Source organism: Rhipicephalus sanguineus, unplaced genomic scaffold, assembly GCF_013339695.2.
Source record: "Rhipicephalus sanguineus isolate Rsan-2018 unplaced genomic scaffold, BIME_Rsan_1.4 Seq1206, whole genome shotgun sequence".
Classification (NCBI taxonomy): Eukaryota; Metazoa; Arthropoda; class Arachnida; order Ixodida; family Ixodidae; genus Rhipicephalus; species Rhipicephalus sanguineus.
This window is the reverse complement of record NW_023614486.1, coordinates 1-60,001: the sequence shown is the minus strand read 5'-3', so window position 1 is coordinate 60,001 and position 60,001 is coordinate 1. Positions and strand designations below refer to the sequence as shown.

At 46.1% G+C, this 60,001-nt stretch overlaps 2 protein-coding genes and 1 pseudogene across 2 annotated transcripts; 1 reads left to right on the top strand and 2 right to left on the bottom strand.

Moving 5' to 3' along the window:
- Positions 1-12,931: 12,931 nt before the first annotated feature.
- On the bottom strand, positions 12,932-33,932 carry LOC119376448 (mitochondrial ribosome-associated GTPase 1). Its single transcript, XM_037646265.2, has 10 exons — positions 33,748-33,932; positions 32,826-32,890; positions 29,729-29,920; positions 27,490-27,546; positions 23,883-23,976; positions 18,930-18,991; positions 17,511-17,607; positions 16,713-16,794; positions 15,107-15,213; positions 12,932-14,218 (listed from the first exon to the last, which is right to left on the bottom strand). The coding sequence occupies exons 1-10, from the start codon at positions 33,848-33,850 to the stop codon at positions 14,076-14,078; spliced, it is 1,002 nt and encodes a 333-aa protein (XP_037502193.1). The 5' UTR covers positions 33,851-33,932; the 3' UTR covers positions 12,932-14,075.
- Positions 33,933-34,328: 396 nt separating this feature from the next.
- LOC119376450 (THAP domain-containing protein 1) lies at positions 34,329-37,605 on the top strand. Its single transcript, XM_037646266.2, has 3 exons — positions 34,329-34,407; positions 35,362-35,560; positions 37,309-37,605. Exons 1-3 carry the CDS (start codon positions 34,340-34,342, stop codon positions 37,603-37,605), a joined length of 564 nt encoding a protein of 187 aa, XP_037502194.1. The 5' UTR covers positions 34,329-34,339.
- A 1,510-nt stretch (positions 37,606-39,115) lies between these two features.
- On the bottom strand, positions 39,116-49,147 carry LOC119376449 (protein OPI10 homolog; annotated as a pseudogene).
- Positions 49,148-60,001: the final 10,854 nt, after the last annotated feature.

Below are 60,001 nucleotides of genomic sequence, written 5' to 3'. Positions count from 1 at the left end.
TTGCCAACAAGCAGGACCTGCCCGACGGTGAGTGTCTTTGTAGTACAACTGCTGTGTATGGGACAACCAAATTAATAGGATAGACAATTAGGCTGGGGAAAGCATAGTGGCGCATTAGTTGTTATCTTTAACTGCAGTGTTTAACTCTTTCGTTACCGCAAGAAAATGGCCATTTTTTATAGGTCTGAGGAAGAAATTTATTGCTAGTATAAATGATGCTCTAGGTAACATTGCAGCACACCAAATTGTGCATAATGAATTGCTCTTTATAGATAACACAAGTTTCAAAACAAAAAAGATGCTACAAAACTTACAAAAAATCTGAAATCTACCACTTTAGCAGGAACTTGAGAAAAACAGTACAAACAAAACACAATATCTACAAAAATATTACGAACAAACAAAATTCAAAATATACATTTTGTAGGGAAATGATCTAGGAATATTCTAAAAAAAAATTAACAATCTGCATAAAGCCATTTTTCACACAGATCAAAAATACTGCAGACCGAAAACTGCTTCACCGCTCGTGCCATGCGGTGAAGCAGTTTCTGGTTTGCGTGAAGCACAGGTGGACGCCACAGGTTTCACAAAGAACGTTCGTTTTTTTTTTCAACTTTGCGTTCCTCATAGCACTTGCGGCAGTTTTTCCTTTTCGGCATTTTTTTGGGGTGGTGCTGCACTTTTTTTTGGCGGAGGCTCCACTCGTGGAACATCATCCGCATCCACCTCGAGAAGCTGTTGAGCGAGCTCCAACCGGAAGGATAGCTGGTCAAAATTAGAGTTTCTCTGAAGTTCTGGGGCAGAGAGGTGTCGCTGACGGTGTTCTTGAAAAATAATGAAACTATTCACAACTGCAATGTCAATGCAGTGAAAGAAGAGAGTTTTCCACCACCTCACACATTTCATCAAGACATTGTAAGATGCGATCAGCTGATCTGATCGATCTACGCCCTGCATCCCATAATTATATTCTTCAATCAGGAGCGGCTTCTGAATTGGAACGAGGCTCCACACGCCACCTCTTTTCTCTTTTCTTGTGGCTGTCACACTTTTGTTGGCAGTGTGTGCAGTGGACATCATACGGACAGCTCTCTTGTCCTTCCACTGCATGTACAGAATGCTGTCCCGGCGTAGCCACTGAACTTCGCCTCTCTTTGATTTTTTTTCCCATGTGGGGTCCTTCAATTCGGATGGAAAACACCGGCGGTCCTTCCGTGTAGTGCCGCAAGCCAGGGTTTTCTTTTCCAAGAGGTGAACAAAAAGTGCCGCCGACGTGTAGAAGTTGTCCATATAGACAATATATCCCTGATCAAAGTACCTCCCGCAAAGGTTTGTCACCACATCAAATGCTAGTCCACTGGCGCTAGACGTTTCTCTTTTGCCTGCGTACACATAAAATTGGACCGAATAACCAGTGTCCGACTCAGCAAGCACCCACAATTTGTACCCCCACTTTACAATTTTATCACGCATGTATTGCCGAATACCCGATCTTCCTTTTGATTTTACCATTCTTTCATCGACAGAGAGGTTCCGCGCAAGTTGGTAAAGCTCCGCGGATGTGCTGTTCATGTGTTCCAAAAGCCACACAATCCGGTGAAGCTTGCCGTGGGAAGCCACAGTAGTCGCCTCCGGATCACTTACACTTAGAAAGCGCAGAAGTGCTGAAAACCGTCTCCTTGGCATGATGTTCCGTGGAATAAGGCCCGAAAAAAGAGAACTGGTGCTCCAATACAGGTGAATGCGCGGGACGTGCACAATGCCCATATAAATGAGAAGTCCAATGAACTTCACCATTTCCTCCGGACTCACCTGTTTCGACGAGCCATCTTTTTCGGCATACGTCGGAAGGCCCAAGATATGCATCCAAGCATATTTGTTGGTATTTTCGCAGATGGTCCTGATGACCTCTGCTGTGGAAAACAGGAAAAAAAAATCGCGCGCCGTCGTGAAACGTTTTGCGCTGCTCCGGTGTGCCGGGCCGAGATGCGCGCCGGGCGGCCTCCTTGGTGAAAATTGAAGCTTTCTGGCTCCCGGCGGCATCCTGTCCAAGCGCTGTGCGTATCCTGCAGATAACCAGAACATCTCAAAGGTCGTGCACCAAGATCGGCAGATATAAGCGCTTCCGACGGACGAGACCGCTCAAGGCCGAAAACGAAACTTACCGGTACACAGCTGAGGATGGCCCGGGCTGGCTCGAAGCATCGTCGCTGTCACCGCTTGAAGATGAGCTGGTGTCGTCTTCGGACTCGTAGCTCGACTCAGCTTCGCTAAATTCGTGAGCGGGTTGAGCACGCTTTCGAGCGGAACGTTTTTCCCGCGACGCAGCCCCGCGGGTTGACGACGCCATGGGAGCGGCCGAGAAATTGCCGCGCGCGCCGACGCTAACGCCCGATGCGCCCCTCTCGCGTAGATAAAGAGAAACAAAACCAAAACTGCTGCAAACTGGCTAAAAAGGCCAGGTCAACAAGTTAGAGACGTGACGGACCTTCAGAAACGAGCTGTATTTTAATAATGTTGCGTAAACTCCGAAGCAAAGCTCGGTAGTGAGTAGCAGGTGTCGTTTTCATGTAATTATCACAGCCAAAATTTATTACCTCGCAAAACTGACGATACAATTTGATAATTGACTTCTTAGGAATCGTTTGATACCAAAATGTTGATAATAACGGAGCACAAACATGAGCAGCGCATTTTTTTCCCGAGTGTGGCAGCCACGCCCCCTTTTGCAGTAACACATGCGCATTCGTTCGCGAAAAACTCCGTCAAAAATCGCAACGTCGTCAGAGCGGGAAAATTTAAACGGATTGTAAAAGAGCAGTCCCAGGACTAAACGCGAGATGCTGCAGCATGCACGGGAAAAATTTTTAACGCGTCGAAATCGGCAGCTTTTTTCGTCGATCACCGGTGATCGATTTGAATAGGCGTGGTAACGAAAGAGTTAAAGTGCAACATAAATTGAAATGAATTGAAACGGATGAAAAAAAAAAGCAATGCCAAGGACACTGTAATATCTGGTATTGCCATTACTTAACACCTTGCGTCTGGCACAGCAAAATCGAATTAACTAACTAACCTTATGAAAACCAGCAACACCAGAACTTAGCAGATCCAGTAGTCATTGACTGCACTTGAGCCATGTGACAAGCCAGCCCAGGTCAAGCAGCTAAGTTGTAAATGCAGCTGAATTTGCAGAATGTCCAAGCACAGCGAGTGTGTGAAGACAACAAAGTTTTAAGGACATTCACTGCACAGGAAGCACATAGGTGAGTCGTTGACATTGCTGGGTATGATAACACGCACAAAAGAGATACGGCTGCATGTGACACCAGTGTTCTCTTATCTCTGAGCAATTAGACACTGATCCCAGAAGTGATAAAACTTGACGGTTTTATGCTGTGGGGCTGGTAAGGCTGGGCAAGGACATGGAACAACATTGCAGAATGGACAGTGTTACTCTCAAGTTTCGAAGCCACACTTGCGTGATAAAACTGCAGATGTATGGATGTTTACTATGCCACGTTTCTTACATGGCAGGAAAAACTGTGCAAGTGCAGTCATTGAAGCTTCACTCCACACATTTTGCAGTGCAGTTGCTTTGCAGTGACTGCTCCTTAGTGTGCGACAGTCCTACAGAAGTTGTGTAGGAACACACATTTCTCACAGATAGTTCAGACCTTCTTACCAGAAGTTCTGTGGGAACTGTCTACGATGTGTCTATGACAGCTCTGTAGGAACTGCAGAATTTTCCTACAGAGTTCTGTGGGAACTGCAGTTCTGAAGTAGCTGCAGAATGTTCCTACATGGTTCTGGGGAATTGCTGTTCTAGAGTTCTGTAGGAACTGCAGAATTTTCCTACAGAGTTCTGGGGAACTGCTGTTCTACAGTTCTGTAGGAGCTGTGGAATGTTCCTGCAGAGTTCTGGGGGGAACTGCAGTTCTGTAGGAGCTGCAGAATTTTCCTACAGAGTTCTGGGGCACTGCTGTCTGCAGGAGCTGTGAAATGTTCCTACAGAGTTCTGGGGGAACTGCAGTTCTGTAGGAGATGCAGGATGTTCCTGCAAAGTTCTGTGGGAACTGTAGTTTTGTAGGGACTGCATGAAGTTTCTACAGAGCTCTTTGGGAACTGCAGTTCTACAGTTATGTAGGAACTGCAGTAAAGTTCCTGCAGAACTGCCACAGGATTTTCTCAGCATGCCTAACACTCTAGACACTTCTCTAGCAACTTTCCGAGACAGTTCTGTCGCAGAAAAAACTTGTCAGGTGAAGTAAGGTTACATCCAATTGCACATTGTTTGTGCACCATTATGCTGCCAGTGTGCAACAAATGCAGAATGTTTCGTTGCTTGTAAGCCATGCACCGTGGCCTTTGATGGCAAAAACGTGTTGTTCTGCTCCTTCTGTGTTAATTATGTTCTGAACAGCAGTGCCTTCTATGTAATAATCGTGTAGTATTTCACAGCATAAAAGGATGAGATGTAATGTTATGTTTAATTACATAATGGATACCTACATCTCTTTCTTTGATATTTGACAGTGTTTTTTTTTTTTGCTTGCAAATGCATGCAGCCTATGCCTGCCATCCTGTCATGCATAACGAACAATGTTGTCATGCTGGGCTCGGCGGGAGCAGCGACAGCAGGGCTCTGTCTTAATTGTGCTTAGTGATTTTAAATGTCAAGGTCTCAAGCACAGAGCTACACTATCATGTTGGCATTGTTCTCCACACAACTTTTGGCAGGTATTTGCTGTTTAGGATGTACTGGCGCGCTAATAGTTATTTGTCCATAATGCGATTAACCCTTCCTCTAGCGGGTTTCTGCAGAAGTGATTTGCAATAATGGGTTGTGGCACTGCACATCGAAACAAACATGACAGCCATAGAATATGTGCTAGTGTTTGTCTATTCTATGACTGTTGTCATGCTTCCTATGTGCGTTGCCATTTCCCATTATATTTGTTGTTGACGTGCCATATTAGGAGACTCAACTTGATTCTTGAGAGTGCAAAAGCTTGTGTTGCTGTAATTTTTTCTCCCACATGCTTAGTGTTTGCACTGGTTTATCCTTCAGATGCTACGTGCACAAATGTATGCACCAAGATAATGCACTAAGAGCAAAAGCAGTGGTCAAAGCGATATTCAGAAAGTCACATACATTTTGAAATGCATTATGATTGCAGCTGAGTTACAAGGCTGCAAAATATGTGTGCAATTTCCGGTAACATAATAGCTGCCGGTATCATTGCCAGAATGTCGCTATGTAGTGGGATCTCTTGCTTCAATTTGTTTCTTGCTAATCTTTAATATCACACATACAGTAAAGCCTCGGTGATACGAATCTCGCGGGGTTACCAAAAATATTCGTATCACCCGAAATTCGTATCACCAGAAAACATGGAAAATCAGTATGCGACAAAAGAAAGTTGGCATACGCTTTGATTTAATGTTTTTCAGGGCCGCAGCAACGTCACGAACAGCTCTGAATGATTGCCAGTAAAGTTTTTAGACGTCAGCGATCATACCTGTACTCGTAAATATACAGTGCATGCGCGCGTGTGTAATTAATGAACCAGATGTGTTTCGCCCCGTGACCGCTAGTAGCCCCTTCCTAATCTTACTACGCTTTTCTGCATGACATCAAAGTACTGCGGCGAAAGTGATTTAAGAAGAGCTTTTCTCACGCGATAGATAGAGGCAAAGCTCCTTCGCCAAGACCCTCCGCTTCGTCTATTGGGGTCTTCGTCCAACTTTAATGGGACTTCATGACGGACCCGCAGCCCAAGTTTCAGTCGTGTTTCATAGAACGTCTGATTGCGGGGACATGGCTTGCATCGACGTGGCAGGCACGTGTTGACACAGTACAAAGACGCCGAAAAAAAAAACCGCGACGTCAACGTCATCTGTAACCGTCATCTGTAAGGCGCCTAGAGGCCTCCAAGATTCGCGCGCACTATCTCGGAGGCAACGACGCCCGTTGATGGTCGCGCAGCGCGCATGCCCGCGCCCGCACGTGACTGCCGGGTCTTCCCCGACAGCGCGGGCAGCACCTGTTCGTACTTGTGCGCTAGCGTACGTTCGTATCAAACGTCGCAGGGTGAAAATCGGTTCGCAACAACTGTACTCCGATACATTGCAGGATAATGGGCCTTGGCCGGGACCACAGAAAAATTCGCATCACCCCGAAATTTGTAAGAGCCGTGATCGTATCACCGAGATTTTACTGTATTTTTCATGCAGCTGTAAGTTTTTCGATTCCAGGATCAAGAATTGTGTTGAAATGTCATTTTCTCTCGACATAAATGCCTTCATTATAGTCGATATTCATGAGCAGCACATATTATCGGCAGTAAATGTTATGGGTTACATTTGCATACCTGCCAACTCTTCCGAATTTTCCGTAAAATGTACGAATTTCGACCTTGCTTACGATTTTACGAATGTTAGCTGAAATTTTACGGAAACCATATCATTTCCGATAAAAAAATTAAAAGTTTATTAAAACAGCGTGGCCTTCGTGATCAGCTACTGCGCATTGCCATTGCTAGTCGTGGAGGCCCCGAAAACGGCGCTGTGTTATCATCATCAGCAGCAGCTGCTTCAACATTTAGCGACTTCTGTTGTCTTCTCGGCGGGTGGCTACGAATCCATACCGCCTTGGCGTGTACGCAAAGCACAAGCATGTGGCAGTGGGCTTTGTTCGCGGGTCGGCGGTGAGGACTACATTGTTCGTGTTGCTTTTCGTATGACCGGCTGCCGCGTCCGACGCAGTAGGACTGCTATGTTTAAGCCCAGGTGCGACGTGCAGTGGGCACGTTTGGGAGCTGTTCGAAGTGTTGACGGATCGCTCAGGTTCCACAGAATTTTATTAGGTTATGCTGGGCATTCTCTTCATTCCCCACAGTAATGCGGAAAGCGAGAGAATATTCAGCACTGTCAACAAAACTCGAACGGAGTTTCGCTTATCTTGTCTGTGAAGAAACTCTCGAGAGCCTGCTGATGGTGAAAGGACACCAAGCGGGCAAAGTCCGCAACAGCAAAGTCACTGCAAAAATAAATTGTTGCCCAATTGAGTTGTTCCTGATTACTCTCTGACCGATTTTACTTATGGTTGCAAAAACATGATTAAGCTTGTCGCCAAAGGCAAAACCCTCCGAACTTGAAAACAAAAAAAAAAGTAACAGTTTCACCGCAAGGGCGACGCAATGAATGCGATAGCAACAACTTGTAGTGTTACACGAAGTGAGGCTGGCAGCTAACTGTTTTGTATCCGATCTCGCGTAACTACAAAACGCTGTTGTAAGAGAATACGGCCGCTCCAGGGAGCAATGCTCTCCGCATAGTCACTTCGCGTTGAGAGCGCAGCACGTAGAAGGGTTTATGAGCCGCCCGCTGTGATGGCTTTCGAGATAGCGCGCGCCAGCGATTGCGACCGCGCCCTTAGATTCAAAGTTCAAAGTTGCTCCTCGCGCGACCCCCCCCCCCCCGCGTCTTTTAAGGCTCATTAAAGAAGGGCGGTGCATTTCCTGTCTGCTTCGGCAGCAGGCCTCCCGAGCGGGGTGATGTTATCGCATGCACCCTCCGATCGACGGAAATGGGCCGGCTCGTTTGAACTCTGCTTCGGCCGCGTTCGTCGCCCCCGCTCGCGCGCTTTTACCCCGCGGTAGAACATACAATGCGCGGGGGGATCTTATCAATTTGGACTTCATACCGGAAGGACATGACGGCGACGCCAAAAACCCGTCGAGACTGTCCATATAATTGCTATCGCAATAAAAAGTGGGTTGGCTACACCTCCCCTCCCCCCCCGCCGCATGAAAATTTTACTAATTTCTATGTCGCCAGGTTGGCAGGTATGCATTTGTTATATATTTGTGTTCCTTAATTCGAGGTTCAACCGGCCAGACAGGGGATGTCGTGGGTGCATTGTTTCAACAAACGTCGCCAAGGAAAGCAGCTGTAACCCTGAGGAAGTCGAGTTCCCTTGCTGAAACATAGCTTTAGAGACATCTACGTGACCACTGCATATCGCCTCGTCTCTCTCTTTAACTTTTCGAGGATTTTTATCAAACGTAATTTACTTGTGATTTCAATTATAATTTCACTAGTCTGTGAAGTTTCCAGACCGATGGAATAGTTAATCATTGGGAATACTTCATAGGTAACACGTGCTGTAGTTTCCATTCGTCTTTCAGTGGATTGCTAAAGCCACACTCATCATAAGGTAAGACGTGCCAACATGGACACAAGAGCAGCGAACAAGACAACACAAGCGTAGCGTTCGTGTTGTCTTGTTATCTCTCTTATGTCCATGTTTGCATGCCTTGTGGAAAAACCGCGCTTCGGTGTCTAATGGCAACTGAGAAAAGAGATGCAAAACTGAGCATCGATGTCAATGAGTGTGTTCCATTTTTTACAGAAACATTCACTTCTCGTCATTGCAGAAATCACCTGATGCATGCGACTTCCCCACGGGAGGCTCAAACAATTTACCTTAGCCTCTTTCATGATGAATCCATAGCAGCTAAACAAAAGCGATTGCAATCCGCAGCCATGAAGCCGCACGAGATCCAGGAGAAGCTCGGGCTGACGAGGATCCGCGACCGGAACTGGTACGTGCAGCCGGCGTGCGCCACGACGGGCGACGGGCTCTTCGAGGGTCTCACATGGCTGACGTCCAACCACAAGTCCTGAGGCCAGCGGCATCGACGACGGCATTGCAGAAAAAAAAAATTCCCGCCGCGTTGCCGCCGCCAGCGTCGCCATCGCCGCCACCGTCACCGCCATTCACCATCGGTGCAGGGCCAGGCAAGGTGGACGCCCGCGCGACGGGCAGGCTGGCTCTGCCGGAGGGGGGCGGGCTGCCCGGCTCCCCTCCGCGTTATCGTTGCCGCTTGCGAACCAGCCACGACGACGGGCTCCTCGTTTTCCTAGTGCCGCTTTTATTTTTTTTTTCCGCTCGTTTTTGCGTACTGCCATTGTAAAATACAGTCGTCGAAAGAGCAGGCAGGGTCTCGCCCCTTTTGCTGTTGGAGGGGGCTCGGAAATGCCTGCGCGCCGGTACTTTTTTCTCCCGAGAAGCTGCCTTGTCCCTCTCCGTTGTTTTTTTTTTCTCCTTGTTTCTTCCTTTTAGCTGTAATATATATGTGTGCAAGTGCTGTTGAGAACAGTGATGCTGCTGTGACAGTGGACACTCGCGCGTATCTCTTTTTTTTTTTTTCCTTCAGCGGTGGAGGATGTGGGAGGATCTTGGTAGGGGCCCACCCTGCTTTATTTTTAGAATGTTTGGGGCACGTGCGGGCGCTGCTGCAACAGACTCTCGGAGGGGCTTTGGGGAATGGGGAGACGAGAATGGAAGAAAAAAAAAAATTGAGTGCACTCTTTTTTGTCTCGCTTCATTGTAGAGTCGCGTGCTTGTTTCGAGGAGAGTCTTGGTACACAAATATGCATTCACCGCAGTTCTTCACTCCTTGCAAGGTCAGAACGCGACACTGAAGCACCGTGATACACTGATAGGACGCCGATATGCACGACGCGGAAACGGTGTCGGAGGAAAGCGTTGCGGGAAACGTTGGGATGAAGTGCTCTTACAGCCAGTGGGGGAAGTGGGGCGTGCGACGGCGAGTTTCCGAGGACGGTGTTGGGCCGGAGCTCAAAGCGGGGGATGTCGTCGTGTCCGGCGAGAACCTTCTCAACCCTTTCCCCTGGGCCCTTTCTCTACCTCCTCTCTGGACACAGGCCTCCTCGTGAAGGCGGGGCAGGGGGGACCGGTTCCGTTTGTGCCTTTTGTGGGTGCGCCGCACGACGGAGAGCGGACTTCGTCATGCGCTGCGGACCGCGAGGGATTCCGCGGAGAAAGGGGTTGACCGACACGGGAGATGCAGCGACGGCTAGCGAGCAGACCACTTTCTCTCCCCTGCATTTAGTCCAGGAGGGTTTGGGGGGGAAGGGATGCTGCCTCTCCCCCGCCTCCTTAGTGTCACCCAAGTTTTTGTGTCACACCGCTACCAGGTTTTTAGCAGGCGGGCTGCCTTATTTTGTTTCTTTTGTATATTGTTGGGTTGTACATATCGGTTTTCAACCGGCGGGCAAATAAAACTTTGTTCCCAAGCTTCCGGCAGCCTGTGCGTGCCCCCTCCCCGACGCCTTTTTGCAATAGAGGGCATGGCCAGGATAATGTAACGATTCTGTTTCCCTAGTATTGTATTCCTTTCTGCACTTCATCAGTTCGAGCGACACGACGATGCACATTTTATCATCGGCTGCTTGAAAACAAACTGAAGGGAATCCTTACATTATTTTGGCCCATGTTTGATAATCTGTTCAGCCAGCAGCACTGTCGACCCTGGCGTCTTGAGTAGACTGCTTCTTGTCTGCATATTACAGCACCGGACATGCCTCAGCATCACTCACCACCTAGCATCGAATAAGTTAGGGCAGACCAACAAGTTGTCTGAAGTTTTTCTTTCTGGAAGCCCTAAATAATAAAAAGGTCATATTTATTATCACTTTCGGCTATGTGACTGCATAATTCGTGTGTTTGCTGTTACAGACAGCTGGTTGCAAAATGCTGAAAAGTGAACTTGTGTGCATCTGTTTGTAGAGCACTGCCACGAAGTTTGACAGGACATCAGTGCTAAGTTGAACATAAACTTCAACAGCGCATCAGCAGAGCGTTCATCATAAAGTTCACCAATTCAGACAAAACTTCAGCAGCAGATACACAGGTCCAAGAAGGCTTTCCTTCACATTCTTAGAAAGTGCTAAGCATCCCCCAAATTTTTTTGTTGGGACAGTTGACATATATTGGCAAGTTCAGCCAGTATAGTCTCGCAGGAATGACGGAAAGCAATGGCACTGGCTACTAAATTTATCAAAGGAATGCAGAGACTAGTATGGCTATGCAATAAAAAATGTCCTGAAAACGAAATTACAGCAGTATATCGAGATTATCTCAAATTTCTGGTAGCCGTAAGATTAAGGGGAGACCCTGCTTGTGAAACATGTTTCTTGTTTATGAGTGTATCATAATGAAACTTTCACAGCTTATGTATTTTTATGTGCTGATTTCAAACATGCAATTATTGCTCTAATACAATATGTAGTTTTGAAACTATTAAATAGTTTTTGTATTGTTAGGAGCAGGCTTTATTTCTAAACTGTGAGAGTTATCAAGCAAATCCGCCTATCACAATAACCTGGAATCAATGCTGTATGCAATAAGACAAGAATGGATGTTCTAGGCCCATTTGAACAAAAGCTATGGTATGTTGAACATTCCCAGCTTGATCCCAGTTTGACCGAGCTCGACATCGCTGACTTGCCAAGTGTTCAACGTACTATAACTTTTGTTCAATTGGGCCTAGAACATCCATTCTTGTTTTATTGCAAACGGTATTCATTCCAGTTTATTGTGATATGCTGATTTGCTTTATAACTCTTACAATTTATAAATAAATCTTGCTCCCAACAATATACATGAAATATTTGATATTTTGAAAACAGCATAGTGTACTAAAAAAATAATTGCATATTTGAAATCAGGACATAAAAATACATACGCTGCGAAAGTTTCATAACAATGTACTCAAAAACAAAGAAATATGTCTCCGAAGCAGGGTCCCCCCTTAAGTGGTTAGCAGTGCTTGCATTTTCTGTCTTTCCTGTAGATGGTATTTTGGCCAAACCATTCGCTCCTAATCGATGCCTCAAACATGTCAAGGGTTTTGAACATCATTAAGTGCAGCTGAGCAGCACTGCCTTTTTACTCGTCTCCCTAATGAGAAAAATGATTCACCAGGTTCGACTCCAGTTGACCGTCTTAGTAAGTATATGAAGCCTTTTCCACGGTATCACTATTAGTAAGGAGCAGCAATCTCTCGGACATGAGCGTCAGAGGCAAACCAAAGCAATTGCAGACGCTACGAGTTTGCAATGAGGTTCTTGGCAGAATGCTTCTGACAAGTGAGCATTAGCAATGCATACAGCCTCACCTGTCGCAGATGCAGTTTGAGCTACAGTAGTTCTGGAAATGTGCCAACATTTGCCTTCAGCTCGCTTGCGTTCTGCAAGCTTGGTGGCAGTATGGTCTTCAGTCAATTGAATGAGGTAAACATTACCGAAGTCACACTCTTTTACATCATTATTGTTGGGCAACTTGTCAAAAAATTTTTTAACATCTATATTCAGTGAATGGCACCACACTCCAGCATGTTCCAAGGTTTGAGGAACTGTTGCAAGACCCCTCTAAAGGCGTGAAAAAAAAAAAGTCAGTTTCGCCTGAAATGTGAAACACTGATAGCAATGCATTAGACACCTGCACCAAGCAAATTTCATATTTTTATTTGCCCTACATATTGCGGTAAATGTTCGCTAACTCAAATGATGAGCGTGGTGAGGTGGTGAACACAAGACTTTCAACGCTGACGCATTGAAGAGTGGTAACAAAAAATGAGCGACATGACCTCCAGCAGCGAGCACGCGGAGACTGCACGCGCGAAGTGACCAGGCATCTCTGCTCACTTGGCTTCTTTGATCCCACAGCTTACAGTGCATGGGGCATGATGGTAGGACACCGACCTGCACCGTACTCTGACTGGAATGGCATGGCAACTTTTAGTTTGGAACATTTTTATAATTAATTGCTGTCTCAATAAACAATGTGGGCAGCTTGCACTAGTGGTGCAAGGCTGGACAAACAGCGGAGCTTGTGGCTGACCTAGATATTGGCATAGTCTTAATTGGCATTATCCTACATAGCATGGTCTTGATTAGCATTATCCTAATTAGCATTATCCTAATTAGTACATTCTTAATTAGCAAGATCTTCTTTCTGTTCCTCTCTGTTTCGTTCTCTCCTTTCTCTTTCATTTATCTGTTCTGTGCTTCTCTTTTTTTCTTCAGAAGGCACACATATTGAAGAAACGCTTACAATGCAGATCCATCATAACCTCAACGGCTGTGCTGGCCACAGGCCTTATCTGCAAAATTACTAGGCAATACAGAAAAATGTACTGTAACTATCCACATTTCTCGAATGTACGTCGCCAAGAGCAAAGTGTCTTTATTTATGGTCAGTGCTAAGATGACGACAAAGAAAGCGTGTGCTGGCCATGTTACTGCATTGCACGTGCTAGGCACAGCATAGTTTTCTGGTCGTGCGAGACGGCCGAACGAAAATCTTAAACAGCTCTGCTGTTAAGAAAAGAAATACCAAGGACACTGCAGCTTCTGGTATTACCTATTTAGAACCTGTTTCATAATGGTCATCTCTTAGCAAAACTACAGCACCACGTCTCACTTCCCAGAACTACCTTGTCTTGCTTGGGAGCCGGAAATCGCTACACCATGAAGGTGCAGCACCAATCGTGTTCACATGAGCGCAAATGGTGCGTCCAGAATTGCAGTCACGACTAGTTGACTACTACTGCACTGGAGGAACAGCTTCCCACTATGTTACCATCACATGCACAGCGATGTCCTCCATGCGTCCAGAGTGCTGCCATCTTCGACAAAGGCACATCTAGCCTATCTTCCCACATGTTTCCAGCTAATAATGCAGATAAACATCGTATTTGTAGTAACAACACAATGAGCCGGGCCAGGTGATACTATGCATTGACAAACTGAAAGACCTGCAGTAGACGAAACCAAGACGATGATGGGACAAGCTGGGTTCCATCTTCAGACCAATGCAGATGCGCCTCTGTTGTCCAGTCGAAGGCTCCAGCAACATGGCAACGGCTTCTATAGGTGGGCTTTCGTGCCTTAAAAAACAGTGACATGTTAAACGAGCCTTGCAGCAATCCATGGAACTTAACTGGATGCTTGACTGCCGGGGGGTTTGACACAATGAATTGGCCCACGGTAGAAGAAATCCAAACCGCTGGATTTTCCTTTATGCTGTCATCTCTCTAATCTGGGGCACAGTTCTTGTGAGCCCCCCCGTACTAGTGTGAAGGGGCTGTGGCTCTTGTTACAAAGAATGGCAGGTGGCAAAGTCGCACAGGGAATCTGCGATGCACACACAGTGGTTTCAAGTTCACGATGCTATGCAGCACTGATGATTTCAGATGCTATGCAGCACTGGGTTGCCTTGCAGCATCCAGCATGCTGTTTCCTGCATCTGGCAGGAACGTGATCCTGCCGAGAAGACCCCGCCGAAAGCCCTGGATGAAGTTAACCGCCGCCGCCTCCTGGTTGGGGCGCAGGCTCCACCCTGGAACGAGAAGTGACTTCGCTTATTTTCTTGACCCACCTTGCAATCTCTGACCTGTTATCACTGTTGCCACCTGATCAATACCTCAGCGTGATACAAAAATACATTCGAGGTTAGAAACTAAGTAACTCTTTCGAATAACCAGTGGAGTTTGCCATCAGAAGGATTGAAACTTGGTCACTAAAAGCACCAAGGTCACAGTAAGGTCAGACAGGTCACGGAAAGGTCAGCTACTGTCACAACCAAGGTCATGATTATGTACAATACCATCAAACTTGCGTCAAAGCGGTTACTTGTTTGCTGCTTCGTGATATGAATTTCAATTGATGTCGCTCAAAGACATGGCACAGAGCATAGATGTAAAGCTTTGGCAGTATTTGTCTACATCTACTGCCTTAGTAAGAGGTGATGTGTCAGTGTGACAACTGTTTTTCGTGCATTGGAGTGCCACCACGAATAAGTTTAGCTTAACTCTGCACTTTGTTCCAAATGGTGGAATTCATCGAGAATGCTACAATGGAGATTCGACAGGGACACAGGAGGGACATCTACACTGCTGCTCTGTTGTTAGGTGCTAGTTAGTTAAATATACTAGATTAAACTTGCTCCGTTATGAGACATTGCATTTATGTTAAAACAATGTGCAAATATGCACATGCATTCTCATGCGCAGACAGACTTGTGTGATATCCATACACACAATGCAGTCTGCACATGTATACCACTAATAGGACATTGCTTCACAGCGCGAACACCGACAAAACAAGTGGCAGATTTGGAAATGTGGTGAATTGTCTACGCTAAGAGTCATCTCCGCTATAAGCTTTTGGCACACCAAACTTCATGTATTATCACAAAAAATGAAGTGGCATGTTTGTCCCCACGTACCTTCATAGGTGCGCACTTTGTTGACAACACGCATGTTGATTGCCGTCTTGTACAGGACGAGTCGGATGTCGTCACACGGTCCATCTAGCCCCAAGTAGTCGACGTAACTGCAACAGTGGAAAAATAGCCAGATAATGTGACAGGCTACTTTTTTATCCTACACAGAGTGGCTAGACAAGTGTAGTTGTTGGTGTACAATTTTATCTTTCTTCTTTTTCCCTTAAGAAATAAAGTATTATACTACCTTCCCTGATAGAGCTATTTTTGAAGACGACATCACAGACCTTTCTGTGGTGTCGCGCATTTCATGTTACTAATCTTGGAGTCTATGTTGACTCCCGAACATTTTTCCTTTCTTGTGGTATGTCACGGAGCGCCGCACAATGGTCATTACCTGTACCCCATTGTTACACGCACTCTCGCTGAATAGAGTCCCCTCCCCATTCTTGGCCTGGTCTGACGTGCTCAACGAGTGCTCCGGCACTATGCAATACGCGCCTTTGTCTACACTAGATGGTGTATCCGGACGGCGATACACCACTCTCCCACCCATTTTCAGTAATGGGGTACAAGGATGTCCAGAAATGTTTAACTAAGCTTCAACAACAAAATTACCGGTATGTATTGTATGAGGAAACAGCTAGCAAAAACACCGTTTGTCGCATCGTCGCACTTCGTTGCAATTCATTTTTATTTACCTTGGCCCAGGCACAAACTCTACATATACTAGTGGGTGCAGAAATCCGACAAGCAAGCCTCAGAATGCATCCTGAGGCTGTAGAGGTACTTAACTTTCAATCAAATCCCGTGGTCTGTATACTTTTGTATTTGACTGCATGTTAAAAACATTTTCCATTGAAAGATAGGCAAGTTGACACTCCCAGCCCAGTATGTCGACGTGTTCTAAGAGGCCCATAATCAGGCCCCGCTGCAAATTTTGGTGGTGCACTCGAAGTTGTAAGGCATTGCCTAAGGATAGTTTTACCAAAAGTAATTTTCAAATCACATCACTATCGCAGAATTTAGAAGTCGAACCTGTGACCATGCCACCAGGAAGGCAGAGTCACAGTAAACAGAGACCCTCTCCCGTTATGCCTAGGCTAGCATCTGCAAGTGGCCAAGGGAGTGCATCATGCTCACATGACAGGCCCTGCCTCCCTTTTTCTCCCTATTTTGCTTCGTGGTGTATTTCAAGTGGTGGAATCGCACAATCTGCATTGAATGATTGATAGACTGATGTTGCATTCACGGTGAGTGATGTTCCAAGAAATGCCTGCTGTACAAAGCAGGCATGCGTGTGGCTTACACTCCCTCTCGAAGCGCGTCTCATTTAAACTTCACATGTTTTACCGCTACACAGTTGTTTCATACTTTGTAGGCACCGTCACCACCGAGTGATCCATATGCGTCGTTCCTGTTTGTTTGCAATACTCAAACCTGGTAAGCGGCTTTTTTGTGACTGTGCAACCCATTTAACATGAGCTCTCATATGTGAGAACAGCCAGCACAAGCCACTTGATTCAGCGAGTTCAACATATGACAAACAATCCTGTGCAAAGACCAAGTGATGACAGCATTTTGCAATGCATCAGACCACGATGCCCACCTGTAATTATGCTGCTGGTTGAGCCAGTAGAGCAGGTAGTCGGCCATTAGAACGTTTCCAACCAAGTGGTCCAGCATGCAGCCTGCGCACAGACACATTGTGGGCTATGCCGTTTCACATGCCAAAAGCCATCAGTTACAACATTCACAAGCTCAATGCACTGACTCAATTCAAATCGTCACGTTTCTTCTAAATCACACCAAATGAGAAACCTCCAAATTTATACAGTCTGATGCTGTGTCGCAGGTTGTTATAACGAAGGTTCATTTGAAATGAAAATGTCTGTTACATATCCAGCTTTAGCTATAGGCATGTATTTGTCACATGTTGGTATCGGCGAGAAATGTCACGCATTTATATTGGGTTGTGATTGTAGCTAAGACGAAGGTTAAAACAGGTCATGGAGTCAAGCACAAGCAACGATCTCAGTCTTGGCACTGGTGGTGATGATTTGCCAGCATTTGTCATCTTCACTACAGTTTGTTACAGTATCTGCATTCATTACATCATGGTTCCTCTTTATCACTTTGGCAGAAACGGACTGGCTTCTAGCAGAAAAAAGCTCATATGAAGCTTTTTCTCAAACATTCACACTTGACCTGGCGTAGTGGCTGTGATGTTTTACTAATGACCACAAGCTTGTGGGTTCATGTGGCTGCATTCCGATTGGTGCAAAATGTGAAAACAATCATGCGCAGCGCTTTGGGTGCAGGTTAAGTACCACATCGCCTTTCAGTGTCTTTTTGTACCATACTCAAATGATAACAGGAAAGGGTATCAACACAGCTGCCAGCTTACCGCACAGTGCCAACTGCAGCGCAGTTTGGGGTTCATTTGTGGCAGGACTCAAAATGCCAGGCGTGTCCAACAGATACATCAGTGGGTCCTCGCTGATCTGCAATCATATGCAATGATTTGCGTCAATCATACAGTCAAGTGACCACCAGATAAGAGGCTGCACTGAAAACATAGAGAATGCTGCCACTATGTCAATGTAACTAACGTAATAAAATGGCATGCAATGGCATCCTAGTTATCTGGCTCTACTAAAACGCAGTAAGTCATAAAAGGCCATTCCGCTTCTCTTGCAAAAAAGAAAAACAGAAAGTAACTTAACGTTCAATAAACACAGGTTATTTGGCTTCTAGTGGTCACCTACTACTAAATACTACTAAAAACATTACTTAGTAGTGCACAAGAATCAAGAATGAAATCCAAATCTGTTGTTCAAGCCTTGAAAGTCGCTTAGTGTGATGCCTTTATCGCTGAAAGTACAAGTTGGAACACAACGGAGGACTCGGTGGTAGAGTGTTCACAGCGGAATTAAAGCCGTTCATCAGTCTAGAACGTGAGCAAAATCCCAGCTTAACATCAACTCACTCTCGAACGTTCAAAATACCGTAACACTTGTTCAAATTGGTTGAGGAAGTCTATTTTTGCACTACTGCATGCAGTTCCCATTCCAGATTATTGTGATATGCTGATTTACTGTGTGTAAGTACCTCAGTTAAGGAAATATCTTGCTCCCAAAAAGGCACATGAAATGTTTTTATATTAAAAATAACTACATAGTATACTAGAAAAATAATTGGACAGTATTTGACATCAGCGCACAAGTGTACATAAACTAAGCAAGTTTAATCAAAATCGATCAAGAATCTTAAAAAAAATGAAAGATTTCACAGGGTCCATTATGCATTCACCTAAGACAACTCGAAGACGAAAGCCATCTTGTTCTTTATCTTCTCAGTCAATGTCTTCATGCTCTCCCACCCCCCTTCGAAGCTTTCTGCATCTAACATGCTTTTGCACTGCCTCCAGGATCGAAGGCATTGCAAGTTTTCTGCACCTTACCTAGTTTCGCACTGCCTTCGTGATCGGCCCACCTCTGACCAAGCAACAATGTCATGTGGTGACGGCATCACGTGATGGCATGATGATATCACAAATTTTGGCAATCTGTGGCGTCGTGATGACATCATCAGATGATGATTTCTTGCATCACACGTGTTGACGCCACCGACGCGGGACGCCAACGGTCAATTTTCGTTTGTGATGAAGCATCTAAGGCTTTCGCCTTAATATTCTCGCACAAATCAAGTGAGTAGTAGTAGCAGTATAACCGTAATTCCAGAGATGCCTGTTGCTACAACAAAGCCATGAGTTGTGTGCTGTATTGCTATATAGCTTATACATGGCACAGTACAGGTGGCCCACCTTGATGCGTTCCAGGACACGCATGGTGACGCCAGCTGTGGCACCAACGCGCGTGGCGGGACCTGCAAGAACGGGTGTGACAGGTTATTGCTACCGCTGCCACTGTTGCTGCTGGCTTTACAACTTACATTCAAACCCACTTGAAACGATACTCGTTTTAAATGTTTAAGGGGTACCGACACGAATTTTTGAAGGTGAGTTTACTCTGCCATACAAATCTCCTGTATACAGAGACGGCTCTGTGCGAGTGTGAAGCTCAGTAAATGCTGATACAATATTTCCTTTTCACATTAGAGTCCATTTTCGCAGGCGCACCTACTGACATCAACTTAGCGTGGTGTCAGGCTAAGGTGTCAATTCTGGTGACTTCACGCACCAGTATGGCTAGTTGTGATGACGTCAGGCACCAAAACTTCCAAAATGGCCGCTTGTACCTCACCAACGGAGCCAGGAACGGAGTGGCCATAAACACGGCACGATATCTTGCATGAGCACATGACGAGAAGTTCATACCATGTAGTGACGTCAGGGTACAGTAGGAACTGAAACTAGCTTTTAAAAAAATACCGTAATTACTTTTTCAGGGTGCACTCACACTTACCAGTACCCGTTTTCTGGGCTTTTGAGGGCTAGGCCTTTCACTTGACGGAAAAAAACGACAACTGAAAATTTTCGTGTGAGTACCCGTTTAAGCCTCGATACAACAAAGTTCAAGGTAACGCAATCCTTGATGTAACAAAGTATTTAGCTTTTTACAATTTCTTGTCCATAGAGCATAACATATTTTTAACCTCAATACAACAAAGCGTGTTTACAAGCGATTTCAATATAACAAAGTTTCGCTTCCGCCGCAAAGGAAAACTGAGGCAATAAATTGAAACTTATGCTGGTACTAGTGGTCAAATTGTTTAGTCACATGCGGTTCTTGCGAACACTTTTTTTTTCTTGTACTGCCGTATTCTGACTTATAACAAATGTTGTTATAAGTGGCTTTCACTTTAGTTGTCACACATGTGCAACAACAGACATTAGTCACTGATTTACTTGGTTTCAATCAAAATGATGATGAACACCTGGCTGAATATCTCCATAAGAACCTTATGTTAGATCACTTCACCATGACAGACCAGGTATACGCTACACCTGAAAGCTATGTAAATGCGATCCACTTCTTGTACTTATGGGCATCATACACATCTATGCGTGCCTTGTCTTGCGTAATGAAGCTTGCCATGTGGTGTTGCTTCTCTGTAAGTACGTTACACCATCCATGTATTATTAGACATAGAAGTTTAAAATGTGAGGTTTATGTGCCACAATCAGAATTGCTTCTATGTATGTGTGTTACAGCATGTATGTATTATTACACATGAAACATAAATTGTAAGGTTTATGTGCCACAATCGCAATATGATTACGAAGTGCAATGTAGTAAGGGACTCCAGGTTAATTTCAACCATCTATGGTTCCTTAACGTGCACCTAAAGCCAAGTACTACACGGGTGTTTTTGCATTTCATCCCAATCAAAACATGGCTGCCATGGATGGGAATCAAACTCAAATCCTCGAGGTTACTTATGTATTTTCATTGTCTGTATGCCTGTTTATTTCGGAAATGGCATTACTATATACACACTCAGTAACCCAAGTAACGCAGAACGTTGCTTGAACGTTGCCTACATGTGCCCAAATCTCAGTGGGCAATGTTTCCAGAACGTTGCTAATGTCCTCTTTTCGGATCGCCAGGCAACGCTGGGAGATAACGTGTCGTTTCAGCAATGTTATGCCAATGGTGTGTGATATATAACATAGACTTTCAGGCACTGTACACAGGAAACATTGAGGCAACGTTACTGTATGTGTGTTCTTAATACTAGGCATCCTGACCTGTTATGGAAGCCGCTGTGCAGCTCTTAGCCAGGAAAAAAGCTGCCTGTTATACGGTGAGGAAAACGGCATAGTTAAAAATTGCTTACGAACTAAAGTGTTATGTTTCAGGCCGATTCTTGACCAAACACACGCATGCATAAACAAGTTTCTAGAACAGCAAAGCTATAAAAATGATAGACCACAGTTACAGTGAAACCTCGGTGATACGATCACAGCTCATACGAATTTCGGGGTGATACGAATTTTTCGTTGGTCCCGGCCAAGGCCTATTGGCCTGTAATGTAATGGAGTACGGTTGTTGCGAACCGATTTTTACCCAGCGACGTTTGATACGAACGTACGCTACCGCCCCGGTACGAAGAGGTACTGTCTGCGCTGTCGCGGTAGACGCGCCAAGCACGTGCGAGCGCGGGAACGCAAGCATGGGCATGCACGCCGCACCGCCAAATCGTCAGAATCACGGTGTAAGAAAAACACTTTTCTTATGGTCAAAATAAACCCTCAGAGACGCGTCACGGCCTCCGAGATTGTGTGCGCGAATCTTTGAGGCTCTTATGTGTCTCCGTGTATTTTCGCGTTTAGATTACAGGGGACATTAGCGACATGTTCTTTTTTTTTCTAACGCGTCGACGCGGGCTGCTGTCGTTGTACTGTATTTACACGTGCCTGCCTCGTGCACCAGACATCCCATGAAAGGTGGACGAGGACCAAAAAAAGGCGAGGGCGGTCTTGGCGAAGGAGTCAGGCCTCACAACGTCAACGTGCGCGACCGTTGAGGTCACACTTGTGCTGCCACGGCCGTAAATCTCGCAAAAAATATCCGCAACACCTCCGCGATAAGAAAATCATAACACAGGACCGTGGTTCTGTAATTCTGTGTCCTTGATTGATCGCGTCAAAGCGCTTCTTCTATTACTTTCGCTGCAGTGCTCCACTGTCATGCAAGAAAGCATACTAAAATTTGGAAGGGGCTACTGTTGTCGCGGGCCACAACGCACCTGGTTCATTAATTAACCCCTTAAGTGCTTTATTTTTTTGAAAATGTCCCGACCAAAACTGCCTATTTTTTTTATTGCTGATTTCGAATCTTATTGTACTAAAAAGCAGCTTGTCGATGTTGAAAAAATATTTTTACCACATACTTAGTCAAATCAAAACACAGAAGAACGCAAGGGGGCCTGTTGCAGCTCCTGCACCAAAAGCGAGTTTCCTTTCTCAATTTTTTCCCGTTTTCTCCTCGCTTCCGAGAGCAAACGAAGCACACTTGAAGAAACTGCTGAATATATTCCATAAGGTCATCTGGCAATGACAAGTTGAAAGTCTTGCCTGGAATGGCCAAGAATGGAAAGCGAGGAGGCTTCACAGGAGGATTGTCCGCATCAAGCAGGATCCACTGGCAAGCACTCGCGATGTTCGCTTCCGAGCTGTTTTCATCATCACCGGAGGAGATGCTCAATTCACCGGCTTCGCTGTCTTCACTTCCGGACACAAGATAAGCATCTGTATCCGAATGATCATCACTCGAAGAAGATGACGAAAACGAAAAGCCTCTTTTTCGTGTTGACGAGCCAGTTATGCATGGGTGGCCGCCACCGTAAGCCATCTTTTCATACAAAAACCGCGCTCTTTCCGAAGTAGAAAAATAAATTGCCAAGTAAATGCTGCCATCTGGTGGATTACATGCAATTTAAGCTGTAGAAGCACGCCTCTTGTCCTGAACGTGAGAGGGGAGTACCTATACCGCCAGGACGAGCTCTGCTCGTCCAAAGCAGTTTGGGGACAGTTTGGGCAGGACGAGCTCTGCTCGTCCAAAGCAGTTAAGGGGTTAAACACGCGCGTACGGGCCGTATATTTACGAGTTCTGGTATGATTGTCGACATCTAAAAACTTAACTGACAATCATTCAGGGTTCTTCCTGACGTTGCTGCGGCCCTGTAAAACAATAAATGAAAATGCAGCCAGCTTTCTTGTGTCGTGTGCTAATTTTCCATGCTTTCTGGTGATACGAATTTCGGATGATACGAATATTTTTGGTGGTCCCGTGAGATTCGTATCACCGAGGTTTCACTGTAATCGATATGATTTGTGTTGCCACTTGTGCTCACAGTGTTGTCTGAGATTATAAAGTAGTACTTCATTAATGCTCATTAGCTCATTCCACTTAGGCATTTACCAAATAATGCCGTTTTTCACCTTTAGTTCATACTTTTATTACTATCAACCATCGTTGTTATGTGAAAAGGCGCAGCTGCCACCATCATCAATCCGTTTCTTTTTTATATTCATTAAAAATAAATCATAGATAAAAAAAGTCAGTTTCGCCGCAAGGGCGAAGCAATGAATGCGATAGCAAGAAAAGCGGCCCGTGATGGACGCGCTGCGACTACCGTGCGTCCATCACTACCCGGCAGCTACTAGAGTTTTAATTTCACGTACGTAGGGACTTCTCATACGCAAACGTGAAAAGTACACGTACGTTACGTGCACGACATCTGAAACGCTTTTAGCTACACGCACGCGACGCGCTGTGAGAGCTACCACGTAGCTCGATCTGCTGAGAATCATGAACACTGCGGTAGTTTGTTCGAGCGCCCGCGCGAGCAGACAGCGGAAGGGCAAGGTTCTCGCTGCGCAAATATAAGAAGAAGCGAGAGAGCTGGCCGACGCCTTTAAGTGCGCCCCCGCGCGCTCCTAGCGCCATCTCGCTGGTAATGAAGAAACGCTTATAAGCGCCTCCGTCTCGGAGGGCTGCAAACGGTAAAGGGTGTGTATATAAGGCTCGCCGTTAGCTGCCAGAGGTATGTACGCTTTGTGGAGTAGTGCTTAGCGCACCGCGCTGCGAATTCAGAGGTCGCTGGTTCGATTCCGTGCTTCGGAAGCATTTTTCTGATTTATTTTTCTTTGGGATATTGATGTATATATACATACTTATACATATACGCAGCATGACGGCGGCGACGGCGACGGCAAAAATCAGCCGAGACTGTCCATATAATTGCTATCGCAATAAAACAACATACCAAAGCAACCACATTGGAGAAGCTACCAACAAACACTGCTTACCTTTTCTGCCCAGATGCATTTTCCGGAGGGCGTTGATCAGGGAAGACTTGCCAACATTTGGAATACCAATCACCATGATGTTGTAGTCGAACGCCTGCAATGAAGATAAGAGTGAAGCTGTGTTGGCTAGCAAGATATAAACAAATCCATAATGCAATGCAAGTCCACTTCTGTGCGGCAGCTAGTTTTAAGTTTAGGTCAGAAGCAGGGCTTAAAGTCGGGGGGGTGGGGGCAGCCTCCCCTCCATGCTTTAAGGAGGGGCCCGGCTCCCTCTCGACAGTCCGACAGTGGCACTGCGGCACCCATTTGTCAAGTGCTGGAGGTGAATTTTTTCGGCAGTGGTGCTTTGTGTGGGAAATTATACTCTGCAATTTTTCGAATGATGATTTAATTGCCAATGTTTGGTTGAAGAATTGTCAGTAAAACGGAAGAAAACAGGTATCGTCGTACTGCTGAATGCAATTCACTGAGACAATGAACACCACGGGCAACGCCTCCTGAAACCACGGGTCACCACCCTGTTCGACAGAGCAAGACATCTTGGCACGGCATACTGTTTCACGAGTCACCTGAGTGTGAAGCTACTTGCTCGAGAATCAGTAACGGTTCACCTTGGTCTCTTTAACTTGCCACTCAATTTTCAATATTTTAGTAGTAAATCACAAGTCTGTAATTGCAAAGATGCACGTATTTTGCCTACTTTATTAGGCAAGTGGTAGTGAAAATAAAATATAGCATTGTCGTGCCTGAGGTTCTGAATTCAGTGAGTCAACTAATGTTACTTACTTTGAGCTCACATATCTTTGAGCGTTTACATCCCGAGTTATTTTTGAAAAATCGTTCCCAAAACAATTTCATTTTTTGCTTGATTGGACTGACATGTTGAATAAATGGCTGAAATACATTTGGAATAATATATGTATTTGTATAAAAATCATAAACATTTGTTCAGTTCCAGAGACAGTTGGCTTCACTGCGCTGTGACCATCGCAAACACCTCTCTTAACGCTTAACTTACACACACACACACACACACACACACACACACACACACACACACACACACACACAAACACACACACACACACACACACACATACACACAGTGGAATCTCGTTGATATAATTCTGCATAATACGTTCTTGTTGTATTCCCGGCCAACATCCCTTGAAAATAATGCAGTTTAATGCGTTTAATACGATCACATTTTTGCCCATAATTGGATAATACAACCGCGAAAGTGGATCTTGACCGGTATATCTAGAAATCCTGCGTTTATTCTTCGGTATGCCAGCTCACACCGCGTTCCAGCGGCCCATGATTGAGGCCACAGCAGCATCGGTTTTGCGGCGAAAAGATTGCTGCTATGCGATCTTTTCTTCGAGAGTACATACATACACACACACACACACACACACACACACACACACACACACACACACACACACACACACACACACACATATATATATATAAAAGAAAGAAGATGGCTTTTAAGGGCTCGTTTTTCTTTGTTAGACGGAATATTATTGAGAACTAACAGACAATAATGCCAAGGAAAGTATAGGAGATGTTATTTGTGATAATTGGGATATAAATGTGAAGAAAGTAAAGTGGACGAAAAGATAACTTGCTGCCGGCAGGGACCGAACCTGCGACCTTTGAATAACGCGTCCGATGCTATACACACACACACACACACACACACACACACACACACACACGCACACACACACACACACACACACACACACACACACACATATATATATATAAAAGAAAGAAGATGGCTTTTAAGGGCTCGTTTTTCTTTGTTAGACGGAATATTATTGAGAACTAACAGACAATAATGCCAAGGAAAGTATAGGAGATGTTATTTGTGATAATTGGGATATAAATGTGAAGAAAGTAAAGTGGACGAAAAGATAACTTGCTGCCGGCAGGGACCGAACCTGCGACCTTTGAATAACGCGTCCGATGCTACACACACACACACACACACACACACACACACACACACACACACACACACACACACACACACACACACACACACACACACACACACACACACACACACACACACACACACACACACACACACACACACACACACATATATATTGTCGCTATTTCAGGGCACCCCTCCAATGAAGGGAGACTTTAAGCCCTGGTCAGAACAAACAGCAAGACTGTAGTGACACTAACTTGATGAACTGTTGATAAGTGTCAGTGGACATTAGTAAAAACATGTACCTTTTTAATGCGTCTACAAAACACATTTTGTGTTTAATCGACTGCTGTGTCGATATAACACCCACTGCGTATTGAGAGATTGAAAAGACTGCAAGACGTGGCTTCACGCTAACGATCAAGCTGTGCGAGACAACTTCGTAATAGAAAGTCAACACCTTTTAAATCAAACTCTTGGGATGTACACATTTCTGCATGAATTACTATACAATACTGTTTAATACATAATTACAAGTTACAGTATGAACGGATTCAACATCTAGACAGGCACGCAAAAAGACGTACTACACTAACATTGAAGCTCAATGGTATGCCTAATTAAATTTTTCTCCTAGGTGTACCAGTCATTGCCTCATGACAGAACTAAGCATTCGTAAATCTCCCATCAGATGGCACTGCACACAGCACTGTTGCATTGATATGGGAGAGGTATGGTCGTACCTGCAAGAGGTCAAGTACAGAATGGTACATTATGAAAGGGAACACCTTTTAGTAATAAAGTAAAGCTATCAGGAACGCTTGTCTAACACAACTGCTAGAAAGTGCCTTGTTTAACACAAGGCCAATGTCTGTGTGTGGTCTGCGAAGACGCCTGAATTCCATTCTGGAAATGTTGACTGTGGTTGGTAAATCATTTTCAACAAGGCATCGGCAAGAGTGGACTGCACTTACAGAGAGCAATTAAAGGTGCTCTAAAAACTCCGGAAAGTTTGCAGCACTGCATGTGACAAAAAACTTGACCCAGCAAAAGAAAAGAGATTTTTGAACTGTGCAACCTCAGGGGCATGGAGAACTCAGCAAAAATTTCCAGACGTGTTTCATTAACTTGTCATCCGAAATTATGTACATTTTATTTGCTGTGATTCAACTGTTTACTGGTGGTCATTGACTACGAGTGCCTTTCTGAACTATATAAAATTTTTTTGTGAAACTCGCCAGCTCCATACACTTCTGATATCGTGTGAAACAAACTTAATAATTTCCAAGCACGTAAACTTTAAGGTTTATAACCGTTTCGAAGCAGTGCACTACTGTATCCTGTTGGAATTTGAGATGTACTAAGTTCCACATTCGCACTTCTTAGTTTCTTCTCGGGTTTCTTTGCAACTTCTTTTAAATCGTAAATACACAGTTCATGCGTTTAGTGTAGGTTTACGATTACGTTATGCGGAAGCTTTGTCTGCCCAAGAGCATCAGTGACGAAGTGCACGCTTTCTTCAAATCTGAATCTGTATTCCTGACGTAAAAAAATGTCCACTGCACGTCTTAACATGGGCAGCTCTGTGGAGCCACACTTAGCTGCACTTCATCGAGGCACATTGGCAAGTGGAACACAGCCCGCTAAAGCGCTCACCTCTTGTCGGTTGTAGCGCTCCGACTGGCGAATCAGGTCTGCAACCATGGGCACAATCTGCACAGTATGTTTTCACATATCAGATACACATGTGAGCATTGGCCCAAAGAGATGCTTTCGTAAATTAGTTACACATGTAAGATGCTCATGGAACGAAAGGCATCAAGTCAGGGTTAAGTAAGGAGCGTGTACTTTTTGCTTCCCCCTCCCTAGTTTACGGTGCATTAGCAAAATATTGGCTCGTATACTTGCGTCAACTTTAGTCACGAGATTCGTAGTGGCACGACAAGATCATCTCGAGCAATTACACAAGTTTTGTTGTTTCATTTTGTTCTGTGAGCAGTGTCCTTTGATTTTAGCCTTCTTTTGCAGGTGAGACACCCATCTGAACAATTATTCAGAAATTTTGATCCTTTGTGGCCGCTGCACACACTGTTCAGCATGAAATTTACAGTTTACGAAAAAGGTTTTACAGAAACTTTGTCCTTAGACTCCCTATTTATGAACAGAGTTTGACAAAAGTGCTACAGCTGTCATTTTTGAGAAGAAGCTATAACTTAGTGAACCCGGTGCTTTGATATTTCTCATGTTTACTGACTTTCGACTTGTTACTTTCATGAAATGATGCATGCTGTGCAAAATGCATCACCTACACAATTAAATGCAAGTACACAAGCGTTTAGGTGTTTCGTCACCCATTAAATGCAGAGACCACAACTGCGATTGTACCCAAAACCTCGAGTTTAAAGAAGCACTGAGACGAACTTTAATTGGCCTGTTGTTCTAAATAAAAACACTGGCGTCAAGAGCGCTAAAAGGAGTATTGTGGTGCCTGGAAATGCATTTAATATATTTTAAATATCGCTACCTTAAAAAAAAACACTTTGGGCTTCAATATCGAGGGTGCCGTTTCATAGTAGACATGTTTTCAGTGGACATCAATAAAGTTGCTTCAATCAATCAATAGTCTGACATCTCGGGGAGACAGCCACTTGCGACGTACTAGCTAGCAGCAGCTCTGTCATCTGCTGTCAGTTGCACATAAAGAACGATGAGTGGAATGTTGTCCAACAATTCTGGCGATTTAGGCCGCATGCAGGATGCAGCATTTGCAAAATCAGTGAACTGTGTTGTCTGGTCATGATACTGATCATTGTGGCGGTGCTGGCTTGCAGATGCTGGGCGCCAAAAACTTTAAAATCAAACTAAAGATTGTATACATGTTGTGCTGCTCAGGTGTGTGGAGAGCATTAACGCTGAATGCCAAGGAAACTAAAAATGTATGTACCGATAGGCTAGTTGGTGAGCCACGATATTTGATGAAGCAGCACATAAAAGGATAGAATCACGCACACATAAAATGACGCAAACAGAGCGCCTGTGTTTTATGTGTGCGTGATTGTGTTTTTTTGTGTGCTGCTTCATCAAATAAAAATGCATCTTTGCGATGCCTCGAAATTGCGTCAGTACTCCTTTAACAACACACAACACCACGGCCACTAACCTACCATGGCGGATGGAAAAAAATATGCTAGCACTACAGACAATGCATTCAGTTCTCAGCGCTGAAATTAGAAATTTGAGCTAGTATCTAGGTCTGTTTAGCATATATCATGAGTTGGTGCATTACAGTGTTTTAAAGGGGCCCTGCAACACTTTCCCAAGTAATGATCGAATGGCTTCATTAAAGAATTTTATTGCCTCATGAATCAACTGCTGCAAGAATTTTCAGAACCTGTCAAGTACGAGCGGAGTTACATGGATCTGTCGCACGCTTTAAACGCTTTCTCTCTCTTTTCATACCAGCGAGCACACTGAAAGCTACACAAAGGGGGAGGGGATGACAAGGGGGAAGCTACGTCCATTCGTCGGCATGCGTCATGACTTTGAGCATTTTTTTTTAATGTGTGGCTTACTTTCAGTGTGATTGCACGTGGAGGCATCCTGTGGTAGCTATGTAGCTCACGATGCTCAAAGGACTTTGTGTTTATGGAGCGGTCACTTGGTTTCATGGCATCATTTGTCAAGAGAGGAAAGAGCGATTTCTAGCCGAGTTTGAGAATTAATTGTAGATTCCAGATCTCATGCTGCGCTATAATGTTTGGCTCGCATGTTCTCAGGAGCCTCGACTACCGATTGGCAGCGTTTTTTGACCATGCTGAAAAAGTGTTGCACGGCCCTTTTAATGGAAGCATTGGAAAAGAGGCTTGCGCAGCGTTGGTCACGGAGATCCACCAACCCTATCAACGTTGCGGATGGGCTCCGTGCTGCGGATGTGGAGGATGTTCTGCGTGCCCTGGTCACGCAACTGCTGGTCAACGGTCGCCTTGTGGTTGGGGTCGGCGAGGTCAGACTTGTTGAGAAGCAAGACGTGAGGCTTGATGGCCGCTATCATGGACAGGAAGTGCGGGTTCCGGCCACTCAACGGAACCTGTTGCCATCAGCAATGGTTAAGGAAAAACTGCTGCTTTCACCAATAACCATGATTATGCCAAGATTACTAATGACGCTAACCATACTTTTGGGTTAGCTCAAGTGAAATCTAACACATGCATCCATCTCTTCCGGTGAAATTACTAGCTTACAAAACACTCATTCGAGCCAATAGAGTATGCTTGTTCTGTCTGGGATCCCCCTGAACGCGTTCCAAGTGATCTCATTGAATCAATACAAAACCATGCCATTATATTTATTTATATTACTCGTACACTACTAGTGTAACTAACCTAAAGGAAAAAGCAGGTCTACCTAGTCTTGAGATGCGCCACAAAATTGCAAGACTTTCACTTTATCATAAATTTTTTCATGTTTTGGCTAACTGTTCTCCCAACAATCCAGCTCGCCACATCTCTCAACGCATCAGTCATGATAAAGCCGCATACCCTCCCGTGCCCGCATTGCCACCCACCTACAATAATTTTTTGTCAAGCTTGCCTCAGACATCGTCCTCCACGTCAACCATGCACATTTCAAAAACAACACTGAATGATGCTTTGTGAACGTTAACTTGTTCGTTTCTCCCACCCTTCATGTAAGACCCTGTGTACAGGGTCCTTGAGGTATTTTCAATAAATAAATAAATAAATAAACGAACACAGAACAATAGCATGATAACAGGTGCGAGATTATGTGCAGTAAGCACTGGACCATTCTGCACAGTCTAGGAGACATGCGAGAATACTGGAGGTAGGCTTTTTTTTACGTTACAGCCCACAGGTGTGCTTTATTATAAGTTCATACTGCCCAAAACCTGATCCATGGCATGCTTCGAAATGACTGAACTTTCCTCATACTGCCATTTATTTTTGGTTTATTGAAACCTCGAAGTGATTACAAAAATCATAAAAAATCCAAGGTAAGCGTGAAAGTAAGGAACACTGCCACCAGTGTGCTTTCTCCTTGAAAAACAAGTGCAAATCTTCAAACACTCCGCGAGTGGCCAAAAAAAAGTTGCAGCACCATACTACTGCATGCAGGCATCACTGCAGCAAAGTATCTTATATATACCTCGTTTAGACAATATATTTCCATAATTTTCATCTATCACTATTAAGAGCAGAATTTGTTGCATTAAAAGGACCGGCAACCAATTTTTATGGCACCTGTTTTCTTTAGTGCAACGAAAAAGCTCACCACTCTGAGTGTCTAGTAACAGAATTCCAATGCAGAAACCGCTGCGGAACATTTATAATCAGAATTTTTCGATCTGCAGCAACTGTGAAGTAGTACACAACATACATGCTGCAGACAGTGAGAGGTCATAATCATATTGTGGTTTTGGAACGTTAAACCCCAGATATTATTATGTTCCACTAGTTGCCACGAAGGCAGCACCACTTCTCAGTGCCAACTCCTTTTACCTCGTAAGCAGCACAGAATAGAGTGGGTACATACTCTAACCTTGAGCACTAATTATGGTGTGCATAAAAACATCAGACTACATACAGCAAATGGAATGACACCATAGTGCATAATCAATGCTCTTACATTAGGCTGTGTGGCATACTGCATTTTTGCGGCTTTTAAACGCAATTAAAAAATCACAAATCCCTGTCCTACTCCAATCATGAAAACAATGCTTGAACCCGTCACTATAATTCACAGTCTTTTCATTTCCACCAGGATATAATCACACATTCTTTCCAGTTGTTGGTTCCCCTAATAATATAGATGTACCAAGCTCTTGCAAGAATAATGGTCTGTAATATCTGAATCTATGTCATCTGTGGGTCCATTGTAACAGATATAGAGTGATAGGTTGTCGTACACAATGTAGCCAACCTCTAGCTCATGGCAACGTTGATCAGTCAAGCTTAGGATTGCAAAGTGGCAAGCCCGAAATCCCGAAGGACGTAGTAGGCGCACCAGTTCATATGCTCTTGCTTTGTTTTTGCTTGTAGGCCAGTCTCCTCGAGTGTGGGAAGATTATGTGGGAAAGCACACTAGCGAAATTTTTTCCCACCCATTATTGTTAGGTAAAATGGCCCAGAGTACAAATTCTCATACGGCACTACGAATTTTTCTCATCCTTTATTGCACAGCACTTTGAGAGTTCTGTGATGGTCACTGGAAACCCCAGCAGGCATCCAAATGACTAAGCATGTAGAAGAACTTGTTTTTGGGCGAGTTGGTGCCTTAGTTTGCTGAACATTGCTGAACAAGGTTGGCGCTCTTCTGTCTCTTTCCTCCGGCCCTTTTTCATGTTCCTAGCTTCGCGCCACTTACGATATGTTCAGCAGACTAAGCATGAGTTTACAACAGGCGAAAATAGGCCATAGAAATGCAATAGGCCATAGCAATCAGCCCTCATACAGTGTAACTGCCACAGTGCTCCATGCTAAAGCCTCTGCGTTTACTTCACAGACGCATTATCACCTAGTGGCTGTGGCCTCTGGCATGCAAGCAGATGCCAAACAAGACAGCAGTTCAACTGAAGGTGGAGGTTTGCAGCGCTTGATACTGGCCAAACAAGAAATGGCGCTGGAACCAACAGCATGCAAATAGCTGGTCCCAAATCATATGCAATAGCGCAGTGGTCGCTGCGATTGGCTCCCAACTGCATATTGCTACGGAAGCACGAGTATGATCACCAGCTTTCATGGTCGATTAAGTATTTTTTTTCTTCATCATATCGCAAATAAAGGGTGAGATTGAGGATGAGAGGACACTGCCAACATGAAGTCTCTATGTAAACATTTTAGAAAAGGATGCTAAGAAACAAAAACCTTTGAATTGATATCCTGATGAATCTTCAAGTTGTCCGAAACATTTCTTTAATGACCTGTGGCAGACGTAATCGAATTTTGCCAAGTAATTTCAAGCTTTTAAAAGGATACCCGAGCATCGTGAAGTTCCAGGACACAATCCACTGACTTGAGCTTGCGCTGCATGTCTTTCATGCCTGCATAAATTGAACGCATTGCATGGTCAGATGGTAGACATAATTTCAAGTAATTATACGTGAAGTTTGAAATGCAAGGCTGTCTTTCAAGTGTGTGCGTTTGTGAAGCAGATTTAGCAAGTAAGTGAAATTCGTGTTCAAATAAGTTTTTTATTCCGAGAAACAGCTACCAAGTTTCATGACAGCCTTCAATACTTACACAATAAACTGTTAGAAGTTATGTCAAACGTTGAAACTGCCTCCTGAAACAATGATCATGCCAGTCAACACGCCCAACTTTAAGGCCGCCCGTCAACATGACGCAGAAAGAGTGCAACATAGTGAAATTTAGTAATGTGCGTCACTTTCTTTCTTTAACGAGGCAGCGTGAAATCATGCTATCACCCTCAATTCAATCTGTAAGTTCTTGAGCACCAATCCTCCAGAAAGCTTTCCAGAACGGTCGATCTTAAAATGCGCGCGATATGTTTTCAAAGAGGTCTTATCGTAGGTTGGCACACCATCGTCAGTGCTCCACGCCGCCTTTCACGTAGTAAGCATGCCTGTGACTGCGCTGATGCGTGATTTCCCGTAGTTATCTCCTATGGCCACAAGACTTTTACCGGAGTAACACGGTGCACTAGCTGCCGATCGCGAATAAACCCGATCGCGGATAAGTTTTCTCAGTAGTGATTGGCTCCCTACTGCAGCTTGCTCAAAGGATCCAATCACGATCAAGGAATTCGATCTGGATCAGGTCCGATCGCGACCAAAAGCCACCGCGTTACAGCGGCATTTGACATCCCAGCGCGCGATCTCGCAATTTTCTCGGTCGTCGCGGCCGGACAAACCTTCAGGTATGCGGAATGCATACGCACCTGTGTACATATGCGTGGGAAACCATTTCGCTATGTTTTTCGGCGCCACGTCGAAGGTCTTGCGGAAAGCGGTCGTCACCGCTTGAAAGGAAGAGCTGCTCATCTCCGCTGTTCGATCATCAACGAAAGTACAGTGTAGCCATGTGCGTAGCAGACAGACCGCGCTATTTTGGATGCGGCTGGCCGAAAACAAAGCTATGAATGGCTCTAAACTGGCTCTTTTAAGAACAAAAAATGATGATGATGACTAACTACCGAGGCGCCGTCTTGCGCCGTTTCGATTTGCGCAGTAATCCGTTTTTAATGGCGGGTTTTTGCCTCTGAGGAGCGATATATGTGGCTACCTCCATTGCTGTGAACTCGTTGGCGGCATAACTTAACTTGATCTCGGTGTTCGAGCCAGCTAGGTTCATCGTCGCTCGAAGATTGGAAGATTGGACGTGCCCGTATGTTGCGCCGAACGGCCGCTTACCGCAGTTGTAAGCGTAATGCGATGAGCTAGCACCGCGAGTGTTGAGTGATTTTAGATTACGACTCTGCTGGAAGTGTGCGTGGCACTTTGCTACTACACCGAGAAGCCAGAGACGCAAGAATGCCCGTCTGCGAAGCTTGGAACTGCGAGAACGACAGCGATCACTGCCCTGGCACGACTTTCCACAAGTAAGGATTATCCGTGTGCGGCGCGCTCTGTAACCACGAAGGGCACTGGTGTCCGCTGTCATGAACTGCCGAAAGCAGCGCGTATTTCCAAGTAATCGCCTTGCTGCAACAGCTGAAGAACTGCAGCGTTCTGTGCGTGACTTTAGGATGGTCGTTTGTGACACGTGTTAGAATATGTGGTTTGTTTGTTGATAGAGCAAACAGGCCTTCACACTAGCAGTCGAATAGTGTGAACCATGACCAGCTGCTTCCAGTTCAGCTGGTCATGGTTCCAGTTGGTGGCCAGTTGGGTTGTAACCGGAACCAGTTGATACCAGTTAATGCCAGTTCAAACCAGCTGGATTCCCAGTTACTCATTTTCACCTGGGTCGTGCACACGGCAGCGTTAATTGTTGCTTTTTATGGTATCAAAGGGATGCCAGCTAAGTGTAACATTGACTAGGATACACGTTTGTGCCGCGGCCGATTTAATTGTGCCCGGCGTTGTCAAGCCACGTAGATGGAGGTTCGCAGTTTCGCTTCTCGTCCGTAATGTGCTGGTCTCAGCTGATATACGGAAACATAACTTGAGGCTACAAACCGATTGTGCACGGTAGATACATCCCAGATGGTATAATGTAATGTAACCTGGAATCCTTCACTGTCGTTTCCAGCCCTTGCAAGAGGTGGCCAAGTGACTACTCTTTTCTTGATGTTCACAATTTTTCTTTCAATGCAGTGATGCCTGAAAGAATGGTCAGCCTTGTTTATTTGTTTATTTCTTGGTTACTGGGAATGAGAAACCTTATATTCGTGACTGATGCAGAGTCACGCATCCTGTGGTCAACCCAGACCACTTTCAAATGTGAGCTGCCTTCGTAGTTAAACTTCTGGCATCAAAACACCAATTTCAGAGCTGATTATAGCAAAGTTTGCCGACTACTGTAAAAGGTGCGGCATCATGCTTGCGTGCAGGTTTCCACTGGACTCTCCACTGCTCCTGAAGGCATGGGTGCACAATGTGAACCTGCCGGAACCTTGGGAACCGACCGCGGACTCCGTTCTCTGCTCGGACCACTTCCTGGAGCGCAGCTTCGTGCGCACGAGCAACACCGCCAGGCTGCGACCCGACGCCGTGCCAACCATCTTTGCCTACCCGGACGATAGGCAGCAGGTAGTTGCACACGTGAATGGGCCATTGAACGTGTCTGGCACGTTTGCATACTTCGGACTGTGCAGCACTCGTAAAAAGACGAAGGATGAAAGAAGTGCACATGACATGCACTGACTCTCAACTGAATTTTTATTCAGAAAACAAAAAAAGATATCTAGGAAAGTCAATGGACCACGTGACAGACGCTAGTTTAACAAAGGGGCAACAGCCAGAAAAAGTTCTTTATTGTCTTGAGCACCTTTCATGTAGTCTGATAACTTTCCTAGATATCTTCTTTATTGTGTTTTCTGGATAAAAATTCAGGTGAGCACATGTCGTGTGCAATTATTTCATCCTTCATCTCTTTGCGAGCGCTGCACAGTCCTAAGTATGAATCCATACCAACTAGCTCAATTTTACATTCTATCCCCTGCTGAAGCATTCCACAGAGATTTTCATTTCATGGCTGTTGCCTTCAAGAGCTCTGCATAAGGCTTCGTCACCAACCTTAATCACATTAACTGGTAAGATGCCGCGTGGCGATCATTTTACCCAACCAGTCTTTTCAAATCTCCTCGTCATTGGACATATTAGAAGAAATTGAATGGTCCATCATCATGCCTGCAGGAGGCCAGCTTCATTGCCAAAGTGGATGCTCTCTCCCGTTGCTTTGGCTAGCTTTCGCAAGCACCGTGTACTCCCAGCTGCCAGAGAAGCGGGAACACAGCTTTTATGCCCCCTTATAGGCACATTAGATCCACAATTCATGTACCACTGTCATCTCATTGTCATTTTGTGTCTGGCACTCTTTGTCCAGAAGTGCCCTTGCGCATGAAAAACCATTGGTCAGTCGCGATCGTTTGGTTCTAACCTTCCACAAGTTGCTGTACTTTAAGGAAAATTCAGCTTTTGATTAGCTCCTGGTAGCATGAGATTCATTTAGGTTTCAAAAATCACAGTGCACACACATTTGTCTGTAAGTGGAAAGACCATCGGATTGCATCTGATCTCCCTGGATGCTTCTGATTTGTGCCATGTTTACAAACCTGGTCTACTCATTAATGATAACAACATCCTAAAAATCCTGACAGCACTATAGTCTAGCAAGACAAAATATAATGCATGCAGATGTGAAGACTGGCAAGTAAAAAAAACACCGCACTCGTTATGGAAAAGAGGTGGCGCAGTTTTTGCTATGTATACATCACTCAACACAGCAGGAAACAGCTTTTTGAAATCACGGAAATTTTGCTGGACTACAAAATTTATTACTGGGAAAGATGATGTAACTTATTCATGCTTCGTTTGCAGTTTTTTGTAGTAGCTAGTACTATATCAAAAATGTTGCCTGCATGTATAATACGCATATGCATGCTTAAGTTTCCGTGTATGCCATGTAAAGTGCTTTTTACTTTTTTTTTCTGGTTAACCAGCGTTATGTCAACGTGTTAGGGTGACGAAGTCTTGTCAGGCTGTTTCCTTGGGCTACCATGTTACAATTGCAAATATATTCCATTCAGGTTTGGATTTACTTGTACAGTGCAAGATACAACGCGGCAACATAGAAACACACTCATACAACCCATCCTTGTCTTTTGCATTGTATAAGTCAGTCCAGAGGTGAATCAAGACGAACTAGCCCAGCTGTGTGTTCTGTTATCTGCAAGTCCAATTAATTTGCACTTGTGCGTCGCCGTTGATGAAACGCAAGAATTTTTCAGACTGCTCCGACGTCGGGAGAAGCTGACGTGCCCTTCTGTGCGTTCCAGGACGTCGTGGAGATTGTGTTGGACAGCTCCGGCGGACCGGCCAAGACCAGCGAGGGCAGTGAGTCGTCGTCTCTGGATCACTGCTACGGCACACCCCTGTCCACCACGCCAGCGACCCCGACAACGGCGGCACGGGAGACCACCGCAACGCGTAGGGTGCGGCTACCCGAGGAAGGAGACACGCTCCGCAAGAAGCTCAAGCTGTCGAGGCAGCGGGTGCGCCGGCTTGAAGAACGCGTGTCCATGCTGAACGACATGGTCTACTCCCTGCTCAACCAGACCATTATGGAGATGTAGACCGTACGGGTAAGGTGGCATCCGGTTTTCCCTGTGTGCAAGCTTCAATTCTGTTTGAATGCAGAGCATTCTTGACCGAGGCGGCAACAGATTTGGATTGTTTAAAATGTCTGCTAACGTCATTTGAACAAAGGCATTTCCCTTATCTCTAGAGCTGTGCGAATAGCAAAATTTCAGGTGTGAAGCGAATTCGAATATTGGAAGTGTGAGTGCGAATCGAATATTTTTCGAATACTTCTCGAATGTTTTTCTAATACTTCGAAGCGAAATTGCAGAAAAAAAAGTTAGAGAGGATTCCTAAGCTATTCTTATGAGATAGCAACATGAAAGTGGTTTCTTTTCGCTAGGTTGATGAAGCACTCGGTGGGTGGTGGTTTCATAGTTGTCTTATCAAGATGAGGCAACATAGAGGCCGAATTCTATTTATGTACATGATTTGGTGCAACCAAAGTGTTGCCGGCAACACTTTACACGTGATAGGCAAAGATGCCATTTCCTCAGCCTCTCCTCCTCTTTCAACTTCTGTGGAAGCCCAACTGATGTGGCGGACAAGGGTGTGCTCCCTTCAAGTCTGGAGTTCCAAATCTGCCTCGTAGAGGTTAATATATAAGAACATCTGAAATTTTGGATGCTAAAAAGCTTCGGCTTCCGATTTTCATACTTCCTGCCCTAATTTCAGGTCCAAAACAGCATTAATTGAGCCCCCACATCTGCCACATCTTTCATCTCCATGTTGGAACCAATGTTTTCTTGAGTTAGTACATTTGTGACCGTAGCAGAGCTTGAAAGGCAGCTTTGCCGCAATACCGGTGTGATGAGGTGAAGCATATCGAAAATCTAGGGACCCCTTTCAATCAGACGTTGACTGTGTCTTGGCAAAGTTTGACCGTAACGGAGCTGGAAAGGCAGCTTTGCCGCAATACCGGGGTGTGATGAGGTGAAGCATATCGAAAATCTAGGGACCCCTTTCAATCGGACGTTGACTGTGTCTTGGCAAAGTTCGACCGTAACGGAGCTGGAAAGGCAGCTTTGCCGCAATACGAGAGTGTAATGATTTCAATCGGACGTTGACTGTATTTGTTTTTGGGAAGTTCGAATAGTAAAATTCCAGTGCAAATTGAATCGAATAGCAAACACTATTAGAAAAATATTCGAAATTTCGAATATTCGCACACCCCTACTTATTCTCATATGAGGGCCATTTCACAAAGGGATTTGACGTCAGGATTTGAGAAACATAATGATACCAATTTCCAGAATGACAAAATCTGGACGCAAGCAAACGAGCTTGTTAAATCCCCTTTCTACCCCTATTTGTTGTCTTGACTTCATAACGTGCCATTCCTCTACATTTCAAGCTTCACAAATATTCCCGAAACCCAGCCAACAGTGTCACAGCCAGAAACGCCAGACAGTGAAAGGGTTAAACAGCATTGCCTGCGAGCATGAAATAATTGACAAAAAAAAGCTTTTTTTTGCATAACAAAAGACATACAAAAACACATTCTCTTTATTGCGTGCCCTTCCAGAAATTAGGGTTCTGCTCGAGTCGGCGCCGGAAGTTGGAGTACCACTGCTCCAGCGCCCGCATGGGGAAGAAGCTTTCGCCCGGATGCGTGGGCACCGCGACGGAGCCGCCGTAGGAGGCCAGGTGGTTGAACAAGCTCTCCGCCATCTTGGTGCAGAACTCGGTGTGCGAGTCAACGGTCGTCGCGTCCGCCGGAGAAGACGCCTGGACTACTGGATCTGGGCCAGCGGCTCGACCGAGATACCCAGCTGGGCCACGCTGCTGAAGCCGTGCGCCGAGAATGCGTGCATCTCCGAACACTCTGCAAACGTGCACATATTGTTCAACTCAATGCTCGCTCGACAGCATGTACAACAAGCGGGAGGGGATATGCTCGACTGTGTCCCCCACGTTCCCTCCTCCTCTCTCTCTCCGAATATGTAAATTTTGTGGAACATCACACATCTTTGCCATGAGCACATACAGCAAAACGTTTCCTGGATGTGACTTGTGCCGATGGTCTTATGGCGTCGTGACGAGCCCTCCATGCCGCATGTGCTAAGCCTACGTTCGCTGAAGAACTGCTGTGAAGTTACAGTGCCACTTGCGGAACACCGACTGGCTTGGCTTTGTATGTTTCGCCGTCCCGCCAAAAACTTGGTGTGACACGTCTGCGTGGCACGGACACACCAGAGACCAATTATGCTTCTGCACACGTGCCACATAGGCTGCTATTAAAAACGCAGTACTACTACCCTCGAAAGACTTTGGTGTGATGTGGCATTGTGCATTCGGCGACACAGACACCTTCGGGACATCACTGCCCATTATTCGCAGCTCATCTCTCACTTACTGCTTCTTAATCACCAATATAATGGGTTGATAGCAATGCCCAGTCGTAGCTTGCACAGTGAGTGATCCAGGCATCATCGCTTTAAGAGAAATGTTCCAGCAGCACACCAGTGACATCTGCCAAGTAGGCGTGCCTGTCCAGCATCTTGACCAAGGTAAGTGAATTGTTAACAGGAAAACTGTGTCTTATACCGGTGTCATACGGGCGCTTTTGATTACGATCAGAGTCGATCCGGATTGGACTTCTTGGTCGCGATCAACAATCATCGCCGCTACACGGTCCAATGTAATCCGGATCGAGTTTGGCGCAAACATCAGTCAAATCGCGATCTGGGAGCCGGATCTCGATGCACAGATTGCAATCGTCCTAATCCCAATCGGGCCTGATCGCGATTAAAAGTGACCGTGAAGCAGCATCTGATCGTTTCGGCCCTGATCGTGATCAAAAGTGTTCGTGTGACACCAGTATTAGGTAATGCCTTTGCAGCGGATCAGTCAGCCCTTGCAGTGGCACACGTTGCGAACACTATGGTGCCATCTCATAGTCTCGTGTGGCAATCTGCTTTCCTCCTCACCCTTTTGCAATCCTCTCCACATTTGCTTTCATCTTTTGCCGGGTTCGTTGTCTTGTTACAACGGACAAGGCATGCCGACACCGGACCGCGCCTGTCCTCGTGTATTCTTCGTTTGTATTTCGTGTCCGTTGTGCCGAGTTTAATCATGGACGCCGACACACTGAACAGGCCCCTAAGAGCTGCGTTCTAATAAGCTCCCAGTTCTGCAAAGAAGCGTTGCGACAGTGAAAGTGGAACTAAGTAAGTCACCTTTTCTGTGCTTGGAGATCCGGAAGATGGCGCTCGGCTTGGCGTTGGATATGAATCCGAGAAGCTGCCAGTTTCCCACTGCGTCAGGGCTGGGGTAGCAGAAGTACACTGCCGAGAAAGAAAGAAGGCCACAGGCATTGTTGTGCAAATGGTGGGCAAGTTTGCTCCACTATACACTTAAACTTCATTATACAAAGTCGCATTTGACACGAAAATAACTTCGCTATACAGTCGAAAACGTCCGATTTCCCGGACCCTCAAGGGACCGCGAAAACGTCCGGAAAATCGGGCAGTCCGGAAAAACGAATGCACGTAAAAACGCACCTTTTGATAGGTATTTTTCGCTGACGGAGACGGTCACAGCCGGAATACAAGATTCCCATAGCAATTCAGCCAATGCATCGTTTAGGTGGCTCTGAAAAGAGCCGTTTATAAAAAAAGAATACGACGTGGCCGGCACTACCTCATAGGTCAGCACATGGGCGCAAAGAAGTCGCTTATTTTCTTTTGCACGGTCCGCTTGCCCGCGATTATGTCTGCCTCAATTTCAGTCAACGTCATGTTGCCGCTGTACACCAATGACAGTGTCATCAGTGCTCGCGTCAACTCCGAGCTCGTTGGCTGTGTAGGAGCTGGCTCTTCGTTCTCGGTGTCGGAGTCATCGGAATCCTCCGTAACTTGATGAATGATTTCGTCATCGGTCAACTCCGCACATAGCTCGAGGTCTTTGTCAGCGTCGGCGAAGCCCTCAAGGGTTATCTCGGCTGGAATCAACACGCCGCCAGCGCGCAGATCGTCGAAGGCAACGTCCGCGGATGGCAGTTCGTCATCGTGAGCCTACGAGGTGGATTTGTGCGCTTCGAAGGCGCGGACGAAGACGAAGGCGCGGACGAAGACGAAGGAGCAGTCGGTGCCATTGCTGTAAACGGCGAATCCGCTCGACGAAAAGCGCAGCACGAAACAGCTAGGAACTCGGTGGATGCTGAAGGTCGGGAAACGTGATCACTGAAGGTAGCGCGCAGCAGCAAACGATCAACCGCAGACACGACCGCAGAGCTGGCACAGCTGACAAAACAACACGTGAAGACGTGAACGAACACAGTGAGGTTTGGCTTGGCTAAGCTACGGCTGGCAAAGGATTGACACGTGCGGTTTCGAGGTTACGGCAGGCGCGGTGCGGCGCACACCTGCGATGCGAGTATGGTGGGTTCAAGGATATGAAAATGAAAACAACCAAAATGGCGGCGTCGGTGGCGACTGTGGGTCGGCGGTTAACAGTAAAAAGTCCGGGAAATCGGATGGCGAAGGCTATAAGCGTCCGGAATTTCGGACTTTTTAATACATTGACTCTACGGGGAACTTGACGGTGCCACAGATGAGTCCGGGAAATCAGGCATGTCCGGAATTTCGGGCGTCCGGGAAATCGGACGTCGACTGTACATGAGTAAGACAGCTTATTTTCTGCGTGCGATGTGCAGTGCTTTTCTGTTTCTTTCTTACACTGTAAACAGGCGGGAAAAACTATTTCGCCTGTCTACAAGAAGAAGCGCTGCAGTGGCTGCCCTTGTGTTTTATGCTTCCCAGACAAAGAAAAGGTTGATATTGCGGTTTTCTTGTGCACAGCTTGAAAGAAACCGATAAACACCGAGCACTACATACAAGTAAGGCTATGTATGCGCTGTCATAAGCGAAATGACTTGCAGCTTTTCACGGAAATATATGGCCGCAGCGCGTCTTCTTTCAAATTTTGTCACATTCTTGTCACGGATAGTTCCTGTCGGACGTAACAGGATGGTTACGCTTCGTGCGCGCCGGGTGCGATCAGTTACAATATCACACTTGAAATTTGATGGTGAATATCTCGAACTACGTGCAACTTTCGCGATTTCTCGAAACTCCGCATGCCATGAATTAGCATGTACAACTTTCTAATATAAACATTTACACTCAAGTCAATAATAAAAATGTTAATTAAGGGGAGATGCGGGTCGAAGACACTTTTTATTTTTAATATTCATCCTAGAGCAGTGCAACTTGGGGTATTTGTAGAGATTTTTATGCTGATTTCAAATATATACTAATTAGTTTTCTTGTAAGTTGCACACTTTTTGTTCTGCACCGTGACAAATCTGTAAAACATAGGCCTTTTAGCCCCCCTATTTCGATCCTTGAACTTCTATACATTTTGACAATTAAAGGCTCATATTGTTCCATTTGAACTGTAGAGTGCCAAAAACTATCCAGAAAGTGCATAGAAAATATTTGCTAGACGTGAAAAATTCAAACATGGGAAATTCATTATTACCCAGACCCCAGTAAATGTTTACTTGCGAATTTTCTAATATGCATAACTAATATTGAGATTTGGAGGAGATAACTGCACTCCTCACATCTTAGAAAAAATTTGGGCAAAATTTCATGCAGATCCGAGCACCAGAAGTACCAAAAACAAGAGGGGCACTCTGAAAAAGTTGCCAATAAGTGTGTTTTGAGAAAAACGAATTTTAAAGTTAAAATTGGATGTTTATTTATGAAAGAGGTAACGAAATCCGATCAAAATTGCACACAAAAGAGGTAAGTTGTTCTTCTAGTAGCCACTGCCACTAAAATGAGCCAGCGCCATAAGTTTCTCCTTCACAGCTCTTTCGAGCAGAGTAGCTATCGCATGAGCTGCCGCTGCTCAAGATTCTGCTTGCGATCGGTCCATCACTCACCGCCCCTACGCTGGCCTCCTCGCTCGGAGCAACTCGCCGAAACGTATACGTCATCGAAAGAATACTTTCGGGGCACTCACTGTTCTCGCATTGTAGTTCCAGAAATGACGCCTTTACGTTTGTAAGCTGGATCTTGGACGCATATACCCGAACGATGACACATTGGACACACTGCACTGATCATGAGGATGTTCAGTGCTGTTATGTCAGCGATCAAGGAAGACTCTTTCTACCGTTATCTTTCTTCGTCGTCGAAGAGTCTGATCTTCTCTTTGAGAGGCCCTGACATACTCGAACGCCGCGGCAAACTCGTCGGAAGCATCGCCGTCGCCATCGCTAGGCCTCGCGGCAGCAGACGCACTTGCCGTTCGGCGAGTGTTTGGCTTCAATTTGCGCCAGCGTCCTCAAAATTTGTTCACCGAGCGATACTTCACTGGCCGGTGACTGCGCTTGCTACGGTTCTCTTCATCCATGAGGAAAATAAATACGCGAGAGAAACGTTCAGCTGCGCAGCTCGATGAAACACGGACCCTGCAAGCAGGCTTCACAACATGCAAGGCGTGCAGCGGCCATTGGCGGTCCCCGATCCATACCACGTGATTTAAAAGACAGTCGCAGCGCTCGAAAAGTGCGGCAAAAGCATGCTTTCTTCATTATTTCTTGTGCTTCTGTAGTGCAGGAAACCATGGTTATTTGAAGATGTCCTCATGCGATCCCCAATGGCAAGCGGCTGCGCGTTATCGGCCGCAAGGCGCTAGAAGACATCACACTTTCGGTCAAGATTAACAGCCACCTTGTGCTCTTTAGACGCAATTTTAACGCATTTCCAATTGAGTCTCGACTTTGATTTTTATTTTCGGAACAGCAGAGATACTAATCTTAACAAAACAGGTGAAAACAAAAAATCGATAATTTTTGAAAAAACTCGCATTTTTCGACCCGCATCTCCTCTTAACGAGTTTTTGTTAAGTAGTTGCATCAACGGCATTTTCGCTGCAGAAACGTATTTCCCCCTCGATGTGGAGTTCGTGTGTGAAAACGACAGGAGCCTTACTGTTATAGGATTTTGATAAAAAATCTGTATTGTGTAAAAAAGAAACACCCCATATACATACATAGAGTGGAATCTCAGTGATACGAATCTTGCAGGGTCACAAGAAATGTTCATATCAGCCAAAAATATATATCATCGTAAAATATGGAAAACTCGTAGGCCAAATTAACAAAGATCACAGTGACAAACCTCTTTCTTATTGCACCAGCATCAAATGGCTTCATATGCAGGGTGGTGGGCAAAATTAGCAGCTTGGTGTTCTGAAGCGTTGCCTGCAGGGTGCGTACAGGTCCTTGAAAACCCTTGAATTTGAAAAATGCGTTCTCAAGGCCCTTGAAAGTCCTGGAATTTTTACCCTTCCTTGAAAATCCTTGAATTTCGTGAGCAGTGCACTCTCATATCGACATTGCAACCTCCGTAATGTGGTAGATCGGCGTGTTGACCTGACAAACTCACAATTTCAGAAGCAGTAACGTGGCGTGAGTGCACATGGTTTTGCAGAACCGCACCGGGAAAAAAAAGTCGCACTTTCGCGGCGAGGGCGAAGCAGTGAATGCGATGGCAAAAAAATTAGAATGTCACACGAAGAACGACAAGCAACTTGATACTTGGAGCACGCCGCTCAAGCACAAAGGACGCACGAAAAGAAAAGAAGAGACACAGGACAAGCGCGAATGAACAACTGTCACAGTTCGACACTTGCAGTGCACTGCTTAAAAGAAGGACACTCGAAAAGAACGCACAGGTATGCACTTCACGAGTGTCAACCAGCAACCATCACAGTTGTTACTACTGCAAGTGTCGACTGTGCACAACCCAACGCTCTTAGACTTTTTTTTTTTTTTTTCTTGAAAACTGCGGCGCATGGAGCATGGGCTCCAAGATTGTGCGCCGGCAGGTTTCTCTCCAGCCGTCCCAATCGCACGGAGGCAGCGTGATTTCAGAGGTGGGCGTGGCCGACTCCTCCTCCGCGCCGCACTGCTCGCCACCGAAGCATTGCTGAGGGATACATGCGCCGGGGAAGCCACCACGTTTTTGGTGCGGTTTGGATAAGGCAAGGAAAAAAGTGGTTTTGCGCTACTATGTGATCTTCCACTGACTTGGAAATGACAGCTTATTGTGTACAGCATTAAAGGGGTACTGACACAAAATTTCGCGACCAAGATAGCCTGCTGGATCGATTCCCGTGTGCGTGCGTGTACCATCTGCAAAATATCGACAGCGAATAAAGCTTGGAAGGTATTTTATATAAATCTTGAAGTTCGCGAGCGCGATCCAGCATTATAGGCCGCACCTGGTGCATTGACACCCTCAGAGGTGACCTGAGGTGACCCCCCTACTTCCCCTACGTAAATGTTTCAGCCAGTACAAGTTATGATGACGTCGTAGCCACCATTTCTGTTTTGACGCACTTCCCGACCAATCGCTCCTCGCCAGCAGGTCAAACCTGAAGTGATTCGCCACGTCGAAAATTCCTTCCATCCCCGCCGCAAGGAAATCGTCGCCATCAGACGACGATGAGCCCGACGACGACAGACGGCGCGGAAATGCGTCACTGTTCTGTGTGCTCACGTGACCGAGCGTTTCACTCGCTAGTTGGTGATAGTTGCACCCGGCGGCTTGTCGTTTTTGGAGCTCTGTCAAACCGAAACTGAGGCTTTGTCGGTAATGAGGAGCTTGTAATTAATTATCTGTCGCGCGCTGCAGCAAATGATGTGTCGTGTTATGACTAACAGGCCCCCTGCAACACATTGCAGCAAAAAAACGCGGGGCAAAAATTTTTGTGTCAGGACTCCTTTAATGATCGTATTAGAAACCGCACAAAAACATAGATGTGCATTTAATACAGTGTGTGCACAGCGGTGACATCGAAATGTCGTCTCAGTTGCTCAGAACGCCAGCATTGCATTTACGCAAGGTAACTGCTCAAACGCTCAGTTTAAGCGGCATGAGCACGTTACAAAGAAATAAGGTTCAGTGCACGCTGAAGAGGGATGCTAACTGAACCGACCAAACTTGTGACTCGGCATCAGTCATGCTTTCTTCTCGCGGTGTTGCTGCCGCCACCGGGTCTGGCATGGCCAGAGAGACCTGGAGCGAAGGCGAAATCTGTGCTCGCATAGCATTCCAACCTCTCTAGCACAATGCTTCGCACTCTCCTGATGGCTTGCTACACTCTCCTTCCAAACTACATTTTAAAAAAATGCTCAAGCGTGTGCTGCAACTTTTTTGCACGTACGGCGAGTGCACAGACCTGCAAAATGACGACCCCGCCACTGTGCTCCTCACACGTGACGTCAAGTGCATACCTCCTTTATATTTCTTTATCTCTGCATAAGTGAAACAACATTACGCAGAATATTTTGAGTATGTTTGGTGAACTTCACCAAGCTCATACTGGAGAAATCTCAAGCCCCATCACGGTGGTCTAGTGGTTATGGCGCTTGGCTGCTGACCCGAAGGTCGCGGGATTGAATCCCGGCCGCGGCGGCTGCATTTTCGATGGAGGCAAAAATGTTTGAGGCCCGTGTACCTAGATTTAGGTGCACGTTAAAGAACCCCAGGTGGTTGAAATTTCCGGAGTCCTCCACTACGGCGTCTCTCATAATCATATCGTGGTTTTGGGACGTTAAACCCCAGATATTATTATATTTGAAATCTCAACTGCTCTTATAAGAGTTCATTTTATGTGATGAGCTTTTTTTCTTGTACTGTTTAGGACTTGCAAAGTGATCAGACTGGTCATTATTAACATGATTGTGATACAGTATAACCTCATTACAACAGACCTTTATAGTGAAGAGGATTTTGGTCTGTTGTAAAGGGAGTATGTAAAATCCAAGTACTGTTACAACAGACTTTTATGTAACTTGAAAGAACGTGAGCTTGGGCATGTTGGTAATCCATCTTAACACCTATGGCGCATCAATGGGACAGGAACACAAAGAAACAACGTGGACGCAGCGCTAACTTCCAATTTACAAAGCACACACATGAAAATACAGTCAACGTCCGATTTTTAGGGCCCCCTGGGGACCGTGAAATCGTCCGAAAAATCGGGCAGTCCGAAAAAACGAATTCATGTTTTTTACTCTGCTAAAGTGGTCAAATCGCCACAGCCACATCCGAAATAGCTTTAATGCCTCCCAGCACACTTCAGGCATTTTGATGCGTGCCCAGGCTCTAAAATAAATTCAGTACCTGCCGCGAACCCCGCTTAGCTACGTGCCAACCACCACTTGCAAATTTGCGTCTCGTGGTGAGCGCCGCTGATACCAGCAAAGCGCAGAATAGATTACGGCTCTCTCGCATGGAGCGTTTGGAAACGATGACGCGGAACACAACGACTGTGGAGGAAGAGCGGACGACTCGTCTGGCTTTCCCCGATGCGTGTGCGCACGTAAACGATGCACACACGCATCGCCGAATCTCCGCCGATACGCAGCATTTGCTGCTGTGTGAAGGCGATCGTTTCTAGTTGTGTGCAGCACATCGCCAACCAAGGAGGTTTAAAAAAAACTTCTGGAGTGGAGGTCCCCTATGCGCGCCCACGCGAGCAGGTGAAGCCTGGGAAACCGGTTGGCATCCATCTTGCTCCAGGCAAGAGGCAGTGCAGCTTGAGCACCGGCAGCGTAATTGTGAGCTACCGCGGGGGCATTTCAGCATGAGAACTGGATAGTTAGTGTCACTTATTTGGCCGAATTTTTTTTTTTTTTTTTGCCCTGCAAGATTGAAGAAGGCAGTTTTTTACGCCATAATACATGGGCTGAAGCGTGCCTGACAACACATAGAATTCGCTTCCAGCATTCCCGAAATGAGGCACATGGTGGAGTGGTACATAAAATTTTATTCAGCCCCGGCTTTTGTACAATTTCAAAAGAAAAAAGAAGCATATACAATGTGGTCAAGTGTGGTTGTGGTGCTGGCTATCTAATTTTGCAAGAAAGCAATGCACAGTACGTACCGTATTTACTCGATTCTAAGCACCCCCTTTTTGTCACGATCGCGATACTAAAAGTGTGGGGGGGGGGGGTGCTTAGATTCGAGAAATCGAAAAAAATGACCGCAGGGCCCAACCCTTTTTCGTGGCTATATTTCAACGAGATGGGTGTGATAAATCACATTTTATTTCAAGAACAGTAAAAATTAAAAAATATAAGTGCTAAAAATAAGTGCAGGCAGTGAACCCACCACTTGTGTCTGCGGTCAGTCACTCTCACTGCCGCTGGAGTCCGTCGCACCATTTGAGCTGCCGCTCTCGGTGTCCCACAGCAGATCGTCTTCAGTGCCGTCTAAGTTGTTAGTCGTCAACTTTGATCCTCTTCCACGCGTCCGAAATCCACGTAGCTATCGCTGACGGAGACGCTTTCTGCAGCTTTCCCATTGGCGTTTTTTTCCGGTCGGGGTTCCGGACCCACTCTTCGTACTCCTGTCGAAGGTGGGCCTTAAACGGCTTGTTGACCGAGATGTCCAGGGGTTGTAGCACTGGCGTCATGCCCCCTGGAATGACGACCAAGTCGCAGTTGGTCTTTTGCAGCTTGGTCTTCACCTCCGGGGTAAGGTGGCCGCAAAATGCATCTAAAAGAAGCATAGATCGCGTGCCTGAAGGTCCGCCAAGCTCAATAAGGTTGAGAGCTGGGCTAGTTGGTGACTGATCATTATGCCTATAAGGTTAGGTAGCGCACTTTCGACGGGGACAAAAGAAACAGAAAGGACAGGACACTCGCTACACTCGCAACTGAATTTATTTCAGGAAAAATACTTCAATATATATGCACCCAAGCACCCCCGAGTGACACAGAAATGAACCAACCCTTAATATTACCTGATTAAAGACAAAATTTTGCACACTCCTGTGAAAGGCTAAGTTATGCACGTGTGAAGATAAACCGACAGTCAATGTATTCTTATCTAGGACCAAACTATCTGCGCACACTCAAGCGATACAAAAACCAAAAGTTAACGAAACACGAGCAGCTTGTACACTATAAAAAACCACGCACAATCTAGGGTTATTGCAAGACGTTCAACAAGAAATGTACACTCGCTTAAAACGGAAATAGGAGCAAGAATGAGGGCGCAACAGAAGCATTCCTACAATTTAAGGCCCTTCCAGGAACGTGACTTCCCGATGACTTAATGAAACTGATGGTTGACTAATGCAGCAGTCTTTAGTTGAAGCATTTCACATTAACAAGCGAAAAGCAGGTGGCAAACGCGCCAGCATGGCTTCACCGCTGACAACCCTTACGATACGCATCTTCAGTTAACTGCTAGGTAGTGCATGTGGCCTAGCGCAGTTGCATGCGTACTGCACGCACTTAATAGGCGCGAACCCTAACGCGCCGCAGCGCCATTCATGCTGCCTCTTTGTCTGAGACCACTAAGTGCGCCGCACAAATGCGTTCCTTCACGAGCAAAAGCAGCTCGACATTGCGTCGCCCGTGTGCGGTCAGGAACGAAGTGGGCATAATGAACCCTTTCATGACAAATGCATGCGTACGGTACAGCAACAGTACAGTGACTGCGTCAGCCTAGTTGACGACAGGGAGGATGAAAAAAAACTTTTGGAGTGGAGGCGGCGTGCCGCCGCTGAAGCAGATGACTGCCATATTGCTCCAGGCAGAAAACGAGTCGGTCGTCGCTTGAGCCCGCACGGAAGTTCCACAGATAGCGAATTTCTTCACTCTTTTGGTGACAAGCGAGTGTTTTGGATGTATCATTTTTTGGACTGCGATCCACTCGATAACCACATTTACAATTTGTCGAAGATTGCCAAGCTGTACATAAAAACGCCGGGCCTGCGCGAAGCGTGCAGCACAGTCACAGTGAAAGCTGGAAGAGCGGCCTTTCTAGAGCCCGTTCTAAACTCTCTTGGGGAAACTAATACAAGTACACTTGCAAGGAACCCACTGCGCCGCAAATCATAATTTTTGTGAAGTAGGGAAGCAATCACTATGCCATTATTCGTTTTTCTGCGGATAAGCGAGGTACCCACAACATATCTGTAAGGCATTATGTGAACTTTGTTGATGCTGCCTGTGGCTGATGACCATGAAGAATTATGGCTGAGCCTTTTGTAATGGATTTGAAGCAATTAACGATCTGGTCACTCGTTCCGCAATTAGCATTTTGTAATGCCTGGTCGTTATTTCACTCTTGTGACACGCTATATTACACATTAAACGCGATTCCTTGCCCTACATGATGCCTGTAAGGATGTTTTTTGCAACGGAGTTCCAGTCAGTAGCGTGGCTCTGTGGTAGAATACTCGACTGCCACGCAGAGCACCCGGGTTCAAATCCAACCTGAGCCTATTTATTTTTATTTATTTCATTTTTTCTTATTTCGCGCGATAGTAGTTACGGACACTGGCTGCGGCAGCAGACAACTACCCCACTGCCGTTGTGATCTGATAACAGGTTTCGCTGTAAAATCAGGCTTCACCGCATTTCAAAAGAAATCAACTGGAAAAAAATTCGACAGATCCCACGCGTTTTGGGAATGTGTTTCATGTGAAGTAGTCAGCGAGTATATCTATGCTGTATTTTATGGCTTTGAGCCAAGCGTTACGAGGTGGATGGATCAACGTGTTTTTGCAAGTGTAGTAGCTGTGTGCACACCGTGGGCTTACCAGGCACGTCGACAACACTGGCGTTTAAAGGGCAACTTTATGGTGCAATGAAATGCCAGCCCTCACGTTAGAGTACATACGTCAGTATTACCGAAACTAAGTGCACATTATGGTGCAACCATGTGGATATCATACGTAACTGTCGTTAATGTATTCCTCTGGGGTTGAGCAATGCTTCAATATAGCTTGCTGAAACATAGGAATACAAATGTAATGTTTACTACACTGCTATAAAAGCAGAGCCAACTCTGGAACCACAGACATTAAAGGACCCCTGACAGCGAAATTTTTGTTGGTGACTTTTTGGCTGTAATTTGTAGCTTTGTGTCTGGTAATCTCTAAATTAAATCGTAAACGCTCTAGCGTATCGTACAACTAATTCTAGCGTAGTTAATTGTGACCATTTTAGCATCACTTCAAAACGACCGCCTAAAAACCACAAGAAACTGGTGCCCCATGCGCGGGAGCGTCAAAGACCACGTGCACTCAAGCTGTGGTGACGTTGACAGCGCGGTTTTCAAATCGGGGCCCCGAGCGCGGTAGAGATTGAAAGTATGTGGGTGCCTCGGTATGGGTTAAACCTGTTAAGCACGAAAACTACCTCGAGAGCAGCCCGACAACAGAGCCAGAGGGGTGCGGAACAATAGGCCTCGCCGGGTGCCAGTCGTCGTATTGTGCACGTGCGCCCCGCAAACCTTCTGTGACGTCCACAATACTTGCTTTACACTTGGAACGTCACACGGGGCCTCTATCTACGTCATACCAGGATGTCGCAAGGTGCAGCCAACTCAAGTGAGCACTCACGCTTACTTTAAAACCAAATTAAGATATCTTAAAGGCAACGTTCGTCACTAATAATCGGTCAGATGTGCCCCCGTATACAGGAAAGTCAAACAACACAAAGATCTCGAGGTTTCAATTTTGGTGTCAGGGGTCCTTTAATCTGATATGACGCTGGTATCGTGGAAGTACATACGTATTTTCGCGATTGCAAGCACCCCCCCTGATTCTAAGCACCCCCCCTGTCTTCGCTAGAAAAAATTGGGAAAAAAGTATGCTTGCGAATCTAAGCACCCCTTCCTTTTCCTTTCTCTGTGAGCATGGCGCAGTCAATAATGTCGCCATGTGCGCTTCCTCGCCACCAATCTCGGAAGCCATGTCTTGTGTTGCTACGTTCAGACAAGAGATGGCGGCGCTTGGTTAAGTGCGGCAAGTCCGAACACAGGTTGCGCTGGCATCGCAGGCGCGGAGTCGCGAACGGGCGTCGTGCCGGTGTGCATTGCTTTGTCAGTTGTTCGTTTGATAGCCCTAACAGCGGTATGAGTGCAAAGAGGGCTTCCTACAACTTGAAGTTCAAGCGAGCTGCCATCGCGTTTGCCGAAGACAATGGCAACCACAGTGCTGCAGCGGAATTCGGCGTGGATCGAGCCTGCATCATCAGGTGCAGGAAGCAGCGGGACCAGATTTTTAAGGGCGTCGCGACACGTAAAAAGTTCACGGGACCGCGCAAGGGCCGACATCCGCAACTTGAAGAGGAGGTCTGCGAGTTTGTGCGCAGCGAAAGAAACAGGGGCGTTGCTGTCACTGCCGATGCGATCTAGACGAAAGCGATCGAGATCGCGAAAAGAATGCAGATTCCCCGCGCAGTGTTTCTTGCCAGCCGTGGCTGGGTGGAGTGCATGATGAGGAGGAATGGGTTTTCTTTGAGGCTCCGGACAACCATATGCCAAAAGCTGCCCGGTAACTTTGAGGATAAACTCATTGCTTTTCAGCAGTACGTTATGGATCTTCGCAGACAAAACTGCTACGATCTCGGCCAGATCGTCAACGCCGATGAGACGCCAGTGTTCTCTGACATTCCGAGAGCAAGCACTGTGAATGAAGTAGGAGCCCGGGAAGTTAGGGTAAAGACGACAGGATATGAGAAGCAGCATGTCACGGTGATGCTGTGCATCACAGCCGACAGCCGTAAGCTTCCCCCCTACATATTCCTGAAAAGGAAAAACATGCCAAAAAATGAATCCTTCCCGAAAGATGTCATCGTCCGAGTGCAGGACAAAGGATGGATGACAGCTGAACAGATGGAGGACTGGATCCGAGTCGTGTGGCAGCGGCGCCCGGGGGCACTGCTTGGCGGACCATTATGCCTATAAGGTTAGGTAGCGCACTTTCGACGGGGACAAAAGAAACAGAAAGGACAGGACACTCGCTACACTCGCAACTGAATTTATTTCAGGAAAAATACTTCAATATATATGCACCCAAGCACCCCCGAGTGACACAGAAATGAACCAACCCTTAATATTACCTGATTAAAGACAAAATTTTGCACACTCCTGTGAAAGGATAAGTTATGCACGTGTGAAGATAAACCGACAGTCAATGTATTCTTATCTAGGACCAAACTATCTGCGCACACTCAAGCGATACAAAAACCAAAAGTTAACGAAACACGAGCAGCTTGTACACTATAAAAAACCACGCACAATCTAGGGTTATTGCAAGACGTTCAACAAGAAATGTACACTCGCTTAAAACGGAAATAGGAGCAAGAATGAGGGCGCAACAGAAGCATTCCTACAATTTAAGGCCCTTCCAGGAACGTGACTTCCCGATGACTTAATGAAACTGATGGTTGACTAATGCAGCAGTCTTTAGTTGAAGCGTTTCACATTAACAAGCGAAAAGCAGGTGGCAAACGCGCCAGCATGGCTTCACCGCTGACAACCCTTACGATACGCATCTTCAGTTAACTGCTAGGTAGTGCATGTGGCCTAGCGCAGTTGCATGCGTACTGCACGCACTTAATAGGCGCGAACCCTAACGCGCCTCCGTGCATTTCCGCTGCTTATCCGTTAGACATCGCTGCACGGCGCCGCGTTAGCAGCCCCTTTGAATTTTTGGTCTGCTTCACCCCATAACACTTCAGCATTGCGGCAAAGCTGACTTTCGGACTCTGCTACTGTTGCTAACAGATCGACTCCAGGGATTTTTTCACTAGGCAGGCAGCCACGACAAGTGAGTTCCTTCAGGGGGGGCAGGGAGGCTGGGAACATATGCATTGTGTTTTGACTATGCTTGCTCTTGGGAGGGGGGGGGCAAAGGGGAGGCAGGCGGGAATTGGGGGGGGGGGGGGGGGGGCTCCAGCTCCTCCATACCCCCCACTGGCGCCACCCCTGATCGACTCGCGAAAGCGCCGGTTCGAACCTACGCGACGATAGACGCGGCAGAGGTGGGGGCTTCAATTAATGCCTTTCGGACCTGCAATAGGAGATTTTCCTAATTCAGTCTGGCCACACTGATTTTTTTGCCGTCCGCCATTAGTAGGGCGTCATTTCAGGCAGTTGCATGGGCAGTGTCGGAGAGCCCACACTACAGCGTCTCGCTTACTGTTTTGGTGGTGATGTCGTGGTCCAAAAGTCTCGCAGTTATTCCGGAGACTCTTACGGAAGAAAAAGTGGAAGCCTACAGCGCCTCAAAAAGGTTAGCGAAGCACAACGATGAACGAAGTCACAAGTTTGCTGTGGAAAGCTACGTCCAAACCGCCTCGATCGAAACGTCTTCGTACACAGGGCTATCCCGAAAGCACTCAACGGAAAAATTTCGGCTCACGCGCTTCTCCAGATGGCTACGCTCTTGTGCTGCAGTGTCGAGCGCTCGCTCTGCTTTGTACAACGAACTTTTAGTGAGCTCCACTTCTTCGGCTTTTTTCTTTACTTCCGACTCTAACGCATGGACACGCGCCGTCATTACGTCGAGTTGTTCGGTGAGGTCGGAAATCTTTAGCGAGCACGCACAACCACACACCACGCCATCGATGCTGCTCGTCACCGATGTAGGAGAGCAGATGTCTACGTCGCTCACATCCGCGGTAGTCGATCGCCCGCCTTCGGAAGGCTCTGTAGCGCCGACGAGGTTAAGTGGTTCTCGATTTCTTGGCTTTTTTCTTGATGGAGGCCTCGGAGCACTAAACGCGAAGATGCTGGGCACGGCGTCTTGCTTCAAGAAACGACGGTTTCCGGCGACGTTTGGCAAGTAGTTTGCTTCAGTAAAATGCCTTGAACAAACTTTTGTGAACTTCGTCACGGTGAAGAAAGGGCCTTCGTCACGCTTAATAGCTATAATCCACCTTTTCCTCCAGTCCGTATCCTTCGGAAAAGAAAAAAAAACGAGACCTGCAAGAAAAGGTAGGCATCAGCCGCGCACCGATTGTAAACAAAGCCGCGGGCAAGCGCGCTTCTGCTTACCTTCGACCCATCCTCGTCTCGAAATCCTCTTTGCGTGCACTGCGGTACACAGCAATGGGCTGGCATTGCGCTGATCCTGTTCTATCGGAAACGGCAACTATTTGCGCAAACAGGATCGCACGCGAGCGTTCAATCTGAAGCGCGCGCGCGTGTACGTGTACTCTGACTGCTCTGACGGCGCGCGACCTACTAATGGCGGCTGAGAAATGCTTCTCGTTGCTGCCGACAGGTGGCGCTGAATTAGGAAAATCTCCTATTTGGGCAGAAAGTTCGAAAAATCGGACGCCGAAGAGTTTCAGCGTCCGAAATTTAGGACGTTCTTATACATTGATGTCTATGGGGCTAGCGACGGTGCCGCGAAAGTGTCCGAATTTTCGAGTATGTCGGGAAAATCTGGCATCCGAAAAATCGACAGTTGACTGTATAGGAAAAAGCATGCAATGCACGCAGGCGCATAAGTATGAGATTATTAATTATCATGACACATGTTGAAGACGTGTAGACAACGATAACATGAGAGTACAAAAATATATTTACAAGATTACCAGGCCATTATCAGGCCACGCAACCATCGCCCTCAGGTCACCCTTCCCATCAACTTTAAGAAATCAAATTCCTTTCTTGTCAGCTCGACTGACGGCGTGCTCACACACGTCCCCCAAACTTGCGATTGTGCCCCCACAAGTGTTGCTCTAGCTTTTCGGCTCAAGCAGACCGCCTCAAGAAGGCAGGTTTTCCGCGGCATATCGTCACAGGTGTGGCTGAAGGTCTACTCAAGACCATAAAACGAGCTCGCCAGGATGAACAGTCTGCTTCAACAGAAAGGGAGCCACTGAAACAGAAATACGCGATCATTCCATACATACATGACGTCTCGCACAGGCTGAAGAAGATTGGCAACAGTGGAAACGTTAAGGTTATGTTCTCAGCACCTAACAAGCTGTCCAATCTGTGCAAGACTAGCTATAGCTATTCCGAGAAGCCCACTTGCCAGAAAAAGCACAAAGAATGCTTTATTCAGTGCGCGAAAAACGTCGTGTATGAGCTTCCGTTGTCATGTGGCAAAAAATACATCGGACAAACAAGAAGGTGCGCGAATGACAGGCTGCGTGAGCACACAAATAACATGCGCACTGAAAGTGCAGGTTATCTTGCTATTCATTGCAGAAACTGTGTGTGCGTCCCGATGTATTCACAGTGCAGTGTCATAGGCCGAAGCACAGCGCAGACAGCACGGGAGATCATCGAGGCAGTGAAGATTGCAAGTTTGGGGGACGTGTGTGAGCGCGCCGTCAATCGAGCTGACAAGAAAGGAATTTGATTTCTTAAAGGTGACCTGAGGGGGATGGTTGTGTGGCCTGGTAATGGTCTGGTAATCTCGTAAATATATTTTTGCACTCTCATGTTATCGTTGTCTACATGTCTTCAACATGTGTCTAGATAATTAATAATCTCGTACTTAAGCGTCTGCGTGCGTTGCATGGTTTTTCCTATATTTTCATGTGTCTGCTTTGTAAATAAAACATTTGTTGGAAGTTAGCGCTGCATCCACGTCGTTTCTTTGTGTTCCTGTCTATAGGTGTTTTATGTAAACGTTGAATGGGTCTCCTAGAACTGGAGAGAATTACGAGTCACAAACGCCATCAAAGAACAGATTTAATCTTAATGGGGGACGCGGCTTTCTTACCGCAGAAAATAACGAAAATAACATCGATTTTCTGAAAGTCACGTTTTCAGTTTCTGTGGCCTTTTTTTCTATTTGATTCAGGGGCATAGCCAGAAATTTTACTCGGGGGTCACCTCCTTGATCTGGAGTGGGGGTCAGGCAGGCAGATGTGATAGTGTCATTTTGGGCTCTCTATGCCATGGCAAAAAAAAATTTCCGGGTGGGGGGGGGCATGGGCCCGGTGTGCCCTCCCCCCCTGGCTACGCCACTGATTTGATTCCAAAATATCTTCACTGAAAACTACATAGAAGTGCTGTAAAACATTTGTTGCACCGGCCGAGGTGGCGAAAATTATTGCAGAAATCACAAAAAAAGAACAGTGTTTCTCAAAAAATTATAGCTCCTCAACGGCGCAACCTGGCGCCACCATTCTGGACTCGTCGGAAAGGGCATTTCTCCGTATTCAATTTCCCCGCTTCAGCTCGCGCCTGTAAATAAGCGTACCAAAAGCAAATGTTTGACGTTTGTTTCGAGGCCTCCGATTGGCTGCTTTTGCCATGTTGCTTCAGCACCTCTCACCATTGGACCAATGCTCGCTCCACGAGAACGTCGTCTGCTGCTTGTGCGTCACGAGATCACGTCTGTCGAAAATCGCGCTACCTAGTGAGGCGTTCTGTGTTCACGGGTCGACAATCATTTAGGATGTAATTACGCTTTACTTTAGCAGCTTCAAGCGGAAGCTCAGTCGTCAGATTACGATATCATGCCGCACTCGTCACGAACATCGCAGACGCGCGTCTCGGACAGACCGTCAACTTGACTGTTGACATTTACTCGTCGGGCCCTCGGTTAGAAGTTCTGCTCATCAGCACTTCAGACCTCATGACGAAGACTATCCGGGGACAGCTCTTTGTACTCGCAATCGAGCATGACCTACTTTGAAACATCGGGCACCGCGGCCACGCACATCGCAGCCTGATCGAAGTCGTGGCTAGGCCTAACTACGCTTACGACGCCCACGTACTAGACAAATACGAACTTTGCGGGCAAGGACATCACGCTAGGGGATATGTGAAAACGAAGAAGCCGCAATGTGCTCCATCGCAAGCAACGAATCACATCGCCTGCTGGCTCCTCGGAACCACAAATCGGCAATGTACGCTTCGGCAGCATACCCCCCGGCCAAGTTCACCGTGCAGCGACCGCTCGGAGCAGCGCTGGCAGCGGCTAGCAATTTCGCGCAATGGCGCCCCAAAACGCAAGACCGTGCACGCTGCACGCCGACTTTTTGTCGCCGCGGCTAGGTATAACTGATCATTGACAGACCGGAGATCGGCATCCTTTGTTCTTAAATCGGTCTTCGATATCCAGCATGCTGTTCTCGTCCCAAAAGTATGCCAAGCGATGTTTGAAGTCTGATGTTATTGAATTTGGAATGTCCGTGGTAGAAAATTCTGTTGTAAAGGGGTCCTGACTACATGCTGGCCTCACATTTTTGTCCATTATATCCCAATGTCCGTTGTTCCAGAATTTGTTGTAAACGAAGCTCAATCAATGGAACAGATAGGGAGGTTGGCATAACGCCGCAAATTGGTCTGTTGTAAGCAGATCCGTTGTAACGAGGTTATACTGTATACTTTTATTTATCTTTATATATAAGTGAAATAACATTATGTAAGCTGAATGTTTTGAATATATTCGATGAACTTCAAGCCTATGCTGGAGAAATCTCAGCCGCTTTTGTAAGCGTTCATTGTGTGTTGTAGTATTGAGAAGTTATCAGGACCAGATGTTTTTATTATAATTGTGATATCCATTTATATATTGTAAGTGCAATAAAATTAGTCATTTTTGAATATTTTAGAGCGAAAAAATTCCAACTTTGCATGCCGCTTTGAGTCCTTGAAGTACCTGCGACAGGTCCTGGAAAGTCCTTGAATATCCTTGAATTTTTGCTTTGGAAGCCTGTATGAACCCTGTGTCTGTTGCCATTGGTAGTAGCACGAGCAGCAGTGACTTCCCAAGCCACGTTAGTGGAATGTCTTCTAGTGTAATGCAATGGGCTGTTCTCGTGTCTTTCACGTTGACATTGAAGGAAAACACATTGCCCAACGATTGGTGAGGTTGTGAGGCCTAGCTATGTCTGTCTGCTTCCTCTTTGGGTCCACCTTTCCTAGAATGTTGAATTTTTCATGAGAGGAGAGCATGGCTTGCTTCACCGTAGCTAGCCATGCCTTCTGTATGTGTATGTACAGTCAGTTGCTTTGTTGTTTCAGGACAATGCAGCCGCAGAAGCCGTGTCCAACCGGCTGCGCAGTGTCTGTCCGTCCCTGTACCGCATCGAGGATGCACTCTTCACACGAGCTCACGAGAAGCTGCTGGCAGCGCGAGCTGAGCGCAACCATGAGGAGCGCTGCAAGCTCTTGGAGGAGGCACTCACACTCTGCAAGCAGGTGCGTCTCATTTCAGGATAATCCACCTTCAGTATCGGCACAAAGAGGCCTGTCAGAGTTGCGAAAGGATCCGGCTGAGCTGTGTTGCCAGTGCGTTCATTTCATGCTTTGATTGCACTTTCATCGTGAGAACGGTCAGATTACCTGATTGCAGGCAAGCTTCTTTTGGCTACTTTGGTAACTTTCTTTGAATCCACATGACAGCCTGATTAAAGAGGTGCTGACCTGAATTTTCGAAGGCAAGTTTACTGTGTCATACAGATCGCCTGCATACAGAGACGGCTCTGCAAAAGTGTGAAGCTCAGTAAATGCTGATAGGATATTTATAGGAATGGGCGAATATTTGGGCATTTCGATTATTCAAACGAATATTACAGTACACCCAAACCTCATTATAACAAAGTCGCATCTGACTCGAAAGTAAGTTCGTTACATCCAATAATTT

Bases quoted from the DNA above. Each gene is read 5' to 3' on its own strand.
- LOC119376448 (XM_037646265.2), bottom strand. From the start codon at position 33,850: ATGAGCAGCTCTTCCTTTCAAGCGGTGACGACCGCTTTCCGCAAGACC. The intron at 18,992-23,882 runs GTAAGCAGTGTT...CCGTTCTTGCAG, and splicing joins AATGCATCTGGGCAGAAAAG to GTCCCGCCACGCGCGTTGGT. The intron at 14,219-15,106 runs GTACGTGGGGAC...TTCTCGTTCCAG, and splicing joins CAAAGTGCGCACCTATGAAG to GGTGGAGCCTGCGCCCCAAC.
- LOC119376450 (XM_037646266.2), top strand. From the start codon at position 34,340: ATGCCCGTCTGCGAAGCTTGGAACTGCGAGAACGACAGCGATCACTGC. The intron at 34,408-35,361 runs GTAAGGATTATC...GCTTGCGTGCAG, and splicing joins CCTGGCACGACTTTCCACAA to GTTTCCACTGGACTCTCCAC. The intron at 35,561-37,308 runs GTAGTTGCACAC...TGTGCGTTCCAG, and splicing joins ACCCGGACGATAGGCAGCAG to GACGTCGTGGAGATTGTGTT.